This window comes from Choloepus didactylus, chromosome 10 (assembly GCF_015220235.1).
Source record: "Choloepus didactylus isolate mChoDid1 chromosome 10, mChoDid1.pri, whole genome shotgun sequence".
In the NCBI taxonomy this organism is placed as follows: domain Eukaryota; kingdom Metazoa; phylum Chordata; class Mammalia; order Pilosa; family Megalonychidae; genus Choloepus; species Choloepus didactylus.
The window spans coordinates 6,402,386-6,474,474 of record NC_051316.1 but is presented as its reverse complement, the minus strand read 5'-3'; positions in this window follow the sequence as shown (position 1 = coordinate 6,474,474).

Here is a 72,089-nt window from a genome sequence, read left to right as displayed (position 1 = left end):
CTTATTTAACAAGGAATATGAAACAATGTTAAATCAGTGATAAAATAAATTAAATAAAGACACTTCACATGTGTTGGTTTCCTTCTTCATGAAGTCATATGGTCAGTACAAGTTGAGATTGCATTGATCTGCTTTCATGTGATATGATAAGAATGATCACAGTCAGTGCCACTTGTGCATACTCCCTTGGGCTTCAGCACATTAGGGGATGGAGACATTGTGGAAGTCTTCTTTGCTAATAAACTTGGTTTCAAATCCAGAACAAAATATATGACACATTTCTTTTTTATTAAATTCAGTTTTATTGAAATGCATTCACACACCATACAATCATCTGTGATATACAATCCACGGTCCACAGTATGATAACATAGTTATGCATTCATCACCACAATCTATCTCTGAACATTTTCCTTACATCAGAAAGAACCAGAACAAGAATAAAAAATAAAAGTGAAAAAAGAACACCCAAATCATCCCCCCATCCCACCCCATTTGTCCTTTAGTTTTTATCCCCATTCCTCCACTCATCCATACACTAGATAAAGGGGGTGTGATCCACAAGGTCTTCACAATCACACTGTCACCCCTTGTAATCTACATTATTATATAATTGTCTTCAGGAGTCCAGACTGCTGGGTTGGAGTTTGGTAGTTTCAGGTATTTACTTCTAGATATTTCAATACATTAAAGCCTAAGAGGTGTTATTTATATAGTGCATAAGAATGTCCACCAGAGTGACCTCTCAACTCCATTTGGAATCTCTCAGCCACTGAAACTATTTTCTCTCATTTTGCATCCCCCTTTTGGTCAAGAAGATACTCTCAGTCCCATGATGCTGGGTCCACATTCATCCCCGGGAGTCATATTCTGCGTTGCCAGGGAGATTTACACCCCTGGGAGTTGGGTCCACGTAGGGAGGAGGGCAGCGAGTTCACCTGTTGAGATGGCTCAGTTAGAGAAAGAGGGCCACATCTGAGCAACAAAGAGGTACTCAGGGGGAGACTCTTAGGCACCATTACATACAACTTTATACTCTCCTTTGTGGTAATGAGCTTCATAAGGGCAAGTCCCATGCTCGAGGGCTCAGCACATCAAACTGCCAGTCCCAATGTTTGTGACAACATCAACACCAGTCCAGGTGAGGATATCCAACACATCCGCACCTTCCCCCAGATCCTCGGGGCTGGGGAGGGGGAGGCTGTAAATATGTTTTTTATTATCTGCCCAAATTACTCTAGGATGTGACACATTTGTTGTTAAGCTCTCCCAAGTCCATCACCATGTAAAAAGTGGACTTGGAGTGAGTTTCACAGTTACATGTGTATCATACTAACCGATAGAGCCATGATATGTTGGCTCCCAGGACAGGAATATCCCTCAGGAAAATTTAGTTCCTGGACCAAGGAACAAACAATATTCAGTGTACACTATCATGCCAGCCCTCTGGGAGTCTCCATACCTGTCCCCAATTATGCCTCCAACCCACTCAACACAAAAAATATCAGCCTCTCCACATATCATGTGTTCTCTTCATCACAGGACCACCTTGACTGTCACTCAGCATTTAGGCACAGAGTGATACCTCTGGCAAGCACAAATAGAGCAAGAAACCCTACCAATAAGACAGCCATGAGCCAATCCTCATGTCAGCTGTAAACTGTGGACAGGGCAGACACATCAAAGTTGTCCATATTTCCCTGACTTAAAGTGGGTTCATGGACTGCACATGGGCATGCCTCATGGTAGTCTCTAATTGAGCACCCAGGATGCCAAGATGCATGTCTTAGATCCAGCAGAAATTTCTGTGCCTTTGGAAATAAAAGGCAGGCCCATTTTTGGCCAGGGGCACTGCATTAAACTTCCAACTAACCCACACCCAATTGGAATTTGCCCTTGGACATTCATGTATAGCATCCTCCAGGGAGAGTCAAACCCTCACCATCCATTGGGGATGCAGGTTATCCTCAGTATTGCAGAACCATATTCATATAACTACAACAAACTGCACAGGCCACAATGCCTCCACCATCAACTGCACACTTGTGGATCCCATTATATTTTCAGACCACAGGGTAGTCATTGGGATGGACCCTGTTGCTAAGCAAACTGATGCTATTGTGAGGCAGGAGAGGGCAGCCTAAATTGCACACGTGCATTCTAAGCACCCTCCAGAATTCTATGCCAATTTGGAACCTGGGGTGACTCTTTCTCCTCCACAGGTTCAAGCCCCAGTGAGATTTCTTCCCTGAGGTTTCTTAACTTGGGAATTCCTGCTGTATATTAGGCACACCTGGGTACAGGGATTCCTATTTGGAATAATGGGAAAGTTTCAGAAACACTTGGTGTGGTGTGTAGCTGATTCTGCACACAAGGCTCAGCAGAGAAGCCTCTATTTGAAAGTGGATATGAGGGATGTGAAGTCATGTAACTGGAACTAGATGACAAGAAGAGAAAACAGGAAACCTAGGACTGTGAGCAATAAAAAATACCCCAAGGAAGATACATGGACTCTATGAAGAGTACTGTTTATAATAGAAACTTTAATCAAATGCCTTGAAGATAACCCATTAATGCAAACTTGAGCAATGCAGGAAACAAAGATATTTTGGGTTACTAGCTTTCCTGAGACTCTTCTTTGCTTTATAATAAGTGGTGAATTTTTTTACATGTGTGTTGTTGTAGCTTATGTATAATGTTTAAAATGCATTCAACACAATGAAAGAAACAAAAATTAAACTTATCATTTAAAAAAAGTCACCTTGAGGACAGAAAATTTCCTGCCAACACAGCCTAAAATTCATAAACATAAACTCAATTTCATCAGGAAGAATATATGAAAGAGAACACAATTTGAGGAACATTCTTTAAGAGGATGGCTCACCAGTTTTCTGATGAAGGAAATAATTGAGATATATTCAGATGAAAAAGAATAAATATACTTGAAAATAAATTCCATGATTGATATGAGCCTGGACACTATTTTTGTTTTGTGCCTTTTTACATTTCTATCATTATTATCACCATTAACATTTTGCTTGTTTGATAGGACGTGATTGATAATTGCTGAGATGGGGTCCAGGCAACTAGATGAGATATTTTTACTACAATCAGGTTAATTTAATGATTACAGTAATGTTCCCATGAATATATAAGAGACTGTTACTGTTATTAAGTGAAATACTACAAGAATAATTACAGAAACTGACAGATTTTAAAACATAAATTTAAAATTGTTAAAGAGAACATTATTACACAAGGAATATTAAACTATGTTTAATAGGTGATAAAGGAAATTAAAGACACCTCATGTGTGTTGGTTTCCTTCCTCATGAAGACACAGTTCAAATCAGGGTGAGATTACCCTGACCTGCTTTCATGAGATATGAGAAGAGTGCTCACAGTCAGTGCCACTTGGGCCTACTCCCTTGGGCTTTAGCACATTCAGGAATGGAGAGGTTGGGGAAGTCTTCTTCCTTTGCTGGTAAATTTGCTTTCAGATCTGGAACAAAATATGTGCCACATTTGTGGTTAATCTCTCACAAGTCCAGCACCATGTAATAGAGGGACTTGGGGTGGGCATTCACAGTTAAATGTGTATCATTCTACAAATGGAATTTTGGATCCCAGGCAGGGATACCCTCAGGGCAATGATAATTGTTGGACAAAGGAACAAACAATATTCACTGTGCACCATCTTGCCTCCCCTCTGGGAGTCTCCATCCCTGTCCCCAATCATGCCTCCAAGCCACTCAACACAAAATTATCAGCCTCTCCACAAATCATGTGTTCCCTTCATCACAGCACCTCCTTCACTGTGGGGCCCAATATGAGACTCCTAGCATGCATAAATAGAGCAAGAAACCCCACCACTAAGACAGCCATGAGACAATCCTCATGTCAGCTATAAACAGTGGACAGGGCAGACACAGAAATTTTGTCAAAATTTCCCTGACTTAAAGTGGGTTCATTGAATGCGCATGGGCATGCTTCATGGTAGGCTCTGCTAAATGATCATCCAGGATGCTAAGCTGCTTGTATTGGATCCCATGGGTTTCTGTACCATTGGAAAAAAAGGCAAGCCCAAGCTTGGCCAGGGGCACTTCATTAAACTTGCACCTACCACACACCCAATGGGAATTTGAACTTGGACATTCCTGTATAGCATCCTCCAGGGAGAGTCAATCCTTCACCATCCAACAGGGCTGCAGGTGAGTGTCAGGGCTGCAGAATCATCCTCCTATACCTACAACAACCTGCACAGGCCACTACACCTCTGCCATCACCTGCACACTTGGGGAGCCCAATATATATACAGACCACAGGGTAGCCATTGGGGTAGAGCCCTGTTGCTTAGCAACCTGATGCCTAGTGTGAGGCAGGACAGGGTCAGCATAATATGTGCATGTAACTTCCAAGCACCCACCAGACGCTAGGCTGCTTTGAACCAGGGCTGACTGTCTTCTCCACAGGTTGGAGTACCAGTGAGATTTCTTCCCTAAGGTTTCTTAACTTTATATTTCCTGCTATATATTAGGCACACCTGGGTACAGGGATTCCTATTTGGAGTAATGGGAAACATTCAGAAACACCTGGTGTTGTGAGGAGCTGATTCTGCATACAAGGCTCAGCAGTGAAGCCTCTATCTGAAATTGAATATGAGAGACATGAAGTCTTGTAAATGGAACAAGATGACAAGAGGGAGAAACAGGAAACCTAGGACTGTGCAACAATAAACAATACCCCAAGGAAGATACATGGACTGTATAAAGAATAGTATTTATAATATTAGAAATTAATCAAATGCCTTGAAGATAACCCATTAATGCAAACTTGGACAATGTGGGAAGCAAATTAGATATTTCAGGTTACTAGCTTTCCTGAGATTTTGCTTTGCCTTATTATAAAGTGGTGATTTTTGAAAAGTGTGTGTAGTTGTAGCTTATAGATAATGTTTAAAAAGTATTCAATACAATGAAAGAAACAAAAATTAAATTTGTCATTAAAAAAAAATCACCATGAGGGCAGAATAATTTTCAGCCAATACAACCTAAAATTCATAAACTCAGTTTCATCAGGAAAAGCCTCTGAAAGAAAACACAATTTGGGGAATATTCTTTAAAAGGATGGTTCAGCAGTTTTACAAATGTCCAGATGAAGGAAAGATTTGAAATATATACAGGTGAAAGAGAACAAATATACCTGAAAAAGAAATGGTATGTTTGATATGAGACTGGACACTATTTTGTTTTGTGCCTTTCCACATTTCTATCATTATTATTACTAATAATATTTTGCTTGTTTGATAGGATGTGGTTCAGTAATTGTTGAGATGGGGTCCAAACACCTAGATGAGATATTTTAACTACTTGTAGGTTAATTTCATGATTTTGGTAATGTTCCTGTGAACACATAAGAGACTGTCTATGTTCTTAAGTGAAATACAAGAATAATTAAAGAAACTGACATTTTTTAAAACATAAATTTAACATTGTTAAAGAAAACTTTATTACACAAGGAATATGAAACAATTTTAAATTGTTGCTAAAAAATTAAATAAAGACACTTCACATGTGTTGGTTTCCTTCTTCATGAAGGCATAGGATCAGATCAGGTTGAGATTACACTGACCTGCTTTCATGGGATATGAGAAGAATGCTCACAGTCAGTGCCACTTGGGACTACTCCCTTGGGCTTCAACACATTCCAGAATGGAGATGTCAGGGAATTCTTCTTCCTTTGCTAATAAACTTGCTTTCAGAACTGGAACAAAATATGTGCCACATTTATGGTTAATCTCTCCCAAGTCCACCACCATGTAAAAGGGGGACTTGAGGTGGGCATTCACAGTTACATGTGTATCATACTATCTGACACAGCCCTGGTATGTTGTCTTCCAAGAAAGGGATATCCCTCAGGGCAATGATAATTCCTGGACCAAGGAACAAACAATATTCAGTGCACACCATCATGCCTGCCCTTTGAGAGTCTCCATCTCTGTCCCCAATCATGCCTCAAACCCATTCAACACAAAAAATATCAGGCTTTCAACACATGATGTGTTATCTTCATCACAGGACACCCTTGACTGTCACTCAAAATTTTGGCCCAGAATGAGACTTCTGGCAAGCATAAATAAAACAGGAAATCTCACCACTAAGACAGCCATGACCCAATCTGCATGTTAGCTGTAAAGAGTGCATGGAACAAACACATCAAAGTTGTCCAGATTTCCCTGCCTTAAAGAGGGTTCATTGACTGCACATGGGTATGCCTCATGGTAGGCTCTTCTAAGTGAGTACCCAGGATGCTAAGCTGCATGTCATAGATCCAGCAGTAATTTCTGTGCCATTGGAAAAAAAGGCAGGCCCAAGTTTGACCAACAGCACTTAATCAAACTTCCTCCTACCCCACACCCAATTAGAATTTGCCCTTGGGCATTCCTTTATAGCATCCTCCGGGGAGAGTCAAATGCTCAACACCCATCAGTGCTGCAGATGATCCTCAGGGCTGCAGAATCATCCTCATGTACCTACAACAAACTGCACAGGCTACAACACCTCCACCATCACCTGCACAATTGGGAAGCCCATTATATTTTCAGATGATAGGGCAACCATTCAGATAGAGCCCTGTTGCTTAGCAACCTGATGCCTAGAGTGAGGCAGGAGAGTGTCAGCTTAGTATGTGCATGTCCATTCCATGTACCCACCAGAATTGTTGGCTGCTTTGGAACCTGGGTTGACTCTCTCCTCCACAGTTTCAAGCCCCAGTGAGATTTCTTCCCTGAGGTTTCTTATCTTGGAATTTCTTGCTGTACATTATGCACAGCTGGATACAGGGATTCCTATTTGGAGTAATGGGAAAGTTTCAGAAACACTTGGTGTGGTGTGTAGCTGATTCTGCACACAAGGCTCAGCAGAGAAGCCTCTATTTGAAAGTGGATATGAGGGATGTGAAGTCATGGACCTGAAACCAGTGGACAAGTGGGGGAAATAGGAAATGTAGGACTGTGCAGCAACAAGCAATAACCCAATAAAGATACAAGGTCTGTATGAAAATTGCTGTTTAAAATATTAGAAATTTTAATCAAAAGCCTTGAAGATAACTGATTAATGCAAACTTGGGGAATGTGGGAAAAAAAGTTATTTTGGGTTACTAGCTTTATTGGGACTTTGCTTTGCTTTATTATAAAGTGGTGATTTTTGATACTTGTGTGTTGCAGTTTATACATAATGCTTAAAATGAATTCAATAATATGAAAGAAAAAAGTTTAAATGTATCATTTAAAAGAAATCATCATGAGGGCACAATAATTTCCTGTGAATACAGCCTAAAATTCATACACTCAATTTCATCAGGAAGAACCTCTGAAAAAAAAATTGATGAATATTCTTTAAAAGGATGGTCCACAAGATATCTAAAATATCCCGATGAAGGAAACAATTGAGATATATTCAGATAAAAAAATAAATATACCTGAAAAAGAAATGTCATGTTTGATATGAGACTGGACACTATTTTGTTTTGTGCCTTTCTACGTTTCTATCATTATTAATACTATTAACATTTTACTTGTTCGATATGACATGATTGGATAATTGTGGAAGTGGAGTCCAGGCACCTTGATGAAATATTTTTACAACCAAGTTAATTTAATGATTGTGGTAATGTTCCTGTGAACATATAAGAGACTTTCTCTGTTCTTAAGTGAAATACTGCAAGAATAATTAAAGAAACTGATGTTTTTTTAAAACATAAATTTAAAAATGATAAAGAAAACCTTATTATACAAGGAATATGAAACAATGTCAAAATGGTGATAAATTAAATAAAGATAGTTCACATGTGTTGATTTCCCTCCTTGTGAAGGCCAGGGTCAGATAAAGGTTAGATTACACTGACAAGATTTCATGGGATATGAGAAGAATGGTCACAGTCAGTGCCACTTGGGCGTACTCCCTTGGGCTTGAGCATATTTAGGAATGGAGGCATCAGGGAACTCTTCTTCCTTTGCTAATAAACTTGCTTTCAGATCTGGAGAAAATATGTGCCACATTAGTGGTTAATCTCTCCAAGTCCAGCAACATGTTAAAGGGAGACTTGATGAGGACATTCACAGTTACATGTGTATCATTTTAACTGATAGAGCCATGGTATTTTGGCTCCCAGGACAGGGCTATCCATCAGGGCAGTGATAATTCCTGGACCAAGGAACAAACAATATTCAGTGTACACCATCATGCCTGCTTTCTGGGAGTATGCATCCCTGTCCCCAATCTTGCCTCCAACCCACTCACAGAAAATATCAGCCTCTCCTCATATCATGTGATTTCTTCATCACAGTACCACTTTTACTGTCACTCAGCATTTTGGTCCAGAATGAGACTTCTGGAAATCATCAACAGAGCAAGAAATAGCACCACTAAGACAGCCATTAGCCAATCATCATGTCAGCTATAAACAGCAGACAGGGCAGACACAATAAAGTTGTCAAAGTTTCCCTGACTTAAAGTGGGTTCCTTGACAGCACATGGGCATGCCTCATAGTAGGCTCCACTAAGTGAGCACCCGGGATGCTGAGATGAATTTCTCAGAGCCAGCAGTAATTTCTGTGCCACTGGAACAAAAAGGCATGCCCAAGCTTGGCCAGGGGCACTTCATTGAACTTCCACCTATCTCACACCCAAATGGAATTTGCCTTTGAGCATTCCTGTATACAATCCTCCAGGGTGAATCAAACCCTCACAATCCATCATGGATGCAGGTGATCCTCGGGGCTGCAGAATCATCCTCATAAACCTACAAGAAACTGCACAGACCACAACATCTCCATCATCACCTGCACACTTGGGGGCCCATTATATTTTCAGACAAGAGGGCAGCCATTGGGAAACAGCTATGTTGCTTAGCAACCTGAAATCTAGTGTGAGGCATGAGAGTGTCAGCATAATTTGTGCAAGCACATTCCAAGCATCTGCAAGAATTCTAAGCTTCTTTTGAACCTGGGCTGATTCTGTCTCTTCCAGAGTTCAAGCCCTAGTGAGATTTCTTCCCTGAGGTTTCCTAACTTGGGAATTCTTGCTGTATATTAGGCACACCTGGGTACAGGAATTCCTATTTGGAGTAATGGGAAAGTTTCAGAAACACTTGGTGTGGTGTGTAGCTCACCATGCACACAAGGCTCAGCAGAGGTCTCTATTTGAAAGTGGATATGAGGGATGTGAAATCATGTAACTGAAACTAGATGACAGGAGGGGGAAATAGGAAACCTATGACTGTGCAGTGATAGAAAATACCCCAAGGAAGATACATGGACTGTATGAAGAGTACTATTAATAATATTAGATATTTTAATCAAATGCCTTGAAGATAACCCATTAATGCAAACTTGGGCAATGTGGGAAACAAAGATGTTGTTTCAGGTTACTAGGTTTCCTGAGACTTTGCTTTGCTTTATTATAAAGTGGTGATTAGTGATACTTGTGTGTTGTTGTAGCTTATAGATAAGTTTTAAAATGATTTCAATAAAATGAAAGAAACAAAAATTAAACTTTTCATCCAAAAAAAATAGTCACCATGAGGGCATAATAAGTTTCTGCCAATGCAGCCTAAAATTCATAAAGTCAGTATCATGAGGAAGAAACTCTGAAAGAAACCTCAATTTGAGGAATATTCTTTAAAAGGATGGTTCAGCAGTTTTCTAATATGTCCAGGGGAAGGAAATAATTGAGATATATTCAGATGAAAGAGAATAAATACACCTGAAAAAACATGCCATGTTTGAGAAGAGCCTGGGCACTATTTTTTGTCCCTTTTTACATTTTTATCATTATTATTACTATTAACATTTTGCTTGATCAATAAGACATGATTGGGTAATTGCTGAGTTTGGCTCCAGGCCCCTAGATGAGATTTTTTTTTTACTACAACCAGGTTAATTTAATTATTTTGGTAATGTTCCTGTGAATACATAAAAGATTTTGTTCTTAAGTGAAACACTACAGGAACAATTAAAGAAACTGACTTTTTTAAAACATAAATTTAAAATTGTTAAAGAAATCCTTATTACACAAGGGATATGAAACAATGTTAAATCAGTGATAAAAGAAATTAAATAAAGACAGTTCACATGTGTTGGTTTCCCTCCTCATGAAAGCACAGGGTTGGATCAGGGTGAGATTACACTGTACTGCTTTCATGAGATTTGAGAAGAATGATCCCAATCAGTGCCACTAGGGTCTACTCCCTTAGGCTTCAGCACATTTGAGAATGTAGAGGTTGGGGAAGTCTTCCGTTGTTAATAAACTTTCATTCAGATCTGAAAAAAAAAAAAGTGCCACATTTCTGGTTAATCTCTCCCAAGTCCAGCACCATGTAAATGGGGGACTTGGGGTGGGCATTCACAGTTACATGTGTATCATTCTAACCGACAGAGCCAGGGTATGTTGACTCTCAGGACAGGGATATCCCTCAGGGCAATGATTATTCATGGAAAAAGGAACAAAAAATAATCAGCGTACACCATCATGCCTGCCCTTTGGGAGTCTCCATCCCTATCCCTAATCATGCCTCCAACCCACTCAACACAAAAAATATCAGCCTTTCCACTTAACATGTGTTCTCTTCATCACAGGACCACCTTGACAGTCACTCAGCATTTAGGCCCAGAATGAGACTTCTGGCAAGCATAAATAGAACAAGAAATTCTACCACTAAGACATCCATGAGACAATCCTCATGTCAGCTATAAATTGTGGACATGGCAGATGCATCAAAGTTGTCCAAATTTCCCTGACTTAAAGTGGGTTCACTGATGGCACATGGGCAAGCCTCATGGTAGGCTCTGCTAAGTGAGAACCTGGGATGCTAAGGTGCATTTCTTAGATCCAGTGGTAATTTCAGTGTCATTGGAAAAAAAGACAGGCCCAAGCTTGAACATGGGCACTTCATTAAACTTCTGCCTACCCCACAAACAATAGCAATTTGCCCTTGGGCATTCCTGTATAGTATCCTCCATGGAGAGTCAAAGATTCCACATTCATCAGGGCTGCAGGTGATCCTCAGTGCTGCAGAATCATCCTCATATACATACAAAAAACTGCACAGGCCACAATGGCTCCACAATCTCCTGCACACCTGGTAAGCCCATTATATTTTCAGACCAGATGGCAGCCATTGGGATAGCACCCCATTGCTTAGCAAATTGATGCCTATTGTGAGGCAGGAGAGGGTCCACATAATTTATGCATGGGCATACCAAGCACCCACCAGAATTTTAGGCTGCTTTGGAACGTGGGCTGACTCTGTCTCATCCACAGGTTTGAGCCTCAGTGAGAGTTTTCCCTGAGGTTTCTTAACTTGGAATTTCCTGCTGTATATCAGGCACACCTGGGTAAAGGGATTCCTATTTGGAGTAATGGGAAAGATTCAGAAACACTTAGTGTGGTGTGTAGCTGATTCTGCACACAAGGATCAGCAGAGAAGCCTTTATTTGAAAGTGGACATGGGGGATATGAAGTCATTTAAATGGAACTAGATGACAAGAGTGGGAAACAGGAAACCAAGGACAGTGTAGCAATAATCAATACACAAAGTGATATACATGGACCCTATGAAGAGTACTGTTTATAATATTAGAAATTTTAATCAAAAGCATTGATGATAACCTATTAATGTAAACTTGGGCAAAGCAGGAAACAAATTTATTTTGGGTTACTAGCTTTCCTGAGACTTTGCTTTGCTTTATTATAAAGTTGTGATTTTTTATACTTGCGTGTTGTTGTAGTTTATAGATGAGGTTTAAAATGAATTCAATACAATGAAAGAAACAAAAATTATACATATCATGTAAAAAGAAATCACCATGAGGTCACAATAATTTTCTGCCAATACAGAATAAAATTCACAAACTCAATTTCATCAGGAAGAACCTCTGGATAAAAACACAACTTGAGGAATATTCTTTAAAGGATGGTTCAGCAGGTTTCTAATGTGTCCAGATGAAGGAAATTATTGAGATATATTCATATGAAAGAGAATAAATATACCTGAAAAAGAAATGCTGTGTTTGATAAGAGTCTGGACACTATTTTTGTTTTGTGTCTTTCTACATTCCTATCATTATTATCACTATTAACATTTTCCTTTTTCAATAGGACATGATTGTGTAATTGTTAAGATAGGGTCCAGGGAACTTAGATGAGATATTTTTACCACAACCAGGTAAATTTAATGATTGTGGTAATGTTCCTGTGAATACCTAAGAGATGGTCTCTGTTCTTAAGTGAAATACTACAAGAATAATTAAAGAAACTAACATTGTTTAAAACATATTTAAAATTGTTAAAGGAAACCTTATTACAGAAGAAATATGAAACAATGTTAAATCAGTGATAAAAGAAATTAAGTAAAGTCACTTCCCATGTGTTGGTTTCCCTCCTGATGAAGGCACACGGTCAGATCAGGGTGATATTACACTGACCTGTTTTCATGGGTTATGAATAGAATGGTCATAGTCAGTACCACTTGGGCCTACTCCCTTGGGCTTCAGCATATTAGGGAATGGAGTGGTTAGGGATTTCTTCTGTTACTAGTAAACTTGCTTTCAGATCTGGAACAAAATATGTGCCACATTTGTTGTTAAACTCTCCCAAGTTCAGCACCATATAAAAGGGGGACTTGGGGTGGGCCTTCACAGTTAGATGTGTATCATTCTAACTGACAGATCATGGTATGTTGGTTCCCAGAACAGGGATATCCCTCAGGGAAATGATAATTCCTGGACTAAGGAACAAACAATATTCAGCATACACCATCATGCCTGCCCTCTGGGTGCCTCCATCCCTGTCCACAATCTTGTCTCCAACCCAGTCAACACAAAAAATTACCACTCTCCACATATCATGTGTTCTATTCATCAAAGGAACACCTTGACTGTCACTCAGCATTTAGGTCCAGAATGAGACTTCTGGCAAGCATAAATAGAGCAAGAAATCCCACCACTAAGACAGCCATGAACCAATCCTCACATCAGCTATAAACAGAAAACAGGGCAGAGACATCAAAGTTTTGCAAACTTCCCTGACTTAAAGTGGGTTCACTGACTGCACATAAGCATGGCTCATGGTAGGTTCTGTTAAATGAGCACCCAGGATTCTAAGCTGAATGTCTTAGACCCTGTGGTAGTTTTTGTGCAACTGGAAAAAAAAGGCAGGCCTAAGCTTGGCCAGGGGTACTTTATTAAACTTATGCCTACCTCACACTCAATTGGAATTTACCCTTCTGCATTCCTGTATAGCATCCTCCAGGGAGCATCTAACCTTCACCATCCTTCAGGGCTGCAGGTGATCCTCATGGCTGCAGATTCATCCACATATACCTACAACAAACTGCACAGGCCATAATGCTTCTGCTATCACCTGCACACCTGGGGAGCCCATTATATTTTCAGACAACAGGGCAGCAATTCAATTAGAGCACTGTAGCTTAGCAACCTGATGCCCATTGTGAGGCAGGAGAGGGTCAGTGTAATTTGTGCATACACATTCTAACCACATGCCAGTATTCTAGGCTGCTTGGAACCTGGGCTGACTCTGTCTCTTCCACAGGTTTGAGCCCCAGTGAGATTTTTTTCCCTGAGGTTTCTTAACTTGGGATTTCCTGCTGTATATTAGGCACACCTGGGTAAAGGGATTCCTATTTGGACTAATGGGAAAGTTTCAGAAACACTTGGTGTGGTGTGTAGCTCATCCTGCACACAAGGCTCAGCAGAGAAGTCTCTATTTGAAAGTGGATATGAGGGATGTGAAGTCATGTAACTGAAACTAGATGACAAGAGGGTAAACAGGAAACCTAGGACTGTGCAGCAATAAAAAATATTCCCAGGAGGATATATGGATGGTGTGAAGAGTACTGCTTATAATATTAGAAATTTTATTCAAATGCTTTGAAGATAATGCATTACTGCAAACTTGGGCAATGCAGGAAGCAAAGAAGTTATTTCAGGTTAGTAGGTTTCCTGAGACTTTGCTTTGCTTTATTATAAAGTGGTGATTTTTTATACTTGTGTGTTGTTGTAGCTTATAGATAGTGTTTAAAATGATTTCAATACAATGAAAGAAACAAAAATTAAACTTATCATTTGAAAAAAAGTCACTATGAGGGCCCAATAATTTTCTACTGGTGCAGCCAAAAATTCATTAACTCAACTACATCAGGAAGAATCTTTGAGGAAAAAAACACAATTTAGGGAATATTCTTTAAAGGGATGGTTCAGCAGTTTTCTAATATATCCAGATGAAGGGAATAAGAAATATTCAGATGAAACAGAATAAATAGAGGGGGCAAGATGGCAGATTGGTGAGCTGTATGTTTTAGTGACTCCTCCAGGAAAGTAGGTAGAAAGCCAGGAACTGCATGGACTGGACACAACAGAGCAATTTGAGTTTGGGCATATTTCATACAACACTCATGAACACATTGAACTGCTGAGATCAGTGAAGTCTGTAAGTTTTTTCAGCTGGGAGACCCATGCCCCTCCCAGCCAGGCTCAGTCCCATGGGAGGAGGGGCCATCAGTGCTGGGAAGGACAAGGGAGAACTGCAGTGGCAGCTCTTATTGGAAACTCATTCTACTGATCCAAACTCCAACCATAGATAGACTGAGAACAGACACCAGAGAATCTGAGAGCAGACAGCCCAGCAGAGAGGAGATAGGCATAGCATAAAACAGCAAGAAAAACTCCAAAATAAATGTGGAGGATTTTTGGAGTTCTGGTGAACACAGAAAGGGGAAGGGCAGAGCTCAGGCTCTGAGGCTCATATGCAAATCCTAAAGAAAAACTGATCTCTCTGCCCTGTGGACCTTTCCTTAATGGCCCTAATAGCTTTGTCTCTTAGCATTTCAATAACCCATTAGATCTGTGAGGAAGGCCCTTTTTTTAAAATCTTTTTCTCTTTTTCTAAAACAATTACTCTAAGAAGCCCAATACAGAAAGCCTCAAAGACTTGCAATTTGGGCAGGTCAAGACAAGAGCAGAACTAAGAGAGCTCTGAGACAAAAGTCAATAATCCAGTGGCTGAGAAAATTCACTAAATACCACAACTTCCCAAGAAAAGGGGGGTGTCCACTCACAGCCATCAACCTGGTGGACAGGAAACAGTCCTGCCCATTGCCAGCCCCATAGCCCAGAGCTGCCCCAGACAACCCAGTGTGACAGAAGTGCTTCAAATAACAGGCACACACCACAAAACAGGGCATGGACATTAGCCTTCTCTGCACCCTCAGCTGGTTGTCCCAGTGTTGGGAAGGTGGAGCAGCGTGAATTAACAAAGCCCCATTCAGCCATCATTTCAGCAGACTTGGAGCCTCCCTACACATCCCAGCAGCCCAGAACCACCCTGGGGGAATGACACTCACCTGTGATATAGCACAGTCATCCCTCAACAGAGGACCAGGGGGTGTACAGCCTGGAAGAGGGACCCACTTGGAAGTCTCAGGAGCCATACTCCAACACCAAGGACTAGTGGGTCAGCAGCAGAGACAAACTGGCAGGACTGAACTGAAGGATTAGACTATTGCAGCAGCTTTAAAACTCCAGGAACACCAGGGAGATATGATTGTTAGAGCCACCCCCTCCCTGACAACCCAGACACACACCCCATATACAGGATGAGCAACACCAACTACACATACAAGCTTGGTACACCAATTGGACCCAACAAGACTCACTCACCCACTCACCACAAAGGCAAAGCAGGGGAGAACTGGCTTGTGGAGAACAGGTGGCTCGTGGAGGCCACCTGCTGTTTAGTTAAAGTGTACTCCACAAAGCTGTAGATCTGATAAATTAGAGATAAGGACTTCAACTGGTCTACAAATCCTAAAAGAACCCTATCAAGTTAAGCAAATGGCAAGAGGCCAAAAACAACAGAAAATTATAAAGCATATGAAAAAACAAGATGATATGGATAACCCAAGCCCAAGCACCCAAATCAAAAGATCAGAAGAGACACAGCACCTAGAGCTACTACTCAAAGAACTAAAGATGAACAATGAGATCATAGTACTGGATACAAAGGATATGAAGAAGACCCTAGAAGAGTAAAAAGAAGACATTGCAAGACTAAATAATAAAAAAAAAAAAAAAACAGATGATCTTATGGAAATTAAAGAAACTGTTGACCAAATTAAAAAGATTCTTGATACTCTTAGTACAAGATTAGAGGAAGTTGAACTATGAAACAGTGACCTGGAAGATGACAGAATGGAAAATGAAAGCACAAAAGAAAGAATGGGGAAAAAATTGAAAAAATCAAAATGGACCTCAGTAATATGATAGATTATATAAAATGCCCAAATATAAGATCAATTGGTGTTTCAGAAGGGGAAGAAAAGGGTAAAGGTCTAGGAAGAGTACTTAAAGAAATTGTTGGGGAAAACTTCCCAAATATAAACACCATAAATACACAAATCATAAATGCCCAGTGAACTCCAAATAGAATAAATCAAAATAAACCCACTCTGAGACATATTCTGATCACACTGTCAAACATGGAAGAGAAGGAGCAAGTTATGAAAGCAGCAAGAGAAAAACAATTCACCACATACAAAGGAAACAGCATAAGACTAAGTAGTGACTACTTAGCAGCCACCATGGAGGCAAGAAGGCAGTGGCATGATATATTTAAAATTCTGAATGAGAAAAATTTCCAACCAAGAATACTTTATCCAGCAAAGCTCTCCTTCAAATTTGAGGGAGAGCTTAAATTTTTCACAGACAAACAAATGCTGAGAGAATTTGCTAACAAGGGACCTGCCCTACTGGAGATACTAAAGGGAACCCTACAGACAGAGAAACAAAGAAAGGAGAGAGGGACTTGGAGAAAGGTTCAGTACTAAAGAGATTCAGTATGGGTACATTAAAGGATATTAATAGAGAGAGGGGAAAAATATATATGACAAACATAAACCAAAGGATAAGATGATTGTCTCAAGAAATGCCTTCATGGTTATAATGTTGAATGTAAATGGATTAAACTCCCCAATTAAAAGATATAGATTCACAGAATGGATTAAAAAAATGAACTATCAATATGTTGCATACAAGAGACTCATCTTAGACACAGGGACACAAAGAAATTGAAAGTGAAATGATGGGAAAAATATTTCATGCAAGCTACAGCCAAAAGAAAGCAGGTGCAGCAATATTAATCTCAGATAAAATAGACTTTAAATGTAGGGATATTTTGAGAGACAAAGAAGGCCACTATATGCTAATAAAAGGGGAAATTCAACAAGAAGAAATAACAATCATAAATATTTATGCACCCAATCAAGGTGCCACAAAATATATGAGAGAAACACTGGCAAAACTAAAGGAAACAATTGAAGTTTCCACAATAATTGTGGAAGACTTCAACACATCACTCTCTCCTATAGATAGATCAACCAGACAGAAGACCAATAAGGAAATTGAAAACCTAAACAATCTGATAAATGAATTAGATTTAACAGACATATATAGAACATTACATCCCAAATCACCAGGATACACATACTTCTCTAGTGCTCACAGAACATTCTCCAGAATAGATCATATGCTGGGACATAAAACAAGCCTCAATAATTTTAAAAAGACTGAAATTATTCAAGGCACATTGTATGACCACAAAGGAATACAATTAGAATTCAATAAGCATCAGAGACTTAGAAAATTCACAAATACCTGGAGGTTAAACAACACACTCCTAAACAATCAGTGGGTTAAAGAAGAATTAGCAAGAGAAATTGTTAAATGTATAGAGAAGAATGAAAATGACAACACAACATACCAAAACCTATGGGATGCAGCAAAAGCAGTACTGAGGGGGAAATTTATAGCACTAAATGCATATATTAAAAAGGAAGAAAGAGCCAAAATCAAAGAACTAATGGATCAACTGAAGAAGCTAGAAAATGAACAGCAAGCCAATCCTAAACCAAGTAGAAGAAAAGAAATAACAAGGATTAAAGCAGAAATAAATGACATAGAGAACAAAAAAACAATAGAGAGGATAAATATCACCAAAAGTTACTTCTTTGAGAAGATCAAGATTGTCAAGCCAGTAGCTAGACTGACAAAGTCAAAAAGAGAGAAGACCCATATAAGCAAAATAATGAATGGAAAAAGTGATATAACGGCAAATCCCAAAGAAATTTTAAAAAATTATAAGAGGATACTGTAAACAACTGTATGGCAACAAACTGGATAATGTAGAGGAAATGGACAATTTCCTGGAAACATATGAACAACCTAGACTGACCAGAGAAGAAATAGAAGACCTCAAACAACCCATCACTAGCAAAGAGATCCAATCAGTCATCAAAAATCTTCCCACAAATAAATGCCCAGGGCCAGATGGCTTCACAGGGGAATTCTACCAAACTTTCCAGAAAGAACTGACACCAATCTTACTTAAACTCTTTCAAAACATTGAAGAAAATGGAGCACAACCTAACTCATTTTATGAAGCTAACATCAATCTAATGTCAAAACCAGGCAAAGATGCTACAAAAAAGGAAAACTACCGGCCAATCTCCCTAATGAATATAGATGCAAAAATCCTCAACAAAATACTTGCAAATTGAATCCAAAGACACATTAAAAAAAATCATACACCATGACCAAGTGGGGTTCATTCCAGGCATGCAAGGATGGTTCAACATAAGAAAATCAATGTATTACAACACATTAAAAATTTGAAAGGAAAAATCAAATGATCATCTCAATAGATGCTGAAAAAGCATATGACAAAATCCAACATCTGTTTTTGATAAAAATAATTCAAAAGGTAGGAATTGAAGGAAACTTCCTCAATATGATAAAGAGCATATATGAAAAACCCACAGCCAGCATAGTACTCAATGGTGAGAGACTCAAAGCTTTCCCTCTAAGATCAGGAACAAGACAAGGATGCCCGCTATCACCACTGTTATTCAGCACTGTGCTGGAAGTGTTAGACAGGGCATTTCAGCAAGACAAAGAAATAAAAGGCATCCAAATTGGAAAAGAAGAAGTAAAACTGTCATTGTTCACAGATGATATGATCTTACATCTGGAAAACCCTGAGAAATCGATGATACAGCTACTGGAGCTAATAAACAAATTTAGCAAAGTCGCGGGTTACAAGATTAATGCACATAAGTCAGTAATGTTTCTATATGCTAGAAATGAACAAACTGAAGAGACACTCAAGAAAAAGATACCATTTTCAATAGCAACTAAAAAAATCAAGTACCTAGGAATAAACTTAACCAAAGATGTAAAAGACCTATACAAAGAAAACTACATAACTCTACTAAAAGAAATAGAAGGGGACCTTAAAAGATTGAGAAGTATTCCAAATTCATGGATAGGAAGGCTAATGTCATTAAGACAACAATTCTACCCAAACTCATCTACAGATTCAATGCAATCCCAATCAAAATTCCAACAACCTACTTTGCAGACTTGGAAAAGCTAGTTATCAAATTTATTTGAAAAGCGAAGATGCCTTGAATTGCTAAAGACACTGTAAAAAAGAAAAACAAAGTGGGAGGACTTACACTCCCTGATTTTGAAGCTTATTATAAAGCAACAGTTGTCAAAAGAGCATGATACTGGCACAAAGATAGACATATAGATCAATGGAATTGAATTGAGAATTTGGAGATAGACTAGCAGATCTATGGCCAACTGATCTTTGATAAGGCCCCCAAAGTTACTGAACTGGGGCATAATGGTCTTTTCAACAAATGGGGCTGGGAGAGTTGGATATCCATATCCAAAAGAATGAAAGAGGACTCCTACCTCACAGCCTATACAAAAATTAACTCAAAATGGATGAAAGATCTCAATATAAAAGAAAGTACCATAAAACTCCTAGAAGATAATGTAAGAAAACATCTTCAAGAGCTTGTATTAGGCAGACACTTCCTAGACTTTACACCCAAAGCACAAGCAACAAAAGAAAAAATAGATAAATGGGAACTCCTCAAGCTTAGAAGTTTCTGTACCTCAAAGGAATTTCTCAAAAAGGTAAAGAGGCAGCCAACTCAATGGGATAAAATTTTTGGAAACCATGTATCTGACAAAAGACTGATATCTTGCATATATAAAGAAATCCTACAACTCAATGACAATAGTACAGACAGCCCAATTATAAAATGGGGAAAAGATATGAAAAGACAGTTCTCTGAAGAGGAAATACAAATAACCAAGAAACACATGAAAAAATGTTCAGCTTCACTAGCTATTAGAGAGATGCAAATTAAGACCACAATGAGATACCATCTAACATCGATTAGAATGGCTGCCATTAAACAAACAGGAAACTACAAATGCTGGAGAGGATGTGGAGATATTGGAACTCTTATTCATTGTTGCTGGGACTGTATAATGGTTCAGCCACTCTGGAAGTCAGTCTGGCAGTTCCTTAGAAAACTAGATATACAGTTACCATTCGATCCAGCGATTGCACTTCTCGGTATATACCCGGAAGATCGGAAAGCAGTGACACGAACAGATATCTGCACGCCAATGTTCATAGCAGCATTATTCACAATTTCCAAGCGATGGAAACAACCCAAATGTCCTTCAACAGATGAGTGGATAAATACAATGTGGTATATACACACGATGGAATACTACACGGCAGTAAGAAGGAACGATCTCATGAAACATATGACAACATGGATGAACCTTGAAGACATAATGCTAAGCAAAATAAGCCAGGCACAAAAAGAGAAATATTATATGCTACCACTAATGTGAACTTTGAAAAATGTAAAACAAATGGTTTATAATGTAGAATATAGGGGAACTAGCAATAGACAACATTTAAGGAAGGGGGAACAATAATCTGAGAAGATCTGATAAGCTATTTAATATTCTGGGAATGCCCAGGAATGACTATGGTCTGTTAATTTCTGATGGGTATACTAGGAACAAGTTCACAGAAAAGTTGCTATATTAGGTAGCTTTCTTGGGGTAGAGTAGGAACATGTTGGAAGTAAAGCAGTTATCTTAGGTTGGTTGTCTTTTTCTTACTCCCTTGTTATGGTCTCTTTGAAATGTTCTTTTATTGTATGTTTTTTTTTTAATTATTTTTTTATTTTTTTATTTTTCATACAGTTGATTGAAAAAAAGTTAAAAAAGAAACAAGGGAAAATATATGTAGTGCCCCCTTGAGGAGCCTGTGGAGAATGCAGGGGTATTGGCCTACCCCACCACGATGGTTGCTAACATGACCACAGACATAGGGGACTGGTGGTTTGATGGGTTGAGCCCTCTACTACAGGATTTACCCTTGGGAAGACTGTTGCTTCAAAGGAGAGGCTAGGCCTCCCTATAATTGTGCCTAAGAGCCTCCTCCTGAATGCCTCTTTGTTGCTCAGATGTGGCCCTCTCTCTCTAGGTAAGCCAACTTGAAAGGTGAAGTCACTGCCCTCCCCCCTACTTGGGATCAGACACAAAGGGGAGTGAATCTCCCTGGCAACATGGAATATGACTCCTGGGGAGGAATGTAGACCTGGCATTGTGGGATTGAGAACATCTTGACCAAAAAGGGGGATGTGAAAGGAAATGAAATAAGCTTCAGTGGCAGAGGGATTCCAAAAGGAGCCAAGAGGTCATTCTGGTGGGCACTCATATGCACAATTTAGACAACCCTTTTTAGGTTCTAAAGAATTGGGGTAGCTGGTGGTAGATACCTGAAACTATCAAACTACAACCCAGAAGCCATGAATCTCAAAGACAATTGTATAAAAATGTAGCTTATGAGGGGTGACAATGGGATTGGGAAAGCCATAAGGACCACACTCCAGTTTGTCTAGTTTATGGATGGATGAGTAGAAAAATAGGAGAAGGAAACAAACAGACAAAGGTACCCAGTGTTCTTTTTTACTTCAATTGCTCTTTTTCACTCTAATTATTATTCTTGTTATTTTTGTGTGTGTGCTAATGAAGGTGTCAGGGATTGATTTAGGTGAGGAATGTACAACTATGTAATGGTACTGTAAACAATCGAAAGTACGATTTGTTGTGTATGACTGCATGGTATGTGAATATATCTCAATAAAATGAAGATAAAAAAAAAAAAGAAAAATAGGGGAAGGAAACAAACAAACAGACAAAGGTACCCAGCATTCTTTTTTACTTCAATTGTTCTTTTTCACTTTAATTATTATTCTTCTTATTTTTGTGTGTGTGCTAATGAAGGTGTCAGGGATTGATTTAATTGATGAATGTACAACTACATAATGGTACTGTGAGCAATTGAATGTACAATTTGTTTTGTATGACTGCGTGATATGTGAATATATCTCAATAAAATGAAGATTTAAAAAAATAATAAAATAAAAAAAAAGAAAGAGAATAAATATACCTGGAAAAGAAATGCCATGTTTGATATGAGACTGGACACTATTTTTGTTTTGTTCCTTTCTACATTTATATCATTATTATTACTATTAACATTTTGCTTGTTTGTGATAGGACATGATTGGGTAATTGTTGAAGTGGTGTCCAGGCTCCTTGATGAGTTATTTTACAACAACAAAGTTAATTTAATGATTGTGGCAATGTTCCTGTGAACACATAAGAGACTTTGTCTGTTCTTAAGTGAAATACTGCAAGAATAAATAAACTGACATTTTAAATAAAACAAATTTAAAAATGATAAAGAAAACCTTACTACACAAAGAATATGAAAGAATGTCAAAATGGTGATAAAAGAAATTGAATAAAGACACTTCAAATGTGTTGATTCCCTTCCTTGTGAAGGCCAGGATTAGACAAAAGGTGAGATTACACTGACATGCTTTCATGGGATATGAGAAGTATGGTCTCAGTCAGTGCTACTTGGGCCTACTCCCTTGGGCTTGAGCACATTCGGGAATGGAGACATTGGGAACTCTTCTTCCTTTCCTAGCAAACTTGCTTTCAGATCTGGAAGAAAATATGTGCCACATTTGTGTTTAATTTCTCCCAAGTCCAGCAACATGTAAAAGGGGGACTTGGTGTGGGCATTCACAGTTACATGTGTATCATTCTAACTGACAGAGCCATTGTATTTTGGCTCCCAGGACAGGGTTATCCATCAGGGCAATGATAATTCCTGGACCAAGGAACAAACAACATTCAGTGTACATCATCATGCCTGCCTTCTGGGAGTCTGCATCCCTGTCCCCAATCTTGCCTCCAACCCACTCAACACAGAAAATATCAGCCTCTCCTCATATCATGTGCTCTCTTCATCACAGTACCACCTTTACTGTCTCTCAGCATTTAGGTCCAGAATGAGACTTCTGGCAAGCATAAACAGAGCAGGAAATAGAACCACTAGGAAAGCCATGAATCATCATGTCAGCTATAAACAGTGGACAGGGCAAACACATCAAAGTTGTCCAAATTTTTCTGACTTAAAGAGGGTTCATTGACTGCACATGGGCATGCCTCATGGTAGGCTCTGCTAAGTGAGCACCAGGGATGGTAAGATGCATTTCTCAAACCCAGCAGTATTTCTGTTCCACTGGAAAAAAAAGGCAGGCCCAAGCTTGGCCAGGGGCACTCCATTGAACTTCCACCTACCCCACAGCCAATTGGAATTTGCCTCTGGGCATTCCTGTATAACATCCACCAGGGCGAGTCAAACCCTCACCACACATCATGAATGCAGGTGATCCTTGGGGCTGCAGAATCATTCTCATATACATACAAGAAACTGCACAGTTCACAACACCTCCACCATCAACTGTACATTTGGGGAGCCCATTATATTTTCAGAACAGTGGGCAGCCATTGGGATACAGCTGTGTTGCTTAGCAACCTGATGCCTAGTGTGAGGCATGAGAGTGTCAGTGTAACTTGTGCTTGTGCATTCCAAGCACCCACCAGAATTCTAGGCTGCTTTTGAACATGGGTTGACTCTGTCTCATCCAGAGTTCAAGGCCTAGTGAGATTTCTTCCCTGAGGTTTCTTAACTTGAGAATGCCTGCTGTTTATTAAGCACATCTGGGTACAGGGATTCCTGTTTAGAGTAATGGGAAAGATTCAGAAACACTTGGTGTGTTGTGTAGCTGATTCTGCACACAATGCTCAGCTGAGAAGCCTTTATTTGAAAGTGGATATGGGATGTGAAGTCGGGTAACTGGAACTACATGACAGGTGGGGGAAACAGGAAAGCTGACTGTGCAGCAATAAAAAATACCCCAAGGAAGATACATGGACTGTATGAAGAGTACTGTTTATTATATTAGAAATTTTAGTTAAATACCTTGAAGATAACCCATTAATGCAAATGGGCAGTGTGGAAAGCAAAGAAGTTATTTTGGTTTCCTGGCTTTCCTGAAACTTTGCTTTGCTTTATTATAAAGTGGTGAGTTTTGATAATTGTGTGTTGTTTTAGCTTATAGATAATGTTTAAAATGAATTCAATACAATGAAAGAAACAGAAATTAAACTTAGCATTTAAAAAAAGACTCACCTTGAAGGCACAATAATTTCCTGCCAATAAAATATAAAATTCATAAACTCAATTTCATCAGGAAGAACCTCCAAAAAAACCACCATATTAGGAATAGTCTTTAAAAGCATGGTTCACCAGATTTCTAATATATCCAGATGAAGGAAATAATTGAGATATATTCAGATGAAAGAGAATAAATAAGCATGAAAAAGAAATGCCATGTTTGATATGAGACTGGACACTATTTTTGTTTTGTGTCTTTCTACATTTCTATCTTTCTTATTACTACTAACATTTTGCATGGTCAATAGTACATGATAGGGTAATTGTTGAGGAGGAGTCCAGGCACCTAGATGAGGTATTTTTAAAACATCCTGATTAGTTTAATGACTGTGGTAATGTTCCTGTGAATACATAAGAGACTGTCTCTTTTCTTAAGTGTAATAATACAAGAATAACTAAACAAAATGACACTTTTAAAACATAATTTAAAAATTTTAAAGAAAACCTTATTACACAAGGAATATGATACAATGTTAAATTGGTGATGAAAGAAATTAAATAAGGACATTTCACATGCGTTGGTTTCCCTTCTCATGAAGTCACAGGGTCAGATCAGGGTGAGATTACACAGACCTGTTTTCAAGGGATGTGAGAGGAATGGTCACTGTCAGTGCCACTTTGGCCTACTCCCTTGGGCTTCAGCACATTTGGGAATGGAGGGGTCTGGGAAGTCTTCTTCCTTTGCTAATAAACTTGCTTTCAGATCTGGAGCAAAATATGTGCCATATTTGTGGTTTATCTCTCCCAAGCCTAGCACCATGTAAAAGGGGAATTGGGGTGAGCATTCACAGTTACATGTGTATCATTCTAACTGACAGAGCCAAGGTATGTTGGCTCCCAGGACAGGGATATCCCTCAAATTAATGGTAATTCCTGGACCAAGGAAAAAAAATTATTCAGTGTACACCATCATTCCTGCCCTCTGGGAGTCTACATCCCTGTCCCCAATCATGCCTCCAACTCACTCAACACAAATTTTGCAGCCTCTACACATATCATGTGTTCTCTTCATCACAGGAACACTTTAACTGTCACTCAGCATTTAAGCCAAGAATGAGACTTCTAGCAAGCATAATTAGAGGAAGAAATTCCACCACTAAGACAGCCATGAGCCAATCTTCATGTCAGCTATAAACTGTGGACAGGGAAGGCACATCAAAGTTCTCCAAATTTACCTGACTTAAAGTGGGTTCAATGACTGCACATGGGCATCCTTATCATAGGCTCTGCTTAGTGAACACCTGGGATGCTCAGCTGCATATCTTAGATGCAGCAGTAGTGTCTGTGCCATTGGAAATAAAAGGAAGTCCAAACTTGGCCAGGGACACTTCATTAAACTTCCACCTACCCCACACCCCATTGGAATTTGCCCTTGGGCATTTCTGTATTGCATGCTACAGAGAGAGTCAGACCCTCACCATCTATTGGGGCTGCAGGTGATCCATGGGGCTGTAGAGTCATCATCTTATACCTACAACAAACTGCACAGGCCACAACACCTCCATCGTCACCTGCACACCTAGGGAGCCCACTATATTTTCAGACCACAGGGCAGCCATTGGGGTAGAGCCCTGTTGTTTAGTAACCTGATCCTTATTGTGAGGTATGAGTGGGTCAGCATAATTTGCACATGTGCATTCCAAGCACCCACCAGAATTCTAGGCCACTTTGGAAACTGGGCTGACTCTGTCTCCTACACAGGTTTGAGCCCCAGTGAGATTTCTTCCCTGAGGTTTCTTAACTTGGGATTTCCTGCTGTACAGTAGGCACACATGGGTACAGGTAGTCCTATTTAGAGTAATGGACAGATTCATAAACACTTGGTATGGTGTGTAGCTGATTCTGCACACAAGGCTCAGCAGAGAAGCTTCTGTTTGAAAGTGGATATGAGGGATGTGATGTCAAGTAACTGGAACTAGATGACAAGAGGTGGAAACAGGAAACCTAGGACTGTGCAGCAACAATACCATAAGGAAGAAACACAGACTGTATGAAGAGTACTGTTTATAATATTAGAAATTTTAATCAAATGCTTTGAAGATAACCAATTAATGCAAACTTGGGCAATGCAGGAAGAAAAGAAGTTATTTTGGGTTACTAGCTTTCCTGAGACTTTGCTTTGCTTTAACATAAAGGGGTGATATTTGAAACTTGAGTGTTGTTTTAGCTTGTAGATAATGTTTAAAATGAATTAAATAAAATGAATGAAATAAAAATTAAACTTACAATTAAAAAAAAAATCACCATGAAGGCACAATAATTTTCTGCCAATACAGTCTAAAATTCATAAATTCAATTTCATCAGAAAGAATCTCTGAAAAAAAACACAGTGTGAAGATATTCTTTTAAAGAATGTTTCAGCAGTTTTCTAATATGTCCAGATGAAGGAAATAATTGACAAACATCCAGAGGAAAGAGAATAAATATACCTGAAAAAGAAATGCCATGTTTGATATGAGACTGAACACTATTTCTGTTTTGTGTCTTTCCACATTTCTAACATTATTATTACTATTAACATTTTACTTGTTTGACAGGACATGATTGGGTAATTGTTGAGTTGGGGTCCAGGAACCTAGATGAGAGATTTTTCCTACAACTAGGTTAATTTTATGATTGTGGTAATGTTCCTGTGAATTCATAAGAGACTGTCTCTGTCCTTAAGTGAAATAGTACAAGAATAATGAAGGAAACTGACAATTTTTAAAACATAAATTTAAAAATGTTATAGAAAACCTTATTATATAAGGAATATGAAACAATGTTAAATCAGTGAAAAATGAAATTAAATAAAGTCACTTCACATGTGTTGGTTTCCCTCCTCATGAAAGCACAGGATCAGATCAGGTTGAGATTACTCTACCTGCTTTCACAGGATATGAGAAGAATATTCACAGTCAGTGCCACTTGAGCCTACTCCCTTTGGCATCAGCACATTCAGGAATGGAGTGGCTGGGGAATTCTTCTTCTTTACTAATAAAATTGCTTTCATATCTGGAACAAAATACATGCCACATTTGTGGTTAATCTCTCCCAGTCTACCACCATATAAAAGAGGGAATTGGGGTAGGCATTCACAGCTACATGTGTATCATTCTTACTGATAGAGCCATTGTATTTTGGCTCCCAGGGGACAGGAATAACCCTCAGGGAAATGATAATTCCTGGACTAAGGAGAAAACAATATTCTGTGTACACCATCATACCTGCTCTCTGGGAGTCTCCATCCCTGATCCCAATCATGCCTCTAACCCAGTCAACACATAAAATATCATCCTCTGCACATATCATGTTTTCTCTTCATCACAGGATGACTTTGATTGTCACTCATCATTTAGGCCCAGAATGAGACTTCTGGAGAGCATAAATAGAACAAGAAATCCCACCACTAAAACAGCCATGAGCCAATCCTCATGTCAGCTATTAACAGTGGACAAAGCAGACTCTTCAAAGTTGTCCAAATTTCCCTGAATTTAACTGGATTCATTGACTGCACATGGGCATGGCTCATGATAGGTTCTGCTAAGTGAGCACCCGGGATGCCTAGCTGCATGTCTTATATCCAGTGGTAATTTCTGTGCCATTGTGAAAAAAAAGGCAGAAACAAGCTTGGCCAGGGGCACTTCATTTAACTTCTGCATACCCCACTCCCAAATGGAATTTGCCCTTGGGCATTCCTGTTAGCATCCTCCATCGAGACTCAAACCCACACCATCCATCAGGGATGCAGGTGATCCTCAGGGCTGCAGAATCATCCTCATACATGTACAACAAACTGCACAGGCCACAATAGCTCCACCATGACCTGCAAACTTGCAGAGCCCATTATATTTTCATTGCACAGGAAATCCATTGGTATAGAGCCATGTTGCTTAGCAACCTGATGCATATTGTAAGACAGGAGAGGTTCAATGTAATTTGTGCATGTGCATTGCAAACACCTACCAGAATTCTAGGCCACTTTGGAACCTGGGCCAACTCTCTCTCTTCCTCAATTTCAAGCCCCAGTGACATTTCTTCCCTGAGGTTTCTTAACTTGGGATTTCCTGCTGTATATTAGGCACACCTGGGTAAAGGGTTTCCTATTTGGGGTGATGGGAAAGATTCAGAAACACTTGGTGTGTTTTGTAGCTGATTCTGCACACACGGCTCAGCAAAGTTGCCTCTATTTGAAAGTGGTTATGAAGGTTGTGAAGTCATGTAACTGGAACTAGATGACAAGATGGAGAAACAGGTAACCTAGGACTGTGCAGCAATAAACAATACCCCAAGTGAAATACATGGACTGTATGAAGAGTACTGTTTATAATATTACAAATTTTAATCAAATGCCTTGAAGATAAACCACTAATGCAAACTTGAGCAATGCAGGAAGCAAAGAAGTTATTTTGGGTTATTAGATTTCCTGAGACTTTGATTTGCTTTATTATAAAGTGGTGATTTTTGATACAACTCTGTTGTTGTGCCTTATAGATAATGTTTAATATGAATTCAATACAATGAAAGAAACAAAAATTAAACTTATCATTTAAAAAAATCACCATGAGGGCACAATAATTTTGTTCCAGTACAGCCTAAAATTCATAAACTCAATTTCATTAGGAAGAACCTTGAAAAAAAAAACACAATTTGAGGAATATTTTTAAAAGGATGGTTCAGCAGTTTTCTAATATGTCAAGATGAAGGAAATAATTGCAATATATTCACATGAAAGAGAATAAATATACCTGAAAAAGAAATGCCATGTTTGATATGAGCCTGGTCACTATTTTTTTTTTTGTCCCTTTCTATATTTCTATCATTATTATTACTATTAACATTTTGCTTGTTAATAGGACATGATAGGTTAGTTGTTGAGATGGGGTCCAGGAACCTAGATAAGATACTTTAATCAAAAGCAGGTTATTTTAATGATTGTGGTAATGTTCCTGTGAATACATAAACAACTGTCTTGGTTCTTAAGTGAAATATCACAATAATATTTAAAGAAACTGACATTTTTACAACATAAATTTAAAATTGTTAAAGAAAACCTTATTACCCAAGTATTATGAAACAATGTTAAGTTGGTGATAAAAGAAATTAAAGATATTTCACATGTGTTGGTTTTCCTACACATGAAGGCAGGGGGTCAGATCAGGGTGATATTATGCTGACCTGCTCTCATGGGATATGAGAAGAATGGTCACAGTCAGTGTCACTTGGGCCTACTCCCTTGGGCTTCAGCACATTTGGGAATGGAGTGGTCAGGGATGTCTTCTTCCTTTGCTAATAAACTTGCTTTCAGATCTGGAACAAAACATGTGCACATTTGTGGTTAAACTCTCACAAATCCAGCACCATGTAAAAGGGGTTCTTGGGTTGGGAATTCACAGTTACTTGTGTGTCATTGTAACTGACAGAGCTGTGGTATGTTGGCTCCCAGGACAAGGATATCCCTCAGGGCAATGATAATTCCTGGACCAAGGAACAAACAATATCCAGTGTACACCATCATGCTTGCCCTCTTGGAGTCTCCTTCCTTGTCCCCAATCATGCCTCCAATGCACTCAACACAAATTATCAGCCTCTCCACATATCATGTGTTCCTTTCATAAGAGGACCACCTAGACTGTCACTCAGCATTTAGGCCCAGAATGAGATTACTGGCAAGCATAAATTGAGCAAGAAATCCCACCACTAAGACAGCCATCAGCCAATCCTCATGTCAGCTCTAAACTGTGGACAGGGCAGACACATCAAAGTTCTCCAAATTTCCCTGACTTAAAGAGGTTTCATTTACTGCACATGGGCATGCCTCATGGTAGGCTCTGCTAAGTGAGCATGCTGGATGCTAAGATGCATATCTTAGATCCAGCAGTAATTTCTCTACCCTTGGGAAAAAAGGCAGGGTAAACTTGGCCAGGGGCACTTCATTAAACTTCCACCTACCACAAACCTAATTAGAATTTGCCTTTGGGCATTCCTCTATTGCATCCTCCAGGGAGAGTCAAACCCTAACCAACCATCAGGGCTGCAGCTTAACCTCAGGGCTTCAGTATCATCCTCATATATATACAACAAATTGCAGAGTCCACAACACCTCCACCATCATATGCACCCTTGAGAGGCCCATTATATTTTTAGACCATGGGGCAGCCATTGGGATACAGCCCTGTTGCATAGCAGCCTGATGCCTATTGTGAAGCAGGAGAGGGTCAGTGTCATTTGTGCATGCACATTTCCTTCACCCACCAGAATTCTAGGCTACTTTGGAACCTGGGATGACTATGTCTCCTCCACAGGTTTGAGCCCCTGTAAGAATTCTTCCCTGAGGTTTCTTAACTTGAGATAGCCTGCTGTGTATTAGGCACACCTGGGTACAGGGATTCCTACTTGGAGTAATTGGAAAGATTCACAAACACTTGGTGTGGTTTGTAGCTGATTCTGCACACAAGACCCGGCAGAGAAGCATCTATTTGAAAGTGGATGTAAGGGATGTGAAGCCTTGCAACTGGTACTAGATGACAAGAGGGGGAAAAAGGAAACCTAGGACTGTGTAGCAATAAACAATACCCAAGGAAGATACATGGACTGTATTAAGAGTACTGTTTATAGTAATAGAAAGTTTAATCAAATGCCTTGAAAATACCCCATTAATGCAAACTTGTACAATGCAGGAAGCTATTTATTTATTTCAAGTTACTAGCTTTCTGGAGACTTTTCTTTTCTTTATTATAAAGTGGTTAGTTTTGATATTGTGTGTTGTTTTAGCTTATAGATAATGTTTACAATGAATTCAATATAATGAAAGAAACAAAAATTAAGCTTCTCATTTTAAAAAAAATCACTATGAAGGCAAAATAATTTTCTGTCAATACAGCCTAAAATTCATGAATTCAACTTCATCAGGAAAAACCTCTGAAAAACAACACAATTTGAGGAATATTCTTTTAAAGGATGGTTAAGTAGTTTTTTAATATGTCTGGGAGAAGGAAATAATTGAGACATATTCAGATGAAAGAGAATATATATACTTGAAAAAGAAATCCTGTGTTTGATATGAGACTGGACACTATTTTCCTGTTGTGCCTTTCTACATTTCTGTCACTATTATTACTATTACCATTTTGCTTGGTCAATAGGATATGATTGGGTAATTGTTGAGGTGGGTCCCAGGCACCTAAATGAGATATTTTCACTACATCCAGGTAAATTTAATGATTGTGGTCATGTTCCTGTGAATACCTGAGAGACTTTATCTGTTCTTAAGTGAAATACTACAAGAATAGTTAAGGAAACTGGCATTTCTTAAAACAGAAATTTAAAATTGTTAAAGAAAACCTTATTATACATGGAATATGAAACAATGTTAAATTGGTGATAAAACAAATTAAGTAAAGACACTTCACATCTGTTGTTTTCCAACCTCATGGATGCACAGCATCAGATCAGGGTGAGATTACACTGACCTGCTTTCATGGGATATGAGAAGAATGGTCACAGTCAAGGCCACTTGGGCCTACTCCCTTGGGAATCAGCAAATTCAGGAATGGAGAGGTTGGGGAAGTCTTCTTCCTTTGCTAATAAAGTTGCTTTCAGATCTGGAACAAAATATGTGCCACATTTGTGGCTAATCTCTCCCAAGTCCAGCACCATGTAAAAGGGGGACTTGGGGTGGGCATTCACATTTGCATGTGTATCATTCTATCTGACAGAGCCATGGTATGTTGGTTCTCAGGACAGGGATAATGCTCAGGGCAATGGTAGTTCCTGGACCAAGGAACAAACAATATTCAGTGTACACCATCATGCCTGCCCTCTGGGATTCTCCATCCCTGTCCCCAATCATGCTTCCAACCCACTCAACACAAAAAATATCAGCCTCTCCACATATCATTTGTTTTCTTCCTCACAGGACTGCCTTGACTGTCACTCAGCATTTAGACCCAGGATGAGACTTTTGGAAAGCATAAATAGAGCAAGAAATCCCACCACTAAGACAGCCATTAGCCAATCCTCATATCATCCATAAAGAGTGGACAGGGCAGACACAGCAAAGATGGCCAAAGTTCCCTGACTTACAGTGGGTTCTCTGACTACATAAGGGTGAGTCTCAGGGAATGCTCTGCTAAGTGAGCACCCAGGATGCTAAGCTGCATGTTTTAGATCCAGTGGTAATTTCTGTGCTATTGAGAAAAAAAGGCAGGGCCAAGCTTGGCCAGGGCACTTCATTAAACTTTCACCTACACCACAGCCAACTGAAAATTGCCCTTGGTCATTCCTTTATAGTATCCTCCAGAGAGAGACAAACCATCACCATCCATCAGGTCTACAGGAGATCCTTGGTGCTGCAGAATCATCCTCATATACCTACAACAAACTAGAGAGACCACAGCAACTTCACCATCACCTGCACACATGGGGATCCCAATATATTTTCAGACCACAGGGCTGCCATTGAGATAGAGCCCTGTTGCTTAGCAACCTGATGCCTATTGTGAGGCAGGAGAGGGTCAATATCAATTGTGCATGTGCATTGCAAGCACTCACCCAAATTCTAGGCCACTTAGAACACAGACTGCCTCTGTCTCCTCCACAGGTTTGAGCCCCAGTGAGATTTCTTCACTGAGGTTTCTTAACTTGGGATTTCCTGTTGTATATTAGGCACACCTGGTGTGATGGTTAGGTTCATATGTCAACTTGGCCAGGTGATAGTACCCACCTCTCTGGTCAAGCAAGCACTGGCCTAACAATTGCTGAGAGATGTTTTGTCTGGTTAATAAACCAACAGTCTGGTTAATAAACCAACAGGCTGGTTTATTAAATCATTACTCAATTGAATGCAGCTGTGACTGATGTCTCACTAAAGGGCACATCTTCCACAATCAGAGACTGCAATTGGATGGATTTAATCCAATTAATCAGTTGAAGACTTATAAATGAGACAGATAGAGGACCTTCACTTCTTCTTTGGCTGCCCAGTGAAGCATTTCCTGAGGAGTTTGTCAAAGTTGCCAGTTCATTTCCTGAGAAGTTCATCAAACATGTTTATCAAAGATCCCAGTTCATTTCCTGAGGAGTTTGTTGAAGTTGCTGGTTCATTTCCTGAGGAGTTCATCAAACATGTTCATCAAAGATCCCAGTTCATTTCCTGAGGAGTTTGTTGAAGTTGCTGGTTCATTTCCTGAGGAGTTCATCAGACATGTTCATTGAAGATCCCAGTTCATTTCCTGAGGAGTTTGTTGAAGTTGCTGGTTCATTTCCTGAGGAGTTCATCAGACATCTTCCTTGGTGTTGACAGTTTGCTGACTGCTCTACAGAATTTGGACTAATGCATACCCACAGTTGCATGAGTCACTTTTATAAATTTTATAGCCATTGACACCTCTCATTGATTCTGTTTCCCTAGAGAACCCTAACTAATACAACTTGGTACCAGGAGTGGTTCTTGAAAAACAGAATCTTAAATTGGGCTTTTGCAATTTGTTTTCTACTCTGATTAGATTCAAAGGCACTAATGACTCTATTTCCAATACTCAAGAGGGCACTGACAGTCCATGGCATGAGTTGGCAAAGGAGACACACAAAATAGCACTGTTTGATTCTCCTAATCATACTCTAGTACAAAGCAAGGCTCTTTGTGACAGTGTTTTTACACCTTCACAGAGTTTTGCAGAATTAAGATGTAAAATGATGTTGGCTGGCTGATTTTGGATACCTTGGGTAAAGTTGTAAGAGAAAGGGATGAACAAAATGCTTCAAATTCAAAACTTAAATGCTGTATGACAGATGCAAATGTTTCTATGTGTGCCCTGAAAGAAAATCTTATTTTCTGTGCCTGCAGACTTGAAGTTTCTGAAAACCAGATGCAGACTCTCATTGTGTGAGCAGCAAATTTACAACATAAACTAAAATCTCAACCTCTCAGGGTGTCTCCTGTTAATGTAAAGGCATTGATTGGAAAAGAATGGGATCTGGAAATGGGATGGGGACATATGGATTAATAACGGCAGTGAGGACATTGTAACCCTGGATTCTGCTGAGTCATTATTAGATTTACCTGTAGAGGACTGTCCTGAGGAAACAGCTTCCCCACCTCCAGTCTGCCCTAAGGAGCCTGCCATCCAAACCACACCTAAAGAGATTAACCCTTCAGTGCCTGCTAATCCTGTAATCACCTCCCCTGAGGAAGAAGCCCTCACTCCTCTGTCTGGAGAGATTAATCCTCTTTTAAAAGATGAAAATGCAACAGAATGTCCTGAGGTAAATGTCTTGAGGGATAATTCTAACCCTTTTCATGATCCACCTCCACCACCAGTCTTTGCTTCAAGACCTATAACTATACTATAGTTCCAACAGGCCCAGAAGGGTGAGGTACAAAGTGTGACCCATGAAGAAGTATGCTATTCCCCAAAAGAACTGTATGAATTTTCCAACTTATAGAGACAGAAACCAGGGGAATATGCATGAGAATGGATATTAAAGGTGTGGGATAATGGTGGAAGGAATATAAAATTGGATCAGGCTGAATTTACTGATATGGGCCCACTAAGCAGAGATTCTGCATTCACTGTTGTAGCTCAAAGAGTTAGAAAGGGTGTTAACAGTTTGTTTGGGGGGGTTGGCTGAAACATGGATCAAAAGGTGGCCAGCATTACCAGAGGTTGAAATGCCAGAACTGCCCTGGTACAATGTGGAGGAGGGGATTGAAAGGCTTAGAGAGATTGGAATGTTAGAGTGGATTTATCATGGAAGATCTGCTCACACACCCCTGCAATGTCCAGAGGACACACCTTTTACCAGGACTGTGAGGAATAAATTTGTGAGACTAGCTCCAGCATCCCTGAAGAGCTCTGTAGTCACCCTTCTCTGTAGATCAGCTATTATTATAGGAACTGCTGTCACTGAGCTGGAATCCTTAAACACAATGTGGATAATTGGGTTCTGAGCCAGCAGAAACCAAGTGGCTACAGTTAATCACTACATAAAAGGTAGGCATGGCTACCATAATGGAAAACAGGCTCAAAGCAGCAATCAAAATATGACTAGCAGAGACATATGGTGTTGGCTAGTGGATCACAGAGTACCAAGTAGTAAAATAGATGGGCAAACAACTAAATTCTTGTTTGAACTATATAGGCAGAAGAATTCTAGGTCATGTGAACAAAAGTCTCCCTTGATTTACAAAAACAGAGAGTCATGGCCTCTTAATCAATTCCCAGACTTGAGACAGTTTACAGATCCAGAGCCCATTGAAGGAAGAGATGGACAGGTACTCTTGGGGAAGGACCTCATTACACTTCCAAAAATTTATACTATTAATCTTCCTCCCAGCCTTCTCCAGGGGGACCTACAGCCTTTTACCAGGGTAACTGCGGATTGGGGAAAAGGAAATGATCAGATATTTCATGGATTATTAGACACTGGTTCAGAAGTGACATTAATTTCTGGAGACCCAGAAAAACACTGTGGTCCACCAGTCAGAGTTGGGGCTTATGGAGGTCAGGTGATTGATGGAGTTATAACTCAGTTCCATCTCACAGTGGATCCAGTGGGTTATTTCCCCAGTGCCAGAATGCATAATTGGAATAGACATTCTCAGCAACTGGCAGAATCCTCACATTGGTTCCCTGACTCCTGGAGTAAGGGATATTATGGTGGGAAAGGCCAAGTGGAAGCCAGTAGAACTGCCCCTGCCTAGCAAAATAGTGAACCAGAAGCAATACTGGATTCCTGGGGGGATTGCAGAGATTAATGCCACTCTTAAGGACTTGAAGGATGCAGGGGTTGTGATTCCCACCAAATCCCCATTCAACTCTCCTATTTGGTCTGTGCAGAAAATAGATGGGTCTTGGAGGATGACAGTGGGTAAGCTTAACCAGGTGGTGACTCCAATTGAAGCTGCTGTTCCAGATGTGGTATCATTGCTTGAACAAATCAACACATCCCCTGGGAACTGGTATGTAGCTACTGATCTGGCATATGCTTTTTTCTCAGTTGCTGTCAGTAAAGACCACCAGAAACAGTTTGCATTGAGCTGGAAAGGCATAGTAGTTTACACTCACTGTGCTACCTCAGTTTTATATCAACTCTCCAGCCATATGTCATAATATTGTCCACAGTGATCTTGATTGTTTCTCGCTCCCACAAGACATCACATTGGTCCATATATTGATGATATCATGTTGATTGGACCTAGTGAGCAAGAAGTAGCAACTATTCTAGATTTGTTGGTAATGTATTTGCATGGCAGAGGATGGGAGATAAATCCAACAAAAACACAGGGACCTTCTACCTCAGTAAAATTTCTAGGTGTCCAGTGGTGTGGGGTCTGTCAAGATATTCCTTCTAAAGTGAAGGATAAGCTGTTGCATTTGGCCCCTCCTATGACCAAAAAAGAGGCACAACACTTAGTTGGTCTGTTTGTATTTTGGAGACAACATATTTCTAATTTAGGTGTGCTACTCTGACCCATTTACCGAGTGACCAGAAAAGCTTCTAGTTTTCAGTGGGCACCAGAACAAGATGAGGCTCTGCAACAGATCCAGGCTGCTGTGCAAGCTGCTCTGCCACTTGGACCATATGATCCAGCTGACCCAATGGTGCTGGAAGTGTCAGTGGCAAATAGAGATGCTGTTTGGAGACTTTGGCAGGCTCCTATAGGAGAATCACAATGCAGGCCCTTAGGATTTTGGAGTAAAGCTTTACTATCCTCTGCAGATAACTACTCTCCATTTGAGAAACAGCTGTTGGTCTGCTACTGGGCCTTAGTAGAGACAGAATGCTTAACCATGGGCCACCAAGTTACCATAAGACCTGAGTTACCTATTATGAGCTGGGTATTGTCTGACCCACCTAGCCATAAAGTTGGGCATGCACAGCAGCACTCCATCATAAAATGGAAATGGTATTGTGCCAGTTTGAATGTATTATGTCCCCCAGAAAAAGCCATATTCTTTGATGCAATCTTGTGGGGCAGACAGAATAGTGGGGATTAAGTTGGAATGTTGGATTAGGTTGTTTGCATGGAGATGTGCCCCACCCAGCTGTGGGTAGTGACTCTGGTGGGATACTCCCATGGAGATGTGACTCCACCCATTCAGGGTGGGCCTTGATCAGTGGAGCCATATAAAACATGCTGACTCAAAGAGACTGCATGGAGTGCAGCTGTGAGTGATGTTTTGGAGAGGAGCAAGCTTGCTAGAGAGGAACATCCCAGGAGAAAGCCATTTTGAAACCAGAACTTTGGAGCAGACACCAGCCACGTGCCTTCCCAGCTAACAGAGGTTTTCCGGACGCCATTTGCCATCCTCCAGTGAAGGTACCTGATTACTGATGTGTTACCTTGGACACTTTATGTCCTTAAGACTGTAACTGTGTAGCCAAATAAACTCCTTTTTTTATAAAAGCCTATCCATCTCTGGTGTTTTGCATTCTGCAGCATTAGCAAACGGGAACAGGTATATATGAGATAGAGCTCTAGCAGGTCCTGAAGGTACAAGTAAGTTACATGAGGAAGTGGCCCAAATGCCCATGACTCCCACTACTTCCACCTTACCTTCTCTTTCACAGCCCACAGCTATGGCATCTTGGGGAGTTTCTTACAATCCATTGACTGAGGAAGAGAAAACTTGGGTCTGGTTTACAGATGGTTCTGCATGATATGCAGGCACCACCTGAACTTGTACAGCTGCACATTGCAGCCCCTTTCTGGGATGTCCCTGAAGGACAGTGGTGAGGGGAAATCCTCCCAATGGGCAGAACTTCAAGCAGTACACCTGGTTCTTCAATTTGCTTGGAAGGAGAACTGGTCAGAGGTGCATTTGTATACTGATTCCTGGGCTGTTGCTAATGGTTTGGCTGGATAGTTAGGGACTTAGAAGGAACATGATTGGAAGATTGGTGACAAAGAAGTCTAGGGAAGGGGTATGTGGATAGACTTTTCTGAGTGGGAAAACAACATGAAGATATTTGTGTCCCATGTGAATGCTCACCAGAGGGTGTCTTCAGCAGAAGAAGATTTTAATAACCAAGTGGATAAAATCACCTGTTTGGTGGATACCTCTTTCCCTAGCAACTCCTGTCATTGCCCAATGGGCTCATGAAAAAGTGGTCATGGTGGTAGGAATGGAGGTTATGCATGGGCTCAGCAACATGGACTTCCACTCACCAAGGCTGACCTGGCCACAGCCATTGCTGAGTGTACAATCTGCCAGCAGCAGAGACCCACATTCAGTCCCTGATATGGTGCAATTCCCTGAGATGATCAGCCTGCTACCTGGTGGCAGGTTGATTACATTGGACCACTTCCGTCATGGAAGGGGCAGTGATTTCTTCTTACTGGAATAGACACATACTCTGGATATGGGTTTGCCTTCCCTGAGTGACATGCTTCTGCCAAAACTGCTATATGTGGACTTACAGGATGCCTTATCCACCACAATGGTATTTCACACAGCAGTGCTTCAGACCAAGGAACCCACTTCACGGCAAATGAAATGAGGGAATGTGCACAAGCTCATGGAATTCTGTGGTCTTACCATGTTCCCCATCATCCAGAGGCATCTGGGTTGATAGAATGGTGGAATGGCCTGTTGAAGACTCAATTACAGCACCAATTAGGTGGCAATACCTTGCAGGGTTGGGGCAGTGTTTTCCAGAAGGCTATGTATGCTCTCAATAATCATCCACTCTATGGTGCTGTTTCTCCCATAACCAGGATCCATGGGTCCAGGAATCAAGGGTTGGAAACAGGAGTGGCACCACTCACTATTACTCCTATTGATCCACTAGGCAAATTTTTGCTTTCTGTCCCTGCAAGCTTAAGCTCTGCTGGTCTACAGGTCTTGGTTCCAAAAGAAGGAGTGCTTCCACCAGGAAATACAGCAATTATCCCATTGAACTGGAAGTGAAGACTGCCACCTGGCCACTTTGGGCTTCTTATGCCTCTGAATCAACAGGAAAGGAAGGGGATTACTCTACTGGCTGGGGTGATCGATTCTGACTATCAAGGGGAACTAGCAGTGCAACTACACAATGGAAGTAAAGAAGAGTTTTCCTGGAATACATGAGATCCTCTAAGGCAACTCTTAGTTCTACCATGCCCTGTGATTAAAGTGAATGGAAAATTGCAACAACCCAACCCAAGAAGGAATATCAATGGCCAAGAAACTTCAGGAATGAAGGTTTGGGTCACCCCACGTGGCAGAGAACCACAGCCAGCTGAAGTGCTTGCTGAGGTAAAGGGAACATGGAATGGGTAGTGGAAGAAGGTAGTGATAAATATGAACTATGGCCACATGACCAGTTACAGAAATGAAGACTATGATGGCATGAATATTTTCTCCTTGTTTTGTTATGATTGTGTTTATATTTGTCTATAAAGAAGTTATCTTTGCTTTCTTCTCTGTCTTATCCCCTTCTTATATGACATAACCTGTTCTGTCCTTTTTGCTGTATTTTTTAAGCTAAAGGAAATCAATTTTTAGAGCTAAATTCACTCAAGGACTTGCACCCTATTCTGGAGAGATTTAGTGTGTTTTGAGTTGCATGCTGCACAGCAGAGTGTTGTTAGGCAAAATATATGTCTGTTATTATTATCTACTTAGAGATAAAGTATGGTTTTAGGTGATGTTTATAATTGCCAAGTTGACAATGGGTGAACTGTGATGGTTAGGCTCACGTGTCAACTTGGCCAGGTGATTGTACCCAGCTGTCTAGTCAAACAAGCACTGACCTAACAATTGCTGTGAGGTCATTTTTGGCTGGTTAATAAACCAACAGGCTGGTTTATTAAATCAATTGACTGCAGCTGTGACTGATGACTCACCAAAGGCATGTTTTCCACAATGAGAGAAAGCAATTGGCTGGATTTAATCCAATTAATCAGTTGAAGACTTACAAGTGAGACAGATAGATAACCTTCACTTCTTTGGCTACCCAGCAAAGCCTTTCCTGAGGAGGTCATTGAACTTGCTGGTTCATTTCCTGAAGAGATCATTGAACACATTCATTGAAGATTCCAGTTCATTTCTGGAGGAGTTCATCAAAATTGCCTGTTCATTTTCTGAGGAGTTCATTGGAATCTTCCTTGGAGTTGACAGTTTGATGACTGCTCTACAGATTTGGACTTGGGCATATCCAGAGATGCATGAGTCACTTTTATAAATTATATAGTCATAGACACCTCTCATTGATTCTGTTTCCTAGGGAGCCCTAACCAATATAACTGGTTGCAGGGATTTCTATTTGGAGTAATGATAAAGATTCAAAAAACACTTGGTGTGGTTTGTAGCTGATTCTGCATACAAGGCTCAGCAGAGAAGCCTCTACTTGAAAGTGAATATGAGGGATGTGAAGTCATGTAAATGGAACTAGATGACAAAAGGGGGAAAAAGGAACCTAGGACTGTGCAGCAATAAACAATACCCAAGGAAGATACATGGACTGTATGAAGATTACAGTTTATAATATTAGAAATCTATAATCAAATGCCTTGAAGAGAACCCATTAATGAAAATTTGTGCAATGCAGGAAGCAAAGTAGTTATTTCAGGTTACTTGATATCCTGAGACTTTGCTTTGTTTTATTATAAAGTGGTGAATTTTGATATTTGTGTGTTGTTGTAGCTTATAGATAATGTTTAAAATGAATTCAATACAATGAAAGAAACAAAAATTAAACTTCTCATTTGAAAAAAAGTCACCATGAGGGCACAATAATTGTCTGCCAATACAGCCTAAAATTCATAAATTCAATATCATCAGGAAAAACCTCTGAAAAACAACACAATTTGTGGAATATTCTTTAAAAGATGGTTCAGCAGTTTTCTAATATGTCCAGATGAAGGAAATAATTGACATATATTTAGATGAAAGAGAATAAATATACCTGAAAAAGAAATGTTATATTTGATATGAGACTGGACATTACTTTGTTTTCTGCCTTTCTATATTTCTGTCATTATTATTACTATTAACATTTTGCTTGGTAGATAGGACATGATTGGGTAACTGTGGAGGAGGGATCAAGGCCTAGAGATGGGATATTTTTCTTACAACCAGGTTAATTTAATGATTGTGGTAATGTTCCTGTGAATACATAAGAGACTGTCTCTCTTCTTAAGTGAAATACTACAAGATTAAAGAAACTAATGTACATTAAAAAATAAATTTAAAATTGTTAAAGAAAATCTTATATAAGGAATATGAAACAATTTTAAATTGGTGAGAAAAGAAATAAAATAAAGACACTTCACATGTGATGGTTCCCATCTTCATGAAGGCACAGGGTCAGACCAGGGTGAAATTGCACTGACCTGCATTAATGGGATATGAGAAGAATGGACACAGCCACTGCCACTTGGTCCTACTCCCTTGAGCTTCAGCATATTCAGGAATGGAGAGGTCAGCAAAGTCTTCTTCATTTTCTAATAAAATTGCTTTGAGATCTGGAACAAAATATGTGCCACATTTGTGATTAATCTCTCCCAAGTCCAACACCATGCAAAAGGGATACTTGGGGTGGGCATTCACAGTTACATGTGTATCATTCTAACTGACAGAACCAGGGTATGTTGGCTCCCAGGACAGGGATATCCCTCAGGGCAATGATAATCCCTGGACCAAGGAACAAATAATATTTAATGTACACCATCATGCCTGCCCTCTAGGAGTCTCCATCTCTGTCCCCAATCATTCCCCCAAACCACTCAACACAAAAAATATCAGCCTCTACATATCATGTGTTTTCTTCATCACAGGAACACCTTCACTGTCACTCAGCATTTAGGCCCAGAATGAGACATCTGGCAAGCATAAATAGAGCAAGAAATACCACCACTAAGACAGACATTTGCCAATCCTCATGTCAGGAATAAACAGTGGACAGGGCAGACACATCAAAGTTCTCCAAATTTCCCTGACTTAAAGAGGTTTCATTTACTGCACATGGACATGCCTCATGGTAGGCTCTGCTAAGTGAGCACCCTGGATGCTAAGAAGCATGTCTTAGATTCAGTGGTAATTTCTGTGCCATTGGGAAAAAAGCAGGCCCAAATTTGTCCAGGGGCACTTCATTAATCTTCCATATACCCCACACCAAATTGGAATTTGCCCTTGGGCATTCCTGTATAGCATCCTCCAGGGAGAGCCAAACCCTCATCACCCATCTGGGCTGCAGGTGATCCTTGGGGCTGCAGAATCATCCTCATATACCTACAACAAACTGCACAGGCCACAACACCTCCACTATCACCTGTACACTTGGGGAGCCCATTATATTTTCAGACCACAGAGCAGCCATTGAGATAGAGCCCTTTTGCTTAGCAACCTGATGCCTAATGGGAGGCAGGAGAGGGTCAGCATCATTTGTCAATGTGCATTCCATGCACCTGCCAGAATTCCAGGCCACTTTGGAGCCTGGGCTGACTATGTCTCCTCCACATGTTCAAGCCCCAGTGAGATTTCTTCCCTGAGGTTTCTTAATTTGGGATTGCCTGCTGTGTATTAGGCACACCTGGGTAAAGGGATTCCTATTTGGAGTAATGGGAAAGATTCAGAATCAATTGTTGTGGTTTGTAGCTGATTCTGCACACAGGCTCAGTAGAAAAGCCTCTATTTGAAAGTGGATATGAGGGATATGAATTCATGTAACTGGAACTAGATGATGAGAGGGGGAAAGAGGAAACCTAGGATGGTGCAACAATAAACAATACTGCAAGGAAGATACATGTACTGTATGAAGGGTACTCTTTATAATATTAGAAATTTTAATCAAATGCCTTGCAGATAGTCCATGAATGCAAACTTGTGCAATGCAGGAAGCAAGGTAGTTATTTCAGGTTACTTGCTTTCCTGAAACTTTGCTTTGCTTTATTATAAAGTGGTAAGTTTTGATACTTGTGTGTTGTTTAAATTATGGATACTGTTTAAAATGAATGCAATACAATGAAAGAAACAAAAATTAAACCTCTCATTTAAAAAAAACACCATGAGTGCCCAATAATTTTCTGCCAATACAGCCTAAAATTTATAAATTCAATTTCATCAGGAAAAACCTCTGGAAAAAAAAAAAAAACAATTTGAGGAATACTCTTTAAAAGGATGTTCCAGCAGTATTCTAATATGTCCAGATGAAGGAAATAATTGAGATATATTCAGTTGAAAGAGAAGAAACATACTGAAAAAGAAATGCCATGTTTGATATGAGACTGGACACTATGTCTTTGTGCCTTTCCACATTTCTATCATTATTATTACTATTAACATTTTGCTTGGATTTATAGGACTTGATTGGGTACTAGTTGATGTGGAGCTGTGGCACCTGGAAGAGATATTTTTATTATAACCAGGTTATTTTAATGACTGTGGTAAAATTCCTGTGATTACATAAGAGACTGCCTCTGTTCTTAAGTGAAACTATAAGAATAATTAAAGAAACTGACATTTTTTAAGACATAAATTTAAAATTTTTAAAGAAAACCTTATTTTACAAGGAATATGAAACTGTTAATTCAATGATAAAAGAAATTATATAAAGACACTTCACATGTGTTGGTTTCCCTCCTTATGAAGTCACAGGGTCAGGTCAGGGTTAGATTACACTGACATGCTTTCATGGGATTTGAGAATAATGGTCACAGTCAGTGCCACTTGAGTCTACTCCCTTGGGCTTCAGCAAATTCAGGAATGGGACATCAGGGAAGCTTTCTACTTTCCTAATAAACTTGCTTTCAGATCAGGAACAAAATATGTGCCACATCTGTTGTTAATCTCTCCCAAGTACAGCACCATGTAAAAGGGGGACTTGGGGTGGGCATTCACAGTTACATGTGTATCATTCTGACTTACAGAACCAAGATATGTTGGCTTCCAGGACAGGGATATCCCTCAGGGTAATGATAATTCCTAGGCCAAGGAAGAAACAATATTCAGTGTACACCATCATGCCTGCCCTCTGTGAGTCTCCATCCCTGTCCCCAATCATGCCTCCAACCCACTCAACACAAAAAATATCAGCCTCTTCACATATAATGCGTTCTCTTCATTACAGGGCCCCCTTGACTGTCACTCAGCATTTAGGCCCAGAATGAGACTTTTTGCAACCAAAATTAGAGCAAGAAATCCCACCACTAAGACAGCCATGAGCCAATCCTCATGTCAGTTGTAAGCAGTGGACGGGGCAGACCCATCAAAGCTGTCCAAATCTCCCTGACTTAAAGTGGGTTCATTGACTGCACATGGGCATGCCTCATGGTAGGCTTTTCTAAGTGAGCACCCAGGATGCTGAGCTGCATATCTTAGATCCAGCAATAATTTCTGTTCCATTGGAAAACAATGCAGGCTGAATCTTGACCGGAGGCACTTCATTAATCTTCTATGTCCCCCACACCCAATTGGAATTTGCCCTTTGGCATTCCTGTATAGCATCCTCCAGGGAGAGTCAAACCCACACCATCCTTTGGGGCTGTAGGTGATCCTTGGGTCTGCAGAGAAATCCTCATATACCTACAACAATCTACACAGTCCACAACATCTCCACCATCACCTGAAAACTTGGGGAGCCCATTATATTTTCAGAACACTGGGCAGCCATTGGGATAGAGCCCTGTTGCTTAGCAAACTGATGCCTATTGTGAGGCAGGAGAGGGTCAGCATCATTTGTGCATGCACATTCCAAGCACCCACCAGAATACTAGGCCTCTTTGGAAACTGGGCTGGCTCTGTCTCCTCCAGAGTTCAAGCCCCAGTGAGATTTCTTCCCCAAGGTTCCTTAACTTGGGAATTCCTGCAGTATATTTGGCACAACTGGGTATGGGGATTCCTCTTCGGAGTAATGGGAAAGATTCAGAATCACCTGATGTGGTATGTAGGTAATTATGCACACAAGGCTCAGCAGAGAAGATTCTATTTGAAACTGGAATGAGGCATGTGAGGTTGTGTAACTGGAACTAGCTGACAAGAGGGGGAAACAGGAAACCTAGGACTGTGCTTCAATGAAAAATACCCGAAGGAAGATATATGGACTGTATGAAAAGTTCTCTTTATAATATTTGAAATTTTAATCAAATGCCTTCAAGATAACACATTAATGCAAACTTGAGCAATGGGGGTAGCAAAGAAGGTATTTCAGGTTACTAGCTTTCCTTAGACTTTGCTTTGCTTAATTATAAAGTGGTGAGTTTTGATACTTGTGTCCTGCTGTTGCTTATAGATAATGTTTAAAATGAATCCAATACAATGAAATAAACAAAAATTAAACTTCTCATTTAAAAAAAAATCACCAGGAGGGCACAAGAGTTTTCTGTCAATACAGCCTAAAATCCATAAACTCAATTGCATCAGGAAGAACCTCTGAAGAAAAACACAATATGAGTAATATTTTTCAAAAAGATGGTTCAGCAGTTTTCTAATATGTCCAGATGAAGAAAATAATTGAGACATATTCAGATGAAAGAGAATAAATATAGCTGAAAAAGAAATGCCATGTGTGATATGAGACTGGACACTATTATTGTTTTGTGCCTGTCTACATTTCTGTCATTATTATATCTATTAACATTTTCTTGGTTGATAGAACATGATTGGGTATTTGTTGAGGTGGGGAACAGGTCCCTAGATGATATATTTTTACTACAAGCAGGGTACATTAATGATTGTAGTAATTTTCCTGTGAATACATAAGAGACTGTCTCAGTGCTTAAGTGAAATACTACAAGAATAACTAAAGAAACTGAAATTTTCTAAAACATAAATTTAAAATTGTTAAAGAAAACCTTATTATACAAGGAAAATGAAAAAGTGTTAAGTCAGTGATAAAAGAAATTAAATAAAGACAATTCACATGTGTTGGATTCCCTCCTCAGGAATGCACAGGGTGTGATCAGGGTGAGATTACACTGATCTGCTTTCATGGGATATGAGAAGAATGACCACAGTTAGTGCCACTTTGGCCTACTCCATTGGGCTTCATCAAATTTGGGAAAGGAGAGTTCAGGGAAGTCTTGTTCCTTTGCTAATAAACTTGCATTCTGTTCTGGAACAAACTATGTGCCACATTTGTGGTTAATCTGTCCCAAGTCCAGCACTATGTAAAAGGGGAACTTGGAGTGGGTATTCCCAGTTACATCTGTATCATTCTAACAGACAGATCCAGGGCGTGTTGGCTCCAAGGACAGGGATATCCCTCAGGGCAATGATAACTCCTGGACCAAGGAACAAACAATATTCTATGTACACCATCATGCCTGCCTTCTGGGAGTCCCCACACCTGTCCCAAATGATGCCTCCAACATGCTCAACACAAAAAATATAAGCCTCTCCATCTATAATGTGTTCTCTTCATCACAGGACCACCTAGACTGTCACTCAGCATTTAGGCCCAAAATGAGACTTCTGGCAAGCATAAACAGAGCAAGAAATCCCACCACTAAGACAGTCATGAGCCAGTACTCATGTCAGGTATAAACAGTGGACAGGGCTGACACATAAAAGTTGTCCAAATTTCCCTGACTTATAGTGGTTCCATTGAATGCACAAGGGCATGTGTCATGGTAGGCTCTAAGTGAGCACCCAGGATGCTAAGCTGCATGTCTTAGATCCAGTGGTAATTTCTGTGCCATTGGAAATAAAAGGTCCAAGCTTAGCCAGGGACACTTCATTAAACTTCCTCCTACCCCAGACCCAACTGGCATTTGCCCTTGGGCATTCCTGTATAACATCCTCCAGGGAGAGTCAAACCCTCACCATCCATTGGGGCTGCAGGTGATTCTTGGGGCAGCAGAATCATCCTCATATACCTACAACAAACAGCATAGGACACACCTCCACCATCACTGCACACTTGTGGAGCCCATAATATTTTCAGACCTCACAGCAGCCATTGGAATGGAGACCTGTTGTTTAGCATCCTGAGGCCTATTGAGAGGCAGGAGATGGTCAGCATCTTTTGTGCATGCACATTCCAAGCACCAGCCAGAATTCTAGGCCACTTTGGAACCTGGGCTGACTTATCACCCCCAGAGATTCAAGCCCCACTCAGATTTCTTTCCTGAGGTTTCTTAGCTTGGGACTTCCTCCTGTATATTAGGCACACCTGGGTAGATGGATTCCTATTTGGAGTAATGGGAAAGATTCAGAAACACTTGGTGTGGTTAGTAGCTTATTCTGCATACAAGGCTCAGCAGAGAAGCCTTTATTTGAAAGTGGATATGAGGGATGTGAATTCATGTAACTGGAACTAGATGGCAAGAGGGTGAAACAGGAAACCTAGGACTGTGCAGCAGTAAAAAATGCCCCATGAAAGATCCATGGACTGTATGAAGATTACTGTTTATAATATTAGAAATTTTTAACCAAATGCCTTGAATTTAACCCATTCATGCAAATTTGTGCAATGCAGGAAGCAAAGTAGTTATTTCAGGTTACTTACTTTCCTGAGACTTTGCTTTGCTTTAATATAAAGTAGTGGGTTTTGATATGTGTGTTGTTGTAGCTGATACATAATGTTTAAAATGAATTCAATACAATGAAATAAACAAAAATGAAACTTCTCATTTAAATAAAATCACAAAGAGTGCACAATACTTTCTGCCAATACAACCTAAAATTCATAAACTCAATTTCATCAGGAAAAACCTCTGAAAAAATCACAATTTGAGGAATATTTTTCAAAGGGATGGTTCAGCAGTTTTCTAATATTTCCAGATGAAGGAAATAATTGAGATATCTTCAGATGAAAGAGAATAAATATACCTGAAAAACAAATGCCATGTATGATATGAGAATGGATACTATATATTATTTTGTGCCTTTCTACATTTCTATCATTATTATTACTATTAACATTTTGCTTGGTCATTAGGACATCATTGCTTCATTGTTGAGGTTGGGACCAGGCCCCTAGAGGAAAGATTTTTACTGCAGCCAGGTTAATTTAATGATTGTGGTTCTGTTCCTGTGAATACATAAGAGTCTGTTTCATTTCTTAAGTGAAATACTACAAGCATAATTACAGAAACTGACAGTTTTTAAAACATAAATTTAAAATTGTTAAAGAAAACCTTATTATACAAGGAATATGAAATGTTAAAATGGTGATAAATGAAATTAAATAAAGACATTTCACATGTGTTGTTTCCCTCCTCATGAAGCACTGTGTCAGAATGGGGTGAGATTACACTGACCTGCTTCCATGGGATATGAGAAGAACTGTCAGAAACAGTGCCACTTCTGCCTACTCCCTTGGGCTTTATTACATCTGGGAATGGAGAGTTCAGGGAAGACTTTTTCCTTTGCTAATAAACATGCTTCCATATTTGGAAAAAAATGTGCCATGTTTGTGGTTAATCTCTCCCACAACCAGCACCATGTAAAATGGGACTGGGGTGGGCAATCACAGTTACATGTGTATCATTCCAAGTGACAGTGCCATGGTATATTGGCTACCAGGACAGAGATATCCCTCAGGGCAATGATAATTCCTGGACCAAGAAGCAAACAATTTTCAGTATAAATCATCATAACTGCTCACTGGGAATTTCAATCCCTGTCCCCAGTCATGCCTACAACCCACTCAACACAGAAAATATCAGCCTCTCCATTTATCATGTGTTCTCTTCATCACAGGAACTTCTTTACAGTCACTCAACATTTAGGTGCTGAATGAGACTTCTGGCAAGCATAAATAGAGCAAGAACTCCCACCACTAAGACATCCATGAGCCAGTCTTCATGTCAGCTATAAACAGTGGACAGGGCAGACATACCAAAGTTGTTCACATTTCCCTGACTTAAAGTGGGTTCATTGCACATGGGCATGCCTCATGGTAGGCTCTGCTAAGTCAGCACCTGGGATGTTATGCTACATGTCTTAGATCCAGGAGCAATTTCTGTATCATTTGAAAAGAAAGGCAGGCCAAAGCTTGCCCAGGGGCACTTCATTAAGCTTTGGCCTACCCCACACACAGTTGGAATTTGCTCTTTTTCATTCCTATAAAACATCCTCCAGGGAAAGTCAAACCCTCACCATCCACCAGGGCTGCAGGTGATCCTCCAGGCTTCAGATTCATCTTCAAATAACTACAATAAACTACAAAGGCCAGAAGAACTCCACCATCACCTGCACACTGGGGTGACCATTATATTTTCAGATTACAGGGCAGCCATTTGGATAAAGCCCTGTTGCTTATCAACTTGATGCATATTGTGAGGAAGGAGAGGGTCAGTGTAATTTGTGCATGTGATTTCCAAGCTTCCAAAAGAATTCTAGGCTGCTTTGGAACCTGGTCTGACTCTGTCCTCCAAAGGTTTGAACCCCAGTGAGATTTCTTCCCTGAGGTTCATTAACTTGGGTGTTTCTGCTGTATATTAGGCACACCTGGGTACAGGGGATCCTATTTGGAGTAATGGGAATGATTCAGAAACACTTGGTGTGGTGTGTAGCTGATTCTGCACAAAAGCACAGCAGAGAAGCCTCTATTTGAGAGTGGCTATGAGGGATGTGAAGTTGTGTAACTGGAACTAGATGACAAGTGGGGAAACTGGAAACCTAGGACTGTGCAGCAATAAACAATACCTCAAGGAAGATACATGGACAGTATGAAGAGTACTGTGTATAGTATTAGAAATCTTTAATCAAATGCTTTGAAGATAACCCATTAATGCAAACTTGTGCAATGCAGGAAGCAAAGGAGTTATTTCAGGTAACTAGCTTTCCTGAGACTTTGTTTTATTATAAAGTGGTGAGATTTGATACATGTGTGTTGCTGTAGCTTATAGATAATGTTTAAAATGAACTCAGTACAATGAAAGAAACAATAATTAAAGTTCTCATTTAAAAAAATCACTATGAGGGCACAATAATTTTCTACCAATACAGCTTAAAATTCATAAACTAAATTTCATCAGCAAAAACCTCTGAATAAAAAACACAATATGAGGAATATTCTGCAAAGGATGGTTCAGCAGTTTTCTAATATGTCCATATGAAGGAAATAATTGTGATATATTCAGATGAAAGAGAATAAATATACCTGAAAAAGAAATGCCATGTTTGATATGAGACTGGACACTGTTTTTGTTTTGTGCTTTTCTACATTTCTACCATTATTATTATTGTTAACATTTTGCTTGGTCGATAGGATATCATTGGGTAATTGTTGAGGTGAGGACAAGGCCCTAGATAAGATATTTTTACTACAACCAAGTTAATTTAATTATTTTGGTAATGTTCCTGTGAATACATAAGGGACTGTCTCTGTTATTAAGTGAAATACTACAAGAATCATTAAAGAAACTGATATTTTTTAAAACATAAATTTAAATTCTTAAAGAAAACCTTATTATACAGGGAATATTAAACAGTGTTAAATCAGTGATAAAAGAAATTAAATAAAGACATTTTGTGTGTGTTGGTTTCCCTCCTTATGAAGGCAGAGGGTTAGATCAGAGTGAGATTACACTGACCTGATTTCATGGCATATGGGAATAATGGTCACAGTCAGTACCACTTGGGCCTACTCTGTTGGGCTTCATCAAATTTGGGAATGCAGAGGTTGGGGAAGTCTTCTTCCTTTGCTAATAAATGTGCTTCCTATCTGGAACAAAATATTTGCCACATTTGTGGTTAATCTCTCCCAAGTGCAGCACCATGTAAATGGTGGTCTTGGGATGGGCATTCACAGTTACATGTGTATCATTCTAACTGAGAGAGCCAGGGTATGTTGGCTCCCAGGGCAGGGATATCCCTTAGGGGAATTATAATTCTTGGACCAAGGATCAAACAATATTCAGTGTACATCATCATGCCTGCCCTCTGGGAGTCTACATCCCTGTCCCAATCATGCCTCCAGCCCACTTAACACAAAAAAATATAAGCCTCTCAACCTATCATGTGTTCTCTTCATCACAGGTCCACCTTGACTGTCAATCAGCATTTAGGCCAGAAGGAGACATGGCAAGCATAAATAGAGCAAGTATTCCCACCATTAAGACAGCCATGAGCCAATCCTCATGTCAGCTATAAACAGTGGACAGGGCAGACACATCAAATGTGTCCAAATTTCCCTGACTTAAAGTGGGTTCATTGGCTGCACATGGGCATGCCTCATGGTAGGCTCTGCTAAGTGAACACTTGGGATGCTAAGCTGCATGTCTTAGAACCAGTGGTAATTTCTGTGTCTTTGGGAATAAAAGGCAGGCCAGAGTTTGGCCAGTGACACTTCATTAATCTTTTGACTACCCCACACACAATTGGAATATGCCCTTGGGCATCCCTGTGTAGCATCCTCCAGGGAAAGTCAAACCCTGTCCATCCATCTGTGCTGCAGATGATCCACGGGGCTGCAGAATTATCCTCATATACCTACAACAAACTTCACAGACAAAAACACCTCCACCATCACCTGCACACTTGGGGAGTCCATTATATTTTCAGACCACAGGACAGCCATTGGGATAGAGCCCTGTTGCTTAGCCTCCTGATGCCTACTGTGAGGCAGGAGAGGGCAAGCCTCATTTGCACTTGTGCATTTTAAGCATCGGCCTGAATTCTAGGCCACTTTGGAACTTGGGGTTTCTCTGTCTCCTCCACAGTTTTGAGCCCCAGTGATATTTCTTCCCTGAGATTTCTTAACTTGGGATTTCCTGCTGTATATTATTTGGCAACCCTGGGTACAGGGATTCCTATTTGGAGTAATGGAAAAATTCAGAAACAATTGGTGTGTAGTGTAGCTGATACTGCACACAATGCTCAGCTGAGAAGCCTCTATTTGAAGGTGGATATGAAGGATGTGAAGTTGTGTAACTGGAACTAGATGACAAAAGGGGGAACAGGAAACCTAGGACTGTGCAGCAATAAAAAAATACCCCAAGAAAGATACATGGACTGTATGAAGAGTACTATTTATAATATTAGAAATTTTAATCAAATGCCTTGAAGATAACCCATTAATGCAAATTTGTGCAATGCAGGATGCATAGGAGTTATTTCAGGTTACTTGCTTTCCTGAAACTTTGCTTTGCTTTATTATAAAGTGGTGTGTTTAGATACTTGTATGTTGTAGCTTACAGTGTTTAAAATGAATTCAATATAATGAAAAAAACAAAAATTAAACTTATCATTAAAAAAAATCACCATGAGGACACAATAATTTTCTGATAAATACACCCTATATTCATCAATTAAATTTCATCAGGAAGAACCTCTGGAAAAAAAACACAATTTGAGTAATATTCTTTAAAAGGATGGTTCAGCAGTTTTCTAATATTTCCAGAGGAAGGAAATAATTGAGATATATTCAGATGAAAGAGATTAAATATACCAGTAAAAGAAATGCCATGATTGAAATGAGACTGGACACTATTTTTGTTTTTCACCTTTCTACTTTTCTATCATTATTATTAATATTAACATTTTGCTTGGTTGATAGGACATGATTGGGTAAATGTTGAGGTGGGGACCAGGACCCTAGATGAGAAATATTTACAACAACCAGGTTAATTTAATGATTGTGCTAATATTTCTGTAAATACATAACAGACTGTCTCTGTTCTTATGTGAAATACAAGAATAATTAAAGAAAATGACATTTTTTAAAACATAAATTTAAAATCGTTAAAGAAAACTTACTATACAAGTAATATGAAACAATGTTAAATTGGTGATAAAAGAAATTAAATAAAGACAATTCACATTTGTTGGTTTCCCACCTCATGAAGGCACAGGTTCAGACTGGGGTGAGATTACAGTGACCTGCTTTCATGGGATATGAGAAGAATGGTCAGTCAGTGCAACTTGGGCCTACTCCTTGGGCTTCAGCAAATTCAGGAAAGGAGAGGTTGATGAAGTCTTCTTCCTTTGCTAATAAACTTGCTTTCAAATCTGGAATAAGATATGTGCCAAATTTGTGGTTAGTCTCTACCCAGTCCAGCACCATGTGAAAAGGTGTCTAGGGATGGACATTCACAGTTACTTGTGTGTCATTCCAACTGAGAGAGCCAGGTTATGTTGGCACCCAGGGCAGGGATATCCCTCTGGGCAAAGATAATTCCTGGACCAAGGATCAATTATTATTGAGTGTACATAATCATGCATTACTACTGGGAGTTTCCATCCCTGTCCCCAATCAGGCCTCCAAACCATTCAAAACAATAAATACCAGCCTCTATACATATCATGTTTTCTCTTCATCACAGGATCACCTTGACTGTCACTCAGAATTTAGGCCCAGAATGAGACTTCTGACAAGCATAAATACAGCAAGAAATCCCACCACTAAGACAGCCATGAGCCAATCATCATGTCAGCTATAAACAGTGGACAGAGCAGACACACCAAAGTTGTCCACATTTTCCTGACTTGAAGTGGGTTCATTTCCTGTGCATTGGCATGTCTCATGGTAGGCTCTAAGTGAGGATTCAGGATGCTAATCTGCATGTCTTAGATCCAGGGATATTTTCTGTGTCATTGGAAAAAAAACACAGGTGCAAGCTTGGCCAGGGGCACTTCATTAAACTTTGGCCTACCACACACAGAATTGGAGTTTGCCCTTGGGCATTCCTGTATAGCATCCTCCAGGGAAAGTCAAACCCTAAGGATCCATCATGGCTGCAGATGATCCTTGGGGCAGCCAAATCATCCTCATATGCCTACAACAAACTGCACAGGTGACAACACCTCCACTGTTACCTGCACTCTTGTGGATCTCATTATATTTTCAGACCACAGGCAGCCATTGGGATAGAGCTCTGTTGCTTAGCAACCTGATGCATATTGTGAGGCAGGAGAGGCTAAACATCATTGCACATGTGCATACCAAGCACCCACCAGAATTCTAGGCTGCTTTGGAACATGAGCTGACTGTCTCCTCCACAGCTTCTAGCCCAGTGAGATTTCTTCCCTGAGGTTTCATAACTTGGGATTCCCTGCTATATATTATGCACCTCTGGTACAGGGATTCCTATTTGGACTAATGGGAAAGATTCAGAATCACTTGGTGTGATGGATAGCTGATTCTGCACACAAGGCTTAGCAGAGATGCCTCTACTTGAAAGTGGATATGAGGGATGTGAAGTTGTGTAATTGGAACTAGAAGACAAGAGGGGGAAAAGGAACCCTAGGCCTGTGCAGCAATAAATAGTACCCCGAGGAAGACGCATGGACTGTATGAATAGTATAGTTTATAATATCAGAATTCTTTAATCAAATGCCTTGAGGATAGCCCATTAATGCAAATTTGTGCAATGCAGGAAGCAAAGTAGTTTTTTTCAGATACTTGCTTTCCTGAGACTTTGCTTTGCTTTATTATAAAGTGCTGAGTTTTGGTACTTGTGTGTTGTAGCTTATAGATAATGTTTAAAATGAATTCAATACAATGAAAAAAAAAAACAGAAATGAAACTTCTCATTTAAAAAAAGTCACCATGAGGGCACAATAATTTTCTGCCAATACAGCCTAAAATTCATAAATTAAATTTCAACAGGAAGAACCTATGAAAAACAACACAATTTGAGGAATATTCTTTAATAGTTGGTTCAGCAGTTTTCTAATATGTCCAGAAGAAGGAAATAATTAACATATATTCAGATGAAAGAGAATAAGTATACCTGAAAAAGAAATGCCATATTTCATATGAGACTGGACACTATTTTTGTTTTGGGTCTTTCTACATTTTTATCATTATTATTACTATTAACATTTTGCTTGGTTGATAGGACATGATTGGGTAATTGTTGAGGTGGGGACTAGGCCCCTAGATGAGAGAATTTTACTACAACCAGGTTAATTTAATGATTGTGGTAATGTTCCTGTGAATACATAAGAGACTGTCTCTATTCTTAAGTGAATCACTACAAGAATAATTAAAGAAATGACATATTATAAAACATTAATTTAAAATTTTTAAGGAAACCTTTCTGTACATGGAATATGAAACAATGTTAAGTTGGTGATAAAAGAAATTAAATAAGGACACTTCAAATCTTTTGGTTTCCCTCATCATGAAGGCACAGGGTCAGATCTGGGTGAGATTACACTGACCGGATTTCATGGGCTATGAGAAGAATGTTCACAGTCAGTGCCAATTGGGCCTGCTCCCTTGGGCTTTAGAAAATTTGGGAATGGTAAGGTCAGGGAAGTCTTCCTTTGCTAATAAAATTGCTTTCAGATCTGGAATAAAATATGTGCCACATTTGTGGTTAATCTTTCCCAAGTCCCACACCATGTAAAAGGGGGATTTTGGGTGGGCACTCACAGTTACATGTGTATCTTTCTAACTGACAGAACCAGGGTATGTTGGCTCCCAGGACAGGGATACCCCTCAGGGTAGTGATAATTCCTGGACCAAGAAACAAACAGTATTCAGTGTACACCATGATGTCTGCCCTCTGGGATTCCTCATCCATGTTTCCAATCATGCCTCCAAACCACAGAACAAAGAAAATATCAACCTCTCCACATATCATGTGTTCTCTTCATCACAGGACTACCTTGACTGTCACTCAGCATTTAGCCCCAGAATGAGACTTCTGGCAAGCATAAATAGAGCAAGAAATCCCACCACCAAGACAGCTATGGGCCAATCCTCATGTCAGCTATAAACAATGAAAAGGGCAGACCCATCAAATTGTCCAAATTTTTCTGACTTAAAAGTGGTTTCATTGACTGCACATGGAAATGCCTTATGGTAGGCTCTGCTAAGTGAGCACCCTGGAGGCTAAAGTTCATGTCTTAGATCCAGCAGTAATTTCTGTGCCATTGGAAAAAAAGGCAGGCCCAAGCTTGGACAGGGGCACTTCATTAAACTTCTGCCTACCACACACCCAATTGGAAATTGCCCTTGGGTATTCCTGTATAGCATCCTCAAGGGAGAGTCAATCTCACCATCCATTGGGGCTGCAGGTGATCCTTAGGACTGTAGAATCATCCTCATATACTTACAACAAACCTCACAGGCCACAACATCTCCACCATCACCTGCACACTTGGGGATCCCATTATATTTTCAGACCACACGGCAGCCATTGGGATAGAGCCCCATTGCTTAACAACCTGGTGTCTATTGTGAGGCTGGAGAGGTTCATTGTCATATGCATATGCACATTCCAAGCACCTGCTAGAATTCTAGGCTGCTTTGGAACATGGGCTGACTCTGTCTCCTCCACAGGTTTGAGCCACAGTGAAATTTCATTCCTGAGGTTTCCTAACTTGGGATTTCCTGCTGTATATCAGGCACACCTGGGTACAGGGATTCCTATTTGTAGTGATGGGAAAGATTCGGAAACACTTGGTGTGGTGTGTAGCTGATTCTGCACTCAAGGCTCAGCAGAGAAGCCTGTATTTGAAAGTGGATAGGAGGGATGTGAGTTCATTTAACTGGAACTAGATGACAACAGGGGGGAAAAGGAAACAAGAATTTGCAGCAATAAGCAATACCCCAAGGAAAATACATGGGCAGTATGAAGAGTATGGTTTATAATATTAGAAATCTTTAATCAAATGCCCTGAAGACAACCCATTAATGCAAACTTGAGCAATGTGGGAAGCAACATAGTTATTTCAATTTACTTGCTTTCCTAAGGCTTTGCTTTGCTTTATTATACAGTGCTGAGGTTTGCTTCTTGTGTGTTGTTGTAGCTTATAGATAATGTTTAAAATGAATTCAATGCAATGAAACAAAATTAAACTTGTCATTTAAAAAAAATCACCATGAGGGCACAATAAATTTCTGCCAATACAGCCCAAAATTCACAAATTCAATTTCATCAGGGAGAACCTCTGAAAGAAAACACAATATGAGGAATATCCTTTAAAAGGATGGTTCAGCAGTTTTCTAATATGTCCAGATGAAGAGATGTATTCAGATGAAAGAGAATAAATATACCTGAATAAGAAATGCCATGTTTGATATGAGACAGCACACTATTTTGTTTTCTGCCTTTCTACATTTTTATCATTATTATAACTATTAGCATTTTGCTTGTTTGCCATGACATGATTGAATTAGATTTTTCCATGGAGGTGTGGCCCCACCCACATATCACCAGTCTTGATTAGTTTCCTGGAACCCTGTAAGAGCTCAGACAAGAGCTCAGTGCTGGAGGTGAGAGAGACATTTTAGAGAGCCATTGAAAGCAGATGTTTGCTGATGCTTCAGAGATAGTAGCCCAGAGTTGGCCATGAGAAGCTAAACCAACAGACATTTTGGAGAATGTCTCTTTGAAATGCAACCTGGGAGTGAGCTGATGGCATCCACATGTCTTTGTGGCTAACAGAGTTTTACAGATGCTAGCAGCCTTTCTTCAGTGAAGGTACCCCCTTCTTGATGCCATGGGTGATTTTTTGGCTTTAGAACTGGAAATCTTTCACCAAATGAACCCCACTTACCAAAGCCAATCCATTTCTCATATTTTGCATAATGGCAGCATTAGCAAACATGAACAGTGATTTTGATTGTTGTTCTTTCCCAATTTAATTTGATTCTGGTGACTATTGGAGAGAATTTTTGCCAGAAGGGTCAGCCCTCCCTTTTTTCATGAATTAATATTTAATCAGAATATCATCATTTAATCTGACTTAGGTGTTTTTGGCAGACATTCTGAGGGTAAATTTGGAGTTTGTAACATGATATTTCTCTGTATTTAAAATGTATCCCTACTTAATTTTGTCAGATCTTACCATTCAGCATTTAAAATTAAAATTATCTGCATTTAGACTGATAGGGTAGAGAGATCATGAATAGGTAGTTGGATAGAGTACACAATGATAGATTGTTTTCATATTGGTAAATTGGTGAGTTGCCTGAAGGAGTAATAGGATAGTTATTAAGTGGAAGTGGAAGGGCAAAGCTAACATTGGTTGTTTTTCATTGAAGGAATTTCTGAGGGACTGACATTTAAACGAGATGGGTGTGGTATGGGTAGGTATGTTTGTGGATTGAGGTGGAAATGTAGGGTGAAAATAGTCCTCAGTAGAGATAACAGCAGAGTTTCACTGGGCTTAATGATTTCAGGAGGACGTGTAAAATATGAATCACTGAATGTCTGGTGGAGAATTTAACAAAGACTGGAGACAGGGGAGGAGAAATATTTATATTTTGTGTATTAAGATGAGAACTTGTGATATATTTCACTTTAGGTGCACACAATTAAGCAACTAGCCATGATAATTCTGAAATGGAATCCAGAAAATTGTTTTGTGACTTTCAGTATAGAAATATCAATGGAAGAAGTTAATGAAATTGAACAAATGTTAGAACAGACCAGTACAGAATATCAAATGTGGAGAGAAAGGGGTTAGGATTTAGTATCAAGATGTTCCAATAGCGCTCTTTGAGGAGTTATTTGCAGCAGACATGGGGAAGTGTCTAGAGTAGTTTGAATACCATCAGGAGATGTGATATCAGAAAAAGAAATGAAAAATAAAGTTCTAAAAAGGATATTGTGGTCCAATTATTTTGTTCCAAATAAGGATTTATTTACAGGGAGATCATTAGCGATTTACAAATTTTGTGAATGAGGACCCCAGGCTTGATTTTTGTGTCAAAGAGTGAGGTGAATGTGAGAACATGATAGATGCACATTCAGTTTGTCAAGGGAAGATCTGGAGAGTTAGAACTTGAGAGAAAATGCATGCAGAGTAGATTTCCCTTGCTTTTTTTTTTTTTTTTTTTTTTTTTTTTTAAACAAATTGTACTTTCGATTGTTTACAGTACCATTACATAGTTGTACATTCATCACCTAAATCAATCCCTGACACCTTCATTAGCACACACACAAAAATAACAAGAATAATAATTAGAGTGAAAAAGAGCAATTGAAGTAAAAAAGAACACTGGGTACCTTTGTCTGTTTGTTTCCTTCCCCTACTTTTCTACACATCCATCCATAAACTAGACAAAGTGGTGTTTGGTCCTTATGGCTTTCCCAATCCCATTGTCACCCCTCATAAGCTACATTTTTATACAACTGTCTTCGAGATTCATGGGTTCTGGGTTGTAGTTTGATAGTTTCAGGTATCCACCACCAGCTACCCCAATTCTTTAGAACCTAAAAAGGGTTGTCTAAAGTGTGCATAAGAGTGCCCACCAGAGTGACCTCTCGGCTCCTTTTGGAATCTCTCTGCCACTGAAGCTTATTTCATTTCCTTTCACATCCCCCTTTTGGTCAAGAAGATGTTCTCCGTCCCACGGTGCCAGGTCTACATTCCTCCCTGGGAGTCATATTCCACGTTGCCAGGGAGATTCACTTCCCTGGGTGTCTGATCCCACGTAGGGGGGAGGGCAGTGATTTCACCTTTCAAGTTGGCTTAGCCAGAGAGAGAGGGCCACATCTGAGCAACAAAGAGGCATTCAGGAGGAGACTCTTAGGCACAAATACAGGGAGGCCTAGCCTCTCCTTTGCAGCAACCGTCTTCCCAAGGGTAAAACTTATGGTAGAGGGCTCAACCCATCAAACCACCAGTCCCCTATGTCTGTGGTCATGTTAGCAACCATGGAGGTGGGGTAGGCGAATACCCCTGCATTCTCCACAGGCTCCTCAAGGGGGCACTACATCTTTTTTTTTTTTTTTTTTTTCCCTTGTTTGTCTTTTTTCTTTTTTTTTTTTTTTTTTTTTTTTTTAACTTTCCCTTCTTTTTTCAAATCACCTGTATGAAAAAAAAAGTTAAAAAGAAAACAAACATACAATAAAAGAGCATTTCAAAGAGACCATAGCAAGGGAGTAAGAAAAAGACAACTAACCTAAGAAAACTGCTTAACTTCCAACATGTTCCTACTTTACCCCAAGAAAGTTACATAATATAGCAACATTTCAGTGAACTTGTTCCTACTACAACCATCAGAAATTAACAGACCATAGTCATTTCTGGGCATCCCCAGAACGTTAAATAGCTTATCTGTTCTTCCTGGATTATTGTTCCCCCTTCCTTAATTGCTCTCTACTGCTAGTTCCCCTACATTCTACATTATAAACCGTTTGTTTTACATTTTTCAAAGTTCACATTAGTGGTAGCATATAATATTTCTCTTTTTGTGCCTGGCTTATTTCGCTCAGCATTATGTCTTCAAGGTTCATCCATGTTGTCATATGTTTCACCAGATCGTTCCTTCTTACTGCCGCGTAGTATTCCATCGTGTGTATATACCACATTTTATTTATCCACTCATCTGTTGAAGGACATTTGGGTTGTTTCCATCTCTTGGCAATTGTGAATAATGCTGCTATGAACATTGGCGTGCAGATATCTGTTCGTGTCACTGCTTTCCGATCTTCCGGGTATATACCGAGGAGTGCAATCGCTGGATCGAATGGTAGCTCTATATCTAGTTTTCTAAGGAACTGCCAGACTGACTTCCAGAGTGGCTGAACCATTATACAGTCCCACCAACAATGAATAAGAGTTCCAATTTCTCCACATCCCCTCCAGCATTTGTAGTTTCCTGTTTGTTTAATGGCAGCCATTCTAACCGGTGTTAGATGGTATCTCATTGTGGTCTTAATTTGCATCTCTCTAATAGCTAGTGAAGCTGAACATTTTTTCATGTGTTTCTTGGTCATTTGTATTTCCTCTTCAGAGAACTGTCTTTTCATATCTTTTGCCCATTTTATAATTGGGCTGTCTGTACTATTGTCATTGAGTTGTAGGATTTCTTTGTATATGCAAGATATCAGTCTTTTGTCAGATACATGGTTTCCAAAAATTTTTTCCCATTGAGTTGGCTGCCTCTTTACCTTTTTGAGAAATTCCTTTGAGGTGCAGAAACTTCTAAGCTTGAGGAGTTCCCATTTATCTATTTTCTCTTTTGTTGCTTGTGCTTTGGGTGTAAAGTCTAGGAAGTGGCCTCCTAATACAAGGTCTTGAAGATGTTTTCCTACATTATCTTCTAGGAGTTTTATGGTACTTTCTTTTATATTGAGATCTTTGGTCCATTTTGAGTTAATTTTTGTGTAGGGGGTGAGGTAGGGGTCCTCTTTCATTCTTTTGGATATGGATATCCAACTCTCCCAGCCCCATTTGTTGAAAAGACCATTATGGCTCAGTTCAGTGACTTTGGGGGCCTTATCAAAGATCAGTCGGCCATAGATCTGAGGGTCTATCTCTGAATTCTCAATTCGATTCCATTGATCTATATGTCTGTCTTTGTGCCAGTACCATGCTGTCTTGGCAACTGTGGCTTTATAATAAGCTTCAAAGTCAGGGAGTGTAAGTCCTCCCACTTCGTTTTTCTTTTTTAGAGTGTCTTTAGCAATTCGAGGCATCTTCCCTTTCCAAATAAATTTGATAACTAGCTTTTCCAAGTCTGCAAAGTAGGTTGTTGGAATTTTGATTGGGATTGCATTGAATCTGTAGATGAGTTTGGGTAGAATTGACATCTTAATGACATTTAGCCTTCCTATCCATGAACATGGAATATTTTTCCATCTTTTAAGGTCCCCTTCTATTTCTTTTAGTAGAGTTATGTAGTTTTCTTTGTATAGGTCTTTTACATCTTTGGTTAAGTTGATTCCTAGGTACTTGATTTTTTTAGTTGCTATTGAAAATGGTATCTTTTTCTTGAGTGTCTCTTCAGTTTGTTCATTTCTAGCATATAGAAACATTACTGACTTATGTGCATTAATCTTGTATCCCGCTACTTTGCTAAATTTGTTTATTAGCTCTAGTAGGTGTATCGTTGATTTCTCAGAGTTTTCTAGATATAAGATCATATCATCTGCAAACAATGACAGTTTTACTTCTTCTTTTCCAATTTGGATGCCTTTTATTTCTTTGTCTTGCCAGATTGCCCTGGCTAGCACTTCCAGCACAATGTTGAATAACAGTGGCGACAGCGGGCATCCTTGTCTTGTTCCTGATCTTAGAGGGAAGGCTTTCAGTCTCTCACCATTGAGTACTATGCTGGCTGTGGGTTTTTCATATATGCTCTTTATCATGTTGAGGAAGTTTCCTTCAATTCCTACCTTTTGAAGTGTTTTTATCAAAAAGGGATGTTGGATTTTGTCAAATGCTTTTTCAGCATCTATTGAGATGATCAATTGATTTTTCCCTTTCGAGTTTTTAATGTGTTGTAATACATTGATTGTTTTTCTTATGTTGAACCATCCTTGCATGCCTGGAATGAACCCCACTTGGTCATGGTGTATGATTTTTTTAATGTGTCTTTGGATTCGATTTGCAAGTATTTTGTTGAGGATTTTTGCATCTATATTCATTAGGGAGATTGGCCGGTAGTTTTCCTTTTTTGTAGCATCTTTGCCTGGTTTTGGTATTAGATTGATGTTAGCTTCATAAAATGAGTTAGGTAGTGTTCCATTTTTTTCAATGTTTTGAAAGAGTTTGAGTAAGATTGGTGTCAGTTCTTTCTGGAAAGTTTGGTAGAATTCCCCTGTGAAGCCATCTGGCCCTGGGCATTTATTTGTGGGAAGATTTTTGATGACTGATTGGATCTCTTTGCTTGTGATGGGTTGGTTGAGGTCTTCTATTTCTTCTCTGGTCAGTCTAGGTTGTTCATATGTTTCCAGGAAATTGTCCATTTCTTCTACATTATCCAGTTTGTTGCCATACAGTTGTTCATAATATCCTCTTATAATTTTTTTAATTTCTTCAGGATCTGCAGTTATGTCACCTTTTTCATTCATTATTTTGTTTATATGGGTCTTCTCTCTTTTTGATTTTGTCAGTCTAGCTAGGGGCTTGTCAATCTTGTTGATCTTCTCAAAGAACCAACTTTTGGTGATATTTATCCTTTCTATTGTTTTTTTGTTCTCTATGTCATTTATTTCTGCTTTAATCCTTGTTATTTCTTTTCTTCTACTTGGTTTAGGATTGGTTTGCTGTTCATTTTCTAGCTTCTTCAGTTGATCCATTAGTTCTTTGATTTTGGCTCTTTCTTCCTTTTTAATATATGCGTTTAGTGCTATAAATTTCCCCCTTAGCACTGCTTTTGCTGCATCCCATAGGTTTTGGTATGTTGTGTTCTCATTTTCATTCGTCTCTATATATTTAGCAATTTCTCTTGCTATTTCTTCTTTGACCCACTGATTGTTTAGGAGTGTGTTGTTTAACCTCCAGGTATTTGTGAATTTTCTAAGTCTCTGATGGTTATTGACTTCTAATTGTATTCCATTGTGGTCAGAGAATGTGCTTTGAATAATTTCAATCTTTTTAAATTTATTGAGGCTTGTTTTATGTCCCAGCATATGATCTATTCTGGAGAAAGTTCTGTGAGCACTAGAAAAGTATGTGTATCCTGGTGATTTGGGATGTAATGTCCTGTAGATGTCTGTTAAATCTAATTCATTTATCAGATTGTTTAGGTTTTCAATTTCCTTATTGGTCTTCTGTCTGGTTGATCTATCTATAGGAGAGAGTGATGTGTTGAAGTCTCCCACAATTATTGTGGAAACATCAATTGCTTCCTTTAGTTTTGCCAATGTTTCTCTCATGTATTTTGTGGCACCTTGATTGGGTGCATAGACATTTACGATTGTTATTTCTTCTTGCTGAATTGCCCCTTTTATTAGTATGTAGTGGCCTTCTTTGTCTCTCAAAACATCCCTGCATTTGAAGTCTATTTTATCTGAGATTAATATTGCTACACCTGCTTTCTTTTGGCTGTAGCTTGCATGAAATATTTTTTTCCATCCTTTCACTTTCAATTTCTTTGTGTCCCTGTGTCTAAGATGAGTCTCTTGTATGCAACATATTGATGGTTCATTTTTTTTGATCCATTCTGCGAATCTATATCTTTTAATTGGGGAGTTTAATCCATTTACATTCAACGTTAAAACCGTGAAGGCATTTCTTGAATCGGCCATCTTATCCTTTGGATTATGTTTGCCATATTTTTCCCTCTCTCTATTAATATCCTTTATTGTACCCATACCGAATCTCTTTAGTACTGAACCTTTCTCCAAGTCTCTCTGTCCTGTCTTTGTTTCTCTGTCTGTAGGGCTCCCTTTAGTATCTCCAGTAGGGCAGGTCTCTTGTTAGCAAATTCTCTCAGCATTTGTTTGTCTGTGAAGAATTTAAGCTCTCCCTCAAATTTGAAGGAGAGCTTTGCTGGATAAAGTATTCTTGGCTGGAAATTCCTCTCTCTCAGAATTTTAAATATATCGTGCCATTGCCTTCTCGCCTCCATGGTGGCTGCTGAGTAGTCACTACTTAGTCTTATGCTGTTTCCTTTGTATGTGGTGAATTGCTTTTCTCTTGCTGCTTTCAGAACTTGCTCCTTCTCTTCTATGTTTGACAGTGTGATCAGTATATGTCTCGGAGTGGGTTTTTTTGGATTTATTCTATTTGGAGTTCGCTGAGCATTTATGATTTGTGTATTTATGTTGTTTAGAAGATTTGGGAAGTTTTCCCCAACAATTTCTTTGAATACTCTTCCTAGACCTTTACCCTTTTCTTCCCCTTCTGGGACACCAATGAGTCTTATATTCTGACGTTTCATATTATCTATCATATCCCTGAGGTCCATTTCGAGTTTTTCAATTTTTTTCCCCATTCTTTCTTTTATGCTTTCATTTTCCATTCTGTCATCTTCCAGGTCACTGATTCGTTGTTCAACTTCCTCTAGTCTTGTACTATGAGTGTCCAGAATCTTTTTAATTTGGTCAACAGTTTCTTTAATTTCCATAAGATCATCCATTTTTTTATTTAGTCTTGCAATGTCTTCTTTATGCTCTTCTAGGGTCTTCTTGATTTCCTTCATATCCCGTACTAGGGTCTCATTGTTCATCTTTAGTTCTTTGAGTAGCTGCTCTAGGTGTGTCTCTTCTGGTCTTTTGATTTGGGTGCTTGGGCTTGGGTTATCCATATCGTCTGGTTTTTTCATATGCTTTATAATTTTCTGTTGTTTTTGGCCTCGTGGCATTTGCTGTCCTTGATAGGGTTCTTTTAGGGTTTGTAGACCAGTTGAAGTCCTTATCTCTAATTTATCAGATCTACAGCTTCGTGGAGTACACTTTCTCTAACTAACCAGCAGGTGGCGTCCACGAGCCACCTGTTCTCCACAAGCCAGATCTCCCCTGCTTAGCCTTTTTGGTGAGTGGGGGAGTGAGTCTTGTGGGGCCCAATTGGTGTCCCAAGCTTGCGTGTGTAGTTGGTGTTGCCTGCCCTGTATGTGGGGCGTGTTTCTGGGCAGTCGGGGAGGGGGGTGGCCCTAACAATCAAATCTCCCTGATGATCCTAGAGTTTTAAAGCTACTGCAATAGTCTAATCCTTCAGTTCAGTCCTGCCACAGTTTGTCTCTGCCACTGACCCACAAGTCTTTGGTATTGGCGTATGGCTCCTGAGACTTGCAAGTGGGCCCCTCTTCCAGGCTGTGCACCCCGGGTCCTCTGTTGAGGGATGACTGTGCTATGTCACAGGTGAGTGCCGTCCCCCCAGGGCAGTTCTGGGCTGCTGGGCTGTGTTGGGAGGCTCCCAGTCTGCTCAAATGATGGCTGAATGGGGCTCTGTTAATTCACACTGCTCCCCCTTCCCAGTTCTGGGACATTCAGCTGAGGTTGCAGGGAAGGCTAATGTCCACGCCCAGTTTTGTGGTGTGTGCCTGTTATTTGAAGCACTTCCGTCACACTGGGTTGTCTGGGGCAGCTCTGGGCTATGGGGCTGGCGATGAGCAGGAGTGTTTCCTGTCCACCAGGATGGTGGCTGTGAGCGGACACCCCCCTTTTCTTGGGAAGTTGTGTTGTTTAGTGAATTTTCTCAGCCACTGGATTATTGCCTTTTGTCTCAGAGCTCTCTTAGTTCTGCTCTTGACTTGACGTGCCCAAATTTCAATTCTTTGAAGCTTTCTGTATTGAGCTTCTTAGAGTAATTGTTTTAGAAAAAGCAAAAAGGATTTAAAAAAAAAAAAAAAAAAAAAAAAAACGGCCCTCCTCAGAGATCTAATGGGTTATTGAAATGCTAATAGACAAAGCAACCAGGGCCATTAAGGAAAGGTGCCCTGGGCAGAGAGATCAGCCTTGCTTCGGGATTTGCATATGCGCCTCAAGGTCTGATCTCCGCCCTTCCCCTTTCTGTGTTCACCAGAACTCCAAAAATCCTCTGCTTTTACTTTGGAGCTTCTCGTGTTGTTTTCCTTCTATGCCCGTCTCCTCTCTGCTGGGCTGGCTGCTCTCAGAGTCTCTGGTATCTGGCCTCAGTCTATCTATGGTTGGAGTTTGAATCAGTAGAATGAGTTTCCGATAAGAGCAGCCACTGCAATTCTCCCTTCTCCTTCCTGGAGCTGACAGCCCCTCCTCCCACGGGACTGAGCCTGGCAGGGAGGGGCGCGGGTCCCCTGGCCGCAAAAACTTACAGATTTCGCTGATCTCAGCAGTTCCACGTTTTCATGAGTGTTGTATGAAGTATGCCCAAAGACAGATTGCTCTGTGGTGTCCAGTCCACGCAGTTCCTGGCTTTTTACCTACTTTCCTGGAGGAGTAACTAAAACATACAGCTCACCAGTCTGCCATCTTGCCCCGCCTCTCTCCCTTGCTTTTTAATACAAAATGGAATACTCAAAAATGAGCTTAAATGAGGAGATTGTGAAGAGAGCAAGAGTTCTCTGATAAAGGGAATTTAATTTGTAATCAATAATATAGTGCACAACAAAACATAAGATTGAGATCAATTGGAAACAGTGGAGTTGGCCAGAGGTACAATGACTTTTCTATTCAATAGGAGAGATGGAGTAACTAATGTGTATGCATTCAGGGATATTTGAAAATATTATGGTATTGTAGTGTAATTTGGCAAATTACATGTTCCATCTGCTTAGAAGGAGGTAATTTCATTTGTTAAAAATCAGGGTAAATGATAAATGCTTGAGATTCAAAAGGTATGGAGAAGGTTTGGAGTAGTTATGGAGTATGCAGGAATGATCTAATTAGCAAGACATAGTACAGTTCCTAGATATATTGGAAAACCTCTAGAACCTGTGAATCTGTGCTTATTCCTGGATCAATATCTTACTCATGTACTGTGTAAGATGTAGTCACGGATAATTACAAGTATTTGAAGTCATTGAATATTGAGGTTTTGGTTGGTAAATGTAAGGAGTCAGAGGGACATAAGGTTTGCCTTGGTAGCATCTGTTGAAATTACAAACTGTGGAGTAAACTGGGCAGTAAAAATGACAGATAGAGAATGATGTTTGTTGAGAGGAGCCAGTGCAATACACATCTCTGTGTGGTAGGAGAATCTGGGTAAGGGGAGTATTTTTGTGGAGGAACTAGGAGAGCTGTTTGCAGCCTCAGAGTGGGAACTCTGATGTTTTATGTGAGAGGGACATTCCAGGTGTAAATCTGTAAGTGATGTGCGAAATTCCAGGAATTTATGCTTGTGGGACAAGCAGAGCAAAATTCTAATTCTACCTGTGTAATTTTCTACCATGTAATTTTGTCATAATACTAATTTTTTTCTGAAATTTCTGAACCTGTGATCATGTCATTTGTTAACTTGGCAAATAAAATATAAATAGAATTATTATGAAGATTAAATGAATACAGTTAAACATCAATAGCATCACACATAATACACATTTTTTCTCTTTTTTTCTGGGCCTCAGATACAAATTAGTAAATTAAGCCTACTATTGTTTATGATAAATTATAATTGTCCATGTAATACATTTAATTCTTCACAGGGCTTTAGGTAATAGTTTACTGGCCATAAAGATTAATGCTTTCACACACACACACACATGCAAACACATATACCATGCATAAAGAGAGAAAGAGAAATGCAGGGATGTTCCCACAAATGAAGATTAATATGGGACAGTACTACTGCAACCACTTTATGAAACTATCAGTTGGAGCAACTCAGTATCCTGACAAACCCATTCATTCTATGTTTTCTGAGCCTCCTCATTTCTGAGGATGGTAGGATGTGACAGAAAACTTATGACCATATATTCCTGTTACTTCCTTATAAAGGGGATTTTGAAGAATTGATTTGGTGTATGGACATCACTGATCCCTCCAAATGAAGGTAGTCTTTGAATTTATTAACCTCATCATGAAATCATTTTGAATTTGAATGATAGATATTTGTTCATTTGCTAGAGTTGCTATTATGCAAAATACCAGATATGGATAGGCTTTTATAAATGGGACTTCTTAGATTACAAATTTACAGTTCTAAGGCCACCAAAGTGTCCAAACTAAATCATCAAAAAGAAGATACCTTCACTGAAGAATGGTGGATGCCAACCAGAGCACCTACGTCAGCTGGAAAGCCCCATGGCTGGAGTCCACTCTTCCCTTTCTCCTTGGTTCTGGTTTCAAAATAGCTTTCTCCAAAATGTCTCTGAGCTTCTGTCTCTTGTAGCTCCTCTATCAGCTCCTGTGCATCCTTGCTTGTTCTCCAAGGGTGTTTCTCTCTAAGCATCTGTGGGTCCTCTCAGCATCTCTGGTATAAACTCTAGGCTTCATCTCTCAGTTTAGCATCTCAAAACGTACTTTTGTCTGCATCTCCAAAAACTCAGTGTCTGGGTCTGTGTGAGATCTCAGCTATTTAAAGGACTCTGGTGATCTAATTAAGACCTACCCTGAATAGGTGGGGTCATACCTCCAGGGAAAAAATCAATCAAAAATCTCACTGAACAAGACTGGATTAAAGATCATGGCTCTTCTGGGGTCCAAAACAGTTTCAACCTGGCACAATATCCAAATCCATGAGGGAAAGTTTTGAAAGTCAGAGTCAAGGGGGTTGAGGGAGTGATCTTTCCAGAACCCCAAGGAGTAGAATCAAGATGATTTAAGGTGAGTGCATACAGAAGGGCCAGGGCAGGATAGAGCAGGAATGTAGTGAGGGTCCAGAGGGCATGGATAGGACTTGGAAGACCAATGCTAGAGAATAAATGAAGACTATATAAATCTGAGAATTTGCACAATATTTATGTGCATGGGAATTCCAAAATCCACATGTAGTATGAGTTAGAGATACCTATTTTTGAATCTTGAAAAGAATGAACGACTTTGAGCACCATGGGATAATTAAAACATGAAACAATGATTTTAATGTTATTATTCATAAGACATCTGTAGCCACATTTTCATTGTTAGCAACATAAGCTGTAGTCTTTTTATATTTGACTTTAGGAGATGAGGACCTTTCCCTGTTTTTCTTATAGTAGATGACATGTTCCTATTCGTTGGTTTGGGGGGGGGGATGTAGTTTCAGGTGAAATATTGGATATATGTGATAGGTAACTCTGTAAAGTGTGGACAAGTTTTGATTCCCATGGCTTCTTTCTCCATCCTCAGCTTGGATGATTAGTGCTTGGACTGTCTGAGAGTGAAAACCCAGAGGAAAACAGTCGGTGGCAGAACTACTGACAATGAAACCAGTGGTGAGAAGGGAATTGGTATTTCTACTGAAATTTAACCCTCTCTAAGTACACTCATGGGATACTCACATATTTGAGATCCATTTATGTATACCCAGGTCTCTGCTATAATTATGGTGGGCCAGGGAGTTTATAAGAGATAATCTTCTCTCCACCATTTACACTAATTTGTCCAGCATCTATTAAAGCTGTGTATTCACAGAAGAGATATGAGAGGATTTATTTTCTTCATGCATCTTATGGCCTCAGTGTGGAAGTAATTCACTTATTCACTATGTTAGTGGTAGTACTGTCCTTAGGATTTTGTGGTGCATATAAGGACTAGAGATGAGTAACGGCACAACTTAACAGTCCAATAGGGTGGCAGATGGTTCATCATGTGAGCTCAATGTGTCCAGTGTTATGAATGCTGGGGTCAGGACTATGCCCTGTTCAGGAGAGCACAAGAAAGAGGACAGAAAAGGCAATGAAAAGGAATATATTTATTTTGTCCAATACTTCTTACAGTTTTGAGAGAATATTTTCACATTTTGAAAATATGTTTGAAATTCTCCTTACCATATTGTTCCCAGTTAACCATTTTCCCTCTTTTAAACAACATGTGTACAACTTTGTAAGTGGAAGCAATGAACAGGTAATATTTTTGCCTTATTTTAAGCTATGCACACAGGAGGAGTATTGTACATATAATAAAATTTTAGGACCAGTGAAAATATCTGAAGAACTAACAAGAGAGAGAACAGAATGAATAACAAGTTATCTATCCTTGAACAGAATCAAGATGAGTATACAAGACACACAATGTAAGCTACAGTTTGGAGATCCAGGAGAATATTGAGTATAGGAGGCCTCCTATCATAGGAAGAGTCACCCTAGGACTGTCCTTTAGTATAGTAGTCTCAGGGGGCCCTGGTTTTTCCTACTAAACAACTTACCCTCATATCTCATAATAAAAACCTGAGTTTTGTAGAGATGAAAGAGGATTAACCTACTGTTCTGAAGTTCTGTATAAAGACTGTACACTTCTGCAGAATTATGTGCACTGCCTCAGTTATTTCATCCATTTTAATGAATAGATTGATCACTTTTACCTAACAAGTGTTGGTTACATAGGAATCATCAGCTTATTGGATTTTTCAAAAATTACTGCATTTTGTTAAACCGTTTCCTAGACAGGGAAACTGAGGTTATTGCAGATGTCTCAAATTGTTGAAGTTGGACTTTAAATTTATATCTGAGTGCACATCAGTTTATCACATAACTGGGGAATGTGACAATAATACATGAAAAAGTAGTTAGTTACTCAAAGACCCTAGGGAGAGAAGATTGCCATGTGGAGCCAGTGAGGAGCATGAACAACCCTGATTCTCTGTGGGCAGCACACAGCTGAGCAAAAGGCACCCTTGGTATTGTGCTTTTAATGTGGACCAAGGGTGTAAGTTAGTAGATTTTCCACAGGGGTCAGTGGTTAGCTAGTTTAAAGCAAAAACCTGTGAAAAGGGAAGGGTACTCATGGACCCAAGGTTGTGGGGATGATTATCTTACAATTTGTGACCTTCTGTGTGTCCTCAGTGAGGCATGTCAGTGATGAGGAAGATGATCAAAGATTTAGGTATGAAACCTGGGGAGTTATGGCTGTAGGGATGGAAAATTCTTAATTAGCCAGAAGGTCAGTATTGAGGTAAATGTCTTGACTAAAGTAAGATGGCTTCTGAGGTATAACACAAAATATTTTGATAAGACAGAGGGGAATAACTGAACAATAATTATGTTAAAAAGTGGCATATCATAAATAATGCATCCCTTATTATGGGTCTGTGGATTTACTTGAATTTGATGGAAGAGATTTTGTTATGAATTCTCAAGAGAAAATTTTATGATCACCATCTGGAAGTTATTATTAGATTTTTTGGCCAATTTTCAGGTTATATCATATCACATGTAATGCAATATCCCCTTATAGTGAAGTTTTATGTGTTCAGAGTGTATATGCCTCTGTGAGTGTATCTGATAGATGCTGGGTTAGCAGTAAGAATGATATAACTGAAATCCCAAAGACAGTTTGAGCATTTTGTACACAACCACCACCCATTCTCAGAACTCTCATTTCATCCAATGTACTCTGGATACTGGAAGGTTTGGCAGTGACTGGACCAAAATGCCTATGTTGTCTTAGGAATCAGTGACCTTCAATGACGTAGTGATCAACTTTACTGAGGAAGA